The sequence below is a fragment of the Balaenoptera ricei genome, chromosome 12 (genome assembly GCF_028023285.1).
Source record: "Balaenoptera ricei isolate mBalRic1 chromosome 12, mBalRic1.hap2, whole genome shotgun sequence".
NCBI classification, from domain to species: domain Eukaryota; kingdom Metazoa; phylum Chordata; class Mammalia; order Artiodactyla; family Balaenopteridae; genus Balaenoptera; species Balaenoptera ricei.
In genome coordinates this window covers 25,134,166-25,206,254 of record NC_082650.1, presented here as the reverse complement: position 1 = coordinate 25,206,254, position 72,089 = coordinate 25,134,166, and the positions used below count along the sequence as shown (strand labels likewise).

The 72,089-nt window shown below is 38.9% G+C and overlaps 1 protein-coding gene across 1 annotated transcript; it reads right to left on the bottom strand.

Annotated features, from left to right (window-relative positions):
- Positions 1-14,757: 14,757 nt before the first annotated feature.
- Positions 14,758-51,814, bottom strand: TXLNB (taxilin beta). Its single transcript, XM_059941092.1, has 10 exons — positions 51,704-51,814; positions 49,029-49,481; positions 42,376-42,467; positions 36,589-36,759; positions 32,389-32,583; positions 30,453-30,572; positions 26,607-26,681; positions 19,893-19,985; positions 17,688-17,783; positions 14,758-16,437 (listed from the first exon to the last, which is right to left on the bottom strand). The coding sequence occupies exons 2-10, from the start codon at positions 49,465-49,467 to the stop codon at positions 15,487-15,489; spliced, it is 2,232 nt and encodes a 743-aa protein (XP_059797075.1). The 5' UTR covers positions 49,468-49,481; positions 51,704-51,814; the 3' UTR covers positions 14,758-15,486.
- Positions 51,815-72,089: the final 20,275 nt, after the last annotated feature.

Sequence of the window (72,089 nt, the reverse complement as noted above, 5' to 3'; positions counted from 1 at the left end):
TGCTGGCTTGCCCCCTCTTCCTATCTAATTCAAACTTAAACTCTTATACAACTTGATGGGAAACCATGAGCCACTGGGATTTGGTTTTTGCTGGTCTCAGTTTATGGGATGAATACCTGCCATGCTAGCAAATCCTCGTCCACCTTGAAGAGAGAGGCAGTAGCTGTCTTTTAAAAATTTGAATGGATACAAAGCAACTTCTCAGAGAGATGAATCCACTTGTGGATCATCTCCTTTGTGTCTGACAAATGCCTGGCAAATATGCTGCCACCACTTCTCTCTAGGGTAGACATTATTAATTTATCATGGCACACTTTCCTGCTGGACCAGTTGTGGCCTCAGATGCTTTGGCACGTGGGAAAAAACTTGTCTGGTTTCAACTATGGTTGATCTTTAATATTTTCATTATATTAGATAATAATAAAAGTCAAAATATTAGCAGAAACAAAATAACAGATCCCTTAGAGTTGGTTCTTTAAAGAAACAGAAACTCTAAGGAAAGCCATAGGGAATCATTTAATTTTAGAGCTCAAAGGAAGTGTGATGAATTTCCAGAATCTCAAGATGATGAAGTTGATGCTCAAAAGACAAGCTGGGTGAGAATTCTGCTTCTGGTGAGGGTGGAATCACTTGTTGCAGGGTAACCTTCCCTCCAAGAACAACTAGCAAAGATGGAGAAAATGCATAGATTACCTGTGTGAAGGCACTGGAGTGCTACTCAGACAGCAAAAATTTGAAGGGACAAGGTCCTTAAGAAAAAGAAAAAAAAAGAAATGAAGTGACATTCAGACTGGTTTTCTCCCTCAAGGCACTTGCAAATATCCAAGCTGTGGCTGAGAGGCAGAGAAGCTAAGCTACGCTTCCAATAGTTTTATGGGTCATGAAGAGCAAAAATTGGTGTTTAGGGTCAGCCAGTGATCTAGGGTCTTGGCACCGCTCAGGTTTTAGGTTGGGACCCTCAAATTACTATGCCATAGGACACAGAAGACTCTTTAAAAAGTCAGAAGCCCAACTTCAAATCACTTCAATTTTTGATTGGGTAAGATAATCTGCTCCAAGTTAACTGCCTGTTGAAAGCAAAAATAAACTCCCTTCAGGAAGATAACACAATCTAGAGCTTTAAATTATCTCAAAAATTTTTAATAGAAAATGCCCTGCATTCAGACAAAAATTATCTAGTATACCTCAAGGGAAAATTACTGAAAACTGAGTGGGGAAACACTCAAGAGATTTGAATATTGCAATTATCAGGCATGGAAGTTAAAATAATTGTGATTAGTATGTTCAAGAATTGAAATGATGAGATAGAAATTGCACTGGAAACTATAAGAAATCAGATGGAATATCTAAACTTGAAAATTAATATCTAAAATTAAGATTTCAATGGATTCATTTCACAATGGCTTAGATATAGTTGAAGAGAGAGAACATAAACTGAAAGATGAATCAGGGGAAGGCAGAAAAGGATTAGATGGAGTTAAACTGGACTAAGGCCCTGCTTTGGCCAGAAGGTGGTAAATTTAATACTATTTATTAGACTTTAATAGTCAGAGATGAATGCTGAAATCTCTACGGTAACCACTAAATACATAATGCAATATTGTATAATTAAAAATAGCCAGGTAAAGAGGGAGAAATGGGATAATAAAAATAAGAAAAATTCATAGTCTAAAGGAAGACACAAGAAGAAAGGGAAAAAAGAAACATAAAGCAGAAGGAATGCATTTAAAACAAATAGCAAGATGGTGAGTTTGATTTTATATATATCACTTATTGTATGTAAATAAATAAAAATTCTAATTAAAAGAGAAAAAAAGTCAGAATGAATAAAACAAAATAAACAAACAAAAAAACAAATCAAAACAAAACCCATCTCTATGTTGTACACAAGTGCATGTTGCAAAGTATAAGAATCCAGGAAACTTGAAAGTAAAAGGATGGAAAATGACATAGCATGTAAATATTAACCAAAAGAAGCTCATTTACCTGTACTTATATCAGATAAAGTAGACTTTAAGGCAACAAGTGTTAATAAAGATAAAAAGGGACATTTCATAATAATAAAATGGTCATTCCAACATAAGAATATCACAGTTGTAAATTTATATACACCTGGTGATGTATAAGGTAATGCTTGGTAGAACAAAATGGAGAAGTATGAAAGTCTGCAATTATAGTAGGAGATTTTAATATACCTCTCTCAGTAACTGATAGAACCAGTGACCAAAAATCAATCAATCAGTCAACCAAGATAAAGAAGATTTGAACAACATGATTAACAAAATTGACCAAACTGGGACTTCCCTGGTGGCACAGTGGTTAAGAATCCGCCTGCCAATGCAGGGGACATGGGTTCAAACCTTGGTCTGGGAAGATCCCATATGCCATAGAGCAACTAAGCCTGTGTGCCACAACTACTGAGCCTGTGCTCTACAGCCCGCAAGCCACAACTACTGAGCCCGCGTGCCACAACTACTGAAGCCTGCACGCCTAGAGCCCATGCTCCCCAACAAGAGAAGCCACCGCAATGAGAAGCCTGCGCACTGCAATGAAGAGTAGTCCCTGCTCGCCACAACTAGAGAAAGCCTGTGTGCAGCAATGAAGACCCAATGCAGCCAAAAATAAATAAATAAATTAATTAATAAAAAGAAAATTGACCAAACTGTTGTATACCGAATATATAGAACATTGCACTCAACAACTACACACAGAACATTTACCAAAATTGACCTATGCTGAGCTATAAAGAATTTCAACAAATTTCAAATGAATTAAATCCTACAGAATGTGGTTTATGACCATAACAGTATTAAACTATTAATTAAAAGCTTAAAAAAAGATAGACAATTTTCTGTTTAGAAATGACTCAATATACCTTTAAACATATGTCAAAGAAAAACTAGTGAAAATTAGAAAATATGTTGAATGATAATATAATAGATCAAAACTTGTGGAATGCAGTCAAAGATATTCTTAAGTAATCTTTAATTCATATGTTAGAAAAGAAGAAAGGAAGAAAATAATCTAAACATCTATCTCAAGAAGTTAGAAAAAGAACAGCAAATGAAACATCAAGAAATTAACACAAATTAATGAAACAAAACAAAGTGTGCAATTAAAAAAGATAAAATAGATGAAACCAAAAGCCAATAGTTGGTTCTGTGAACAATATAATTGGTAACCCTCTTATAAGACTTATAAAAGACATAGGGAGAAGGCATAAATTACCACTATCACAAGTGAAAAATACTACAGATATTACAAAATTTTTTAAAAATTTAAGAGGATATCATGAATAATTTGTGCCAATAAATTTGAATATTTAGGTGCAATGGATTAATTTCTTGAAAATATGGCATTCAGTAACTGATAGAAACAATGGGAAAATTTATTAAAGAAAATTAAATCCATAATTTAAATCCTTTTCCCAAAAAACTCCAGACCCAGATAACTTAACCCAAGAATTCTAATACTTGAAGAAAGAAGAACACTTAACATACACAAACTCTCCCTAAGAATAGACAAATAAGGAGCACTTCCCAACTCATGATGACAAGGACATTATAAGAAGAGAAAGTTAAAGCAATCTCTCTCATGAACATAGATGCAAACATCCTAAACAAAACATTAGCAAACCAAATCTACTAATGTAAAAAGGATATTACTTCAAGACAGAGTTCAATTTATTCCAAAAATGTAAATTTAGCCTAACATTTGAAAATCAATCACTGTAATCTATCACATTAACAGAAGAAAACAAGAAAAATCATGATTGTCTGAACAGATACAGAAAGAACATTTTATAAAATTCATATCTATTTAAAATAAATATTCATAGCAAACTTGAAATAGAAGGGATCATACTTAATCTGATAGAAAATGTCTACAGAAGTCATAAGAGCAAACATCCTATTTAATAGTGAAATATTATGTGTTCCCTTGAGATCAGAAACTAAAGAAAGAAGACTGCCATCACCAGCCATATTCAAATTCTATCAGAGGTCCTTACCAGTACAATAACTTAAGAAAAATGAGTAAAAGGTATAATGAGTGGAAAGTGAGAAATAAATGACATTATTTGTAGATAACATTATTGTGTGCTCAGAAAATCCAAAAGCATCTAAAAATGGCCTATTAGAATTAGCTAATGAATTTGATAAGTTGCTAGCTGCAAGGTCAATATGTAAAAAAAAATTATATTTCTATGTAAAATCAACAAACAATTAGAAAGTAAAACTTGGCTATGTCGTTTTCAATATCATCACAAAACACCAAACACCTAGAATTAAACCTAATGAAAAATGAGCAAAAACACCCCCAAAATGATAAATTGTTATTGGAAAATATTTAAAGAAAACTGAAATAAATGGAGATACTTACCACATTCATGGACTGGAAAACTCAATATTGTAAAAATATAAATTCTCCCCAAATTGATTTATAGATTAAATCCAATCCCTATGAAAAATCCCTGTGTGTGTATATATGTGTGTGTGTAAATTGATAAGCTGATTCTAAATTACACATGGAAATAAAAAGGCTAAGAATAGCCAATACTACCTTGAAGAACAACAAAGTAGGAAGACGTAGATTATCAGCTATAAATACTTATTATAAAGCTACGGTAATTAAAACAATGTGGTGTTCGTGCCAGCATGAACAAATCAATCAGTGGAACAGAAGTCTAGAAAAAGACCCACCCACATATGGACTTTCAATTTATGACTAAGATAGCACTAAAGCAATGGAGAAAAATGTTTTGCTTAAATAAGTGGTGCTTGATGAATGGCCTATCTATGCAGAAAAAAATTGATCTGACCCCCTATGTCAGTATTTATTCAAAAATTCATTCTGGGTAGACTGGTAATTCTGGTAAACACCAGAGCTTCTGTAAGATAATATGAGAGAACATCTTCATTATTTTGGGGTTGACAAAGATTTCTTAAAGAAGACACACATGTATTTGTCAAAAGGTAAAATATTGATAAATTGAACAACATTAAAATCGAGAAATTCTGTTTATCAAAATATATCATTAAAAGAATAAAAATTCACAGAGCCACAGAATAGGAGAATTGGTTTGCAATTACAGTTATTAATAAAGCATTTCTTTCCAGAAATATGAGAAAGGTACAAATGAAAAAGAAAAAGACAGATGACCCAATAGGAAAAAAAGGGAAAAAAATCATGCATGTCAAAAAAAGAGGATATCCATCCACTTGGCCAGTAACTAAGAAAAATGTTCAACCTCATTAGTCATCCAGGAAAGGCAAATTAAAATGACAATCAGATACTGTTACACACACCCAAATGGCTAAAATTAAACTGCCTGATGGTACCAAGAGGAAGGCATGGAGCAACGGCAGCTCTCATACACTGGTTGTTGAAATAATTGGTACAATCTCTTTGGAAAACGATTTGGTAGTGTCTCCTATAGCTGAAGAGGCACATGCCTTATAACCCAACAATTCCTCTCCTAAGTATATAGTTAGGAAATGTCACAGCAAAGTTATTTGTAGCAGCCAATAATTGGAAACAATTTACATGTCAGCCAGCATTAGAATGGATAAATAAATTGTGGAATAGTCATATAATAGATTACTGTATGACAATGAAAATGAATGAACTACTCCTACAATCATGGATGTGTAACATGGATGAATCTCACATGTGTAGTTTCGAACAGAAGACAGACACAGAAGAATACTTTTATAAAGTAAAAAACCCAAACAACAACAACAACAGCATACATACACATATATACACACAGAAGTAAAACAAATCCCTGTTGCTGTACATCAGGAAGGTTGCTCCCTCTGGAGGTGTGGAGGTGAGGGAACTTCTAGGACGCTCGGCTACGTTTTATTTCTTGACCTGGGTGGTAGGTTACACGAAAGAATTCTCGTACTAATTCAGTATTTTTGCAATAAATAGATTTTAAAGATATGTTGAGAAATTAAAGAGAAAAATAAGATTTTTAAAACATCTTGATGTAAGTTCAATGATTATCATTGTAAACTCTTCTTTTTGGTGTGCCGCACTTCAATTATTTCAGCTTTCTCCTCATCCTTCTTTCCCAGGGCTCTCTGAATGCAGATGGGCAGCAACCTGACTCACACCCTCTTAAACAAAAAGGGAAACGTTTGATCTGTGAAGGCCAACTGGATTCAGGGGCTCGAATATGGTTATCAGGATTATGTCCGTTCTCTCATCTTGCAACTCCACTCCCTTCCTCTTGACACTATTCTGCACAAAGACTCTCTTCACGTGGTAGACAGAATTCCAGCAGAAAGAACCAAGAGGTAGATTCCACTGGGCCCTTCTGGGTAAACTTAGGCACACTGAATTCAAGGGGCTTCAGTGCCCACAAACCCCAAGATAACATAAGAGTAAAAACAGTGTGGTTGCCATGAAGCAAATGCAACTTCATGACATGTCAAATAGCCTCCCGCCCCTCCTTACAGCACATTGAACCCCCTCCTCTGTGGAAATCCTGGAGCTGTTGCTGTCTGTGAACTAAATACCATATGGAGTGTGATACTGCTTCAGGCTGCCCCGGAGGCTAGGATGGGTGAGGGCGCTAAGGGTCTGTGATTGATGGCCGCACCTAGACTCTGTGTATCCAGGACACAGTGCTTCCTCCAAAGAAAGGATGTGGGCAGGCAAGAGCCATGTGTCTGCTCTTTGCTAAATAATTTTTACTTTTGCACATTAGAAAAAGTGTAACGCACACTGCCAAAATGCCCAAATGGACACGAAAAAGACAGACACCCAATACTGTACCCACAGGTTATGACTATTGGTTTGCTTCATCCTTGCTAATATTTGATATTATCAATATTGAAATTTTTGTCAGTCTAATGAGCAAAAGTGATAGCATCTCATTGTTTTACTTTTTATTGGCCTGATGTGTTTCGGTCGTTTGCATTTCTTCTTCTATGAACTGCTCATCCTATTCCACGCCGGTGGGGTACAAATGGGGGATGGGGCACACAGCAATAGTGATCATCTCTGCCAGGGAGGGCAATTTTACCACTGATGCTATTCAGGATTGCTGTGCATGATGATGATAAAAAGAAGACTGGCCTGTAGTTGGTTTTATTACCATTTTAAAATTCTCTATAGACAATGCCCCCTCTCCCTCATCGCTGATGCCTGGGTGGGGGGCTCCTACTGTCTCTCCCATGTTCTTCTGAGTTGTTTGTCTTATTGCCTTGTATGATTTCTGTTTGTATTTTGTTTTCTTTTCTTTCTTTTTTTTCTGTTTGTAGTTTGGACATTAATGCTTTGTTGTATTTATTGTGACTATCTTCTCCCATTCTGTTCTTGTCTTTTAATTTTATTTATGGTTAGTTGTTTTGTTCCCTTTAACTTTTGAAGATCATCAGTTAACTTGTATGGCAGGCAATTAATTTGTTATAAAAACTCTCACTCTCCTTCCTTCGGGCGTTGCTTTAAATTACTCCCAGACTGAATTGGAGGACTTCTGGATCCGTTTTCTAATGGCTGGCAAGGGAGCAGCCAGATGGTCTAGCTATGACAGCATAGCTCGTCCATACTAGATATTTTGGGGAGATGAATTGTGTCAGAGCAAAAAATCTCTCTGCACAAAGGATGAGTCATGGGCATGACTGACTGGTGGCTAGCATCTGCAATCAGCTCTGGTTTGCTACCCTCTGACTCACTGATTAAAGCATAAATAGATTGGGCACGATCTTGGCTTTTAGTTCAGAGAAACATTCTTGATATTCAGGGGGTTGGTAGAGGAGATTATAACTCTGCCTCCAAGGATGCCGCCTTTGTTAGAAACAGTGACCATGTGAGAAATTGCTTTTGCATGTAGAAAGACAAGAATAAAGTTAGCCTTTCTGCTGCCACTGCCTATGTTCCTTGCTCAAGCTATGGCTGGTCTTTGTGAATTTCCCCAGACATACCCATAGCCTTGCCTGAGGATGGGACTTGTGAGTCAGTGGTGGCCGTCACCTTGGGCTGGTGGTGTATGCAAGCAAAAAAAGGATTAGCTGTGCAAACAGAAGTCTGCAACAAGACATGATCCTATGAAGAACAAGCTAGCCACATGCCTCAAACCTCATCTATAGTATTTCAGCTTTTCAGTTCCCAGCCTCATCGCGCACACACCATTAACTTGCACACGCCAGAAACTTGCACACAGCCACACACTTATGTAGGCTCATGTCAACCTATTATGCAGAAGTATAGTCACATACAATTATAAACATTCACACAGAACTACATTCATACCACACACCTGCACAAAACTACACACATACACTGATACATGTTGCACATGCATCCTCATACATGCCCTCACATACAGGTACGCACTCACACACATTATACATTCACACACAAATAACCACACACACATTTCATATAACCTTCCTTCTCTAACAGGAACACACACTTTCTCACCTGGAGATCTGGGTAGCATTTGTAAGAAAAATGCTCCTAGAAGTTTCCTTCCTGCTGTTTGGTTGCTGAAATTTGTGGGACAAGTAGTGGGAGGGACACTCAGGCCTGAGTCAGAGTCAAGGTGTGGGTGGTCCTGAAACCCTTGGTATAGCCTTGTAGCCACTGACATCCCAGGGGCGACCACAGAACCTCACACGTAGAAAGACTTCAATATTTATTGAGAAAAATCAAAGAATTTGTGATTTACCCCTTAACCTTTTCTTTGTCAAATTTTAAAATTAAAAACAACTTTTTATTAGAGTAATTTCTTGTCTCTTTCCCCTTGCCTAACTTCTAACAGACATGCCCAAGGTGATATGCAGATCTCTTATACTAAAACCCTCTCTGGAGAGTAGAAAACCCACATAACTTCCTAAGTCTTTTGAGAATTTAATCAGAGCTGTCAGAACCTTAGAGCTCATCTAATCCAAGGCTGTCATTTTATAGATGAGTGAACTGAGGCCCAGAGATATTGAGTGATTTCTCCAAAGTCACCCTGATGGTTGGTAGCAGAACAGGGACAAGGGACTCAACAGCCTGATTCCTGGACCATTGCTATCCTACACTTTTCACCTTGGACTTGACTGATTTTATTCCAGGGAATAACTTCTTCTTCTTTTTTTTTTTTTTAAATTTATTTATTTATTTATGGCTGCATCAGGTCTTCGTTGCGGTGCGTGGGCTTCTCATGGCGGTGGCTTCTCTTGTTGCGGAGCATGGGCTCTAGGCACGTGGGCTTCAGTAGTTGTGGCACATGGACTCAGTAGTTGTGGCTCGCGGGCTCCAGAGCGCAGGCTCAGCAGTCGTGGCACAGGGGCTTAGCTGCTCCGCAGCCTGTGGTATCTTCCCGGACCAGGGCTCGAACCCGTGTCCCCTGCATTGGCAGGCGGATTCTTAACCACTGCGCCACCAGGGAAGTCCAGGGAATAACTTCTTGATAAGACTATTAAGAAAATAAGTCTTACATATAATATACACTATATTACAATAGTCTATGAGGAATTATACTGGTTTGGGTAGAGCATTAGCTGTATTCTAATAAATCTTGCCTATACTATCACACTGCTAGTCCTCCAATCTAACATAAGTTTAACCTTGTGACTTTAGATGTGATGAAAGCATCCCTGTTGTACTATTTCTATAAATTTCAACTCTGCCTTTCTTAGTATATGGGATCCCTGAATATTCCATCGTTGGTTGCATCTGTCTGGTAGTTATTAGAGCAATCTCAGGTCACAACAGTTTTTAGCCTTGCCCTACTTAATAGATATGCTATAGCTAGTGATGGTGACCATCATTTCATTAGAGCAACAAAGCCACTAACTGTCTCATTAACTTTAAAGAGATTAGATTTGTTTTAGATCATTGACCTTTATTTAGCCAATGTAATGATTTATGGTATTATCATATGTTTCCTGTCACTTCGTAAACCGGAGTTCGACTTTTTTTTTGTTTTGTTATTGAAGGCATTTGTATTTCTCTAGAGTTGGTTTTTGATATTTCTATAATTTTTTGAGCTGTGTTAAGTTTAGACGTCTTACTCTAGCCCATGTCCAGTAGGTTTACTTGGAAATCTGTATATGTGCGGTGGAACGTTTAAGTGCATTGCATGGCATAACTTTTTCAAACAACATATAAGTGTGCCGTGTATTTGTATTTGCACAGTCATGCTTATTCTAAAAATAGTATAATATGCTTCCATGTAAGCATATAAAATTTGAATACACAGTGTGAACGCACAAAGCTGGCAGGTATTAACAGCTATTACTCTCACTTGAACTACTGCACCCTCCCCCAAAGACAAACTAACACAACGTTAAATTAAAAAGATAGGTAATTTAAAATACACTATGATAAGATTTCCCTGGTGGCGCAGTGGTTAAGAGTCCGCCTGCCAGTGCAGGGGACAAGGGTTCAAGCCCCGGTCCAGGAAGATCCCACATGCCACGGAGCAACTAAGCCTGTGTGCCACAACTACTGAGCTGGCGCACCACAACTACTAAAACCCTCGTGCCTAGAGCCTGTGCTCCACAACAAGAGAAGCCACTGCAATAAGAAGCCCGCGCACCGCAACAAAGAGTAGCCCCCGCTCGCCGCAACTAGAGAAAGCCCGCACGCAGCAACGAACACCCAACGCAGCCAAAAATAACTAAATAAATAAATAAAATAAATTTATAATAAAATAAAATACACTGTTATATAGTGAATGCTGACAGTGGCTGTTAGGGTAATAGAGTATTGGGTAAATCTTCTCTTTTCTCTATTTTCTAAATGTTCTATAATTTTATTATTTTAATACTAAAAAGACCACATTTATTATTTTAAAAGAAAGGCAAACAAGAAGAAAGACAATAAAACAACAGCACTGAGAAACATGTTTGTAAAAAATTCCCCAAGTTGACATTATGGTGTGGAGGTGTGTGAATGTCATTATGGTTCTTGCCCTTTATTATAATCCTGCTTTCACAAAAGGGACCACCAATTGATGTGCCACTTCCTTTATTGCTCTTAATAGTCATAAAGTTTTATCTTTTTATTTTTTCTTTTATATAATAGCTCTCTCTCCTTCTTTTTTCCCCTCTCTTAACATATGTCTTCTTGCTTTGCTTGTTATGGTGGTTTTGTGTTATTTGTTATGTCATCCATTGACTGTCAGTTCTGAAATAATAAATCTGACACCTAGGTATGTTTTAATTATGATATGAGGTAATTGAACATTATGATATGCCACTTTTAAAAATTCAAAGTTAAAATATAAAATATAGCCAATATTTTATAGTAACTGTAAACGGAAAGTAACCTTTAAAAACTGTATAAAAATTTTAAAAAGTGGATTTAATTTAAAAATTAATCGGGGGTTAAAAAAAGAGTAAAAAGAATTTTAAATATAATAAACAGTTCATTCATTCATTCAAAAATGTTTGCATATATTGCAAATAAATAAATTAATTAAATGGGATCAACGTCGGTGTTAATAGAAAGTCTGAGGCTCTGATATCCAGCAGGAAGGACTTGCGTTCAGATTTTGCCAAGGTTGATTGTCCTGCTGAAGTGATTTATCTTGTTTCTTATCTCCTGATAGAGTGAAACAGCTTCTGTGAATAGTTTTTCTGCCATGGATCAATGAATTTGTAGGTTTCTTTTGCTAGTTAAATGTTTCTGTCAAATATCCTTATTCATGAAGAAAATGATTCCTTTTTATACTTTGTCCTTGTCAGGAAAAATGATAGTAGGTATCCTTTGAAAATACAGGTGTAAAGACTCACCTATAGGAACAGAATTAAATCCAAGTCAAATTTTATACATGTGTGTTGTGTGCATGTGTGTGTGTACATTCACACACATATGCATCAGTAACTAGCATTTGTGGAAATTCTATCAGGGGATACCACCAAGGAGACTCAACTTCAGGTATTGAGGATACAACTGAACAGTGTTGAGGAAAACCTTTATTGCTATCACTTATGAATGTTTCTATTCTCACGGAATGCTCTCATGGTTGATCCAATGATAACGTTAATTTTCAGGTTCAGAAACGGAAATTAGTTAAGCCTTGTGAAAATTTAACCTATATACTCTACTTGCCTACTTACTTCCTAAATCCTACTTGCCAGTTTATGATGGGAACAAATTTTAGAGACCAGAGTTATCATTTTTATTTCATATCTTCTTTTAGTGAATCCTTTACATTTTAATTACTTTCACTTTTTCTAAATACTGGATTTAACTACTGGTTAGAGCAGGGGCTAAGGAAATTTTCCTGAAATGATCTCTCTCCTCGCTATCTCTTAGTCTTATTGAAAAGCAGCTTCAGTTTTGCAACAAACACATAATACTTTCATTATTTAAAAAAAAAAGAGCTATTTTAAAAATGTGTATCTCCACCATATGAAAAAGGCAAGGTTTAATTTTTTTTTCATTCTAGCTAAGCAACCCTCTTCTCCAAGCATGCTAGGAAATGCTGCGTTCAAGAAGCCCCTCCCGGATCAAGATGGGTTGGGGAGAGGGAATAAGCAAAAGGCAGAACAGTGGGCCTCTTCCGGTCTTGTTAGAGAAAAGTCTTGAAGCAGGTAGAGAAAGGAAAATAAGCTGACACCTTCTACACTCCCTCCCTTACTCCTCAGAATATTTCTGAGAGGGCACATGCCAGAGAAGTTTGTGGAAACATGGTCTCACGGGAGACTGGAACTGAAGTGTGATAGGTCTGCAGCAGCGGATGGCCAGGCTGAGGAGGCTGGGTTCTGCTCCCTCATTAGGCCTGGGCCGTCACATTCTCTCTCTCTCTCCCTTCCTCCTTCCCTCTTTTCTCTCACCGACAGCACGCGTGCGCACACACCCACACCAAGATTTTCAAAGTGTTCATTCCATGTACATTCTACTCATAGACCAAAAATTCAACCAAGAGAATATAACCACAATCTTTGTTAGGTATTGTTGAAACATAGAAGTAACATAAGTAAAAATAAATATAAGTGAAAAATATTAAAATAAAACCACTACTGGAGCATTTGGGAAGAGAAGTGCCTTTTTAATAAATACATAAATTACAGTTATTTAATTTGGAAAACACCAATAACTTCAGTGTTTCTGGAAAGTAGACTTGGCATCTATAGAAATAGTTATATGACCTTGATAAAGAACAGAATTCATTACTCTTTTGGGTCTTATGAGTTATTGTTATAATTAGTAAGGCCAAAGGACTATAATAAAAACGTTCTTTGAATATTAAAATAATTCTCCCAAAGCCTATATTAAGGCTTGCAAATTTCAGGCAAGTTATTGTATCTGAAAATCTGCCCAAGATATACACCATAGTGAGTAATGTGTTGCTATGAAAGCTTTTGGATTAAAAAAAAAATGAACTTTGGGTATTAGAATATTTGATTTACTGGATTTTGGCTCCTCTCCTGCCTGTTTCTCTTGCTAAACATTCAGAGTGAGACTTTTCTATGATTATCTAATATTACCCCATTCTTGGAAGTTCAGCCTCTGTAAATAATGGGAAAGGAGACCCTCCTGGATTGTTGTAGTGCATATTTGGCTCTGAATTAAATGAATGTTTAAATAGCTAAGATTTTCAGTTAATGTTGAATTTGGCTGGATACCCTGTGGTTATAAAATTTTAAGCCTTTAAAAATACATGGGTTCTCAAATAGCATATGCTTTTTTCCTGATTTTTTTTTCCTGACTAGCATTTTGTTACTACCCTCACTGTCTGCTTCAAACAAATATTATGCAGTTTACAATTCTTATAGCATATGTTTCTGCCTACAAGCACTTTGTGTGCTTTAGCAGACAGCCACATGCAACATTGAAAAATGATTTCTTGGATGAGTAGTAGAGAATCTTGCTTTTAACCATTTTTCTACTTGAGTTCAACTTTTAAGGTAGGGTTGGGTTAGATCTGTTTTTTCCCTCCCTCCCTCTCTCTCCCTTTCCTCTACTTCCCTCTTTTCCCTCCTATTTCTTTGTTGCAGTCTCTCTTTACTCTAGATAAATTCATGCTGTCAGTATTATTAGAGGTCCTTGTCACGCAATAATAATGTAATACTCATGTAGACAACCCCAGGTGTTTCTAGCTTTTGCATCTCCTAAATCCTCACCTATTTTTCAAGTCATTTTGAGTAGGGACCCACTTGTCCTTTGCTTTGAACTTCTGGCTGTACAGAATTCATCAAAGCAGAAGATGTGTTGGTTTGCAAGCCTCATCACTCATATTTAGACCCTGTGTGGATTTGTTTTGGAAAAATAATAGCCTTTACTGAGCCATAATTGAGATGAGGGCTGAATGTAATTTCCTGCTGCCAAGGAGAGGGTTGGAAAGAAGGAGCAGAAGCTTTGAGAATATAGACTAGGGCAGTGACAGCAGGAGGTGGTGGGGAAACCCTCTGGAGAGAGTGGTAGACAACAGGGAGGCAAGTGAAGAGTTGGCAGGGCCAGGTGAATATGCTCTCTCCAGACCTCTAGCTCAAAAGGCGAGGTACCAGAGCACAGACTCTCAGCCTGAGGGCCCTCAATCCCTCCATCCCCAGCTCCCTTTCCCACTTCCAACCCTTTCCTTGCAGGAAGCCGTGAGTGGGCTGCTTCACCACATGAGGGTGTTGCAAGGCAATGGGCCGAGTTGTGTAGGAGAAGCAGCTGCAAGAGGTGAGCAGTCTACTGCTGTGATTGTTCCCCCATTTTTTAGGGCCTCTTTTGGCCATCTTTGTGTCTATGTGCTCTGTATAGCCTTGCAATCTAACCCAATGCTGTTCTGTCATTTAATCCATTGGTTGAATTTATTGACCTACCATTGGGTTACTTATTTTTTTACTCAACATTATGTAGCCTAATATTTGTGTTCTGAACCTATTTCTAATTCACAGAGCATTAGTCTACTGTAGTCCCAAGTGCAAGTAAGAGATAAATTTTTTGATAAGCATCTAAATATTCTGCATGAGAGAAAGTCAAAAAGAGATGATGATAGAAATGTATGTGTAATATATATTTGCATACATGTGTATAAAATATACACGTGTATATAAGTGCATAAGCACATATATGTATATATTCATACATATACATATACACACACACACAATGTATATAATGTTTAAATGGAACCTGGTCATCCATTACTTACTATGGCACTTATTAAACTCTATGGAAATAAAGCATCACATTTTCAGTATTTATATATTGTAATGGGAGTCTTTAAACACCAAATCTTACTGTTGATTAAGAAACTGAATTAAGTAACACCTTAATGGCAAATTAATTTAAATTTGCTACTCGTATGTTTTGTTGCCATTTGAGAAAATTATACTATCAGTGTTAAATAGAAAAGCTCCAAATCAGTTATAAATTGAGAACAAATAGCAAAGGCTGAAGGTACTCCGCATAACATTTTAAAATGTCTTGATTCTAAATAAGTCTCTTCCATTAGACGTCCCCAGCCCTTAATGCCTCTTTCGGGAGACAGTCTGTTAGGACGATGGAAAGTCGGGAAGAACAGCCTCAGAACGCAGAGGAGGCTCAGTCGGCTCCTTCCAGATCGGTGTCGGCCACTTCGGGCAGCGGGGGCCCAGCTGAGGCCCCTCCTGGGAGCCCCTCTGCTGCTGCTGCTGGGGGCTGCCTCCTGGGCTCACATCTAGACTCCCCAGCTGGCACGTGCTCTCCCGCTGCCGGCGGCGGGGCACGACCGTCGGCCTCCATCACCCGTAGAAATGCCTCTGCCGGAGGCTCCAGGGCCTGGCCGGAAGCTGCTACCTCTGGCTTCCGGGGCTGCCCGTCGGCTTCCATCTCCCGTAGAAACGCCTCTGCCGGAGGCTCCGGGGCCTGGCTGGAAAATGCTGCCTCTGGCTTCCGGGGCTGCCCGTCGGCTTCCATCTCCCATAGAAACGCCTCTGTCGGAGGCTCCGGGGCCTGGCTGGAAAATGCTGCCTCTGGCTTCCGTGGCTGCGGATCAGCCTGTGGTCCAGCAGGGGGACCATTGCCTTGGGCCTGTGCTCCTGACCCTGATCTGAGGGGAGGTTCTGCCTCGTTGCCTCCCTCCTCCTCAGCCTGAGGACTTGGGGGATGCAGGGGACTCCCTGAATGGCATGCTGGGCTCAGAGGGGCTTGTTCCAGCCCCTTGAGGGCCGTGCCGCCGCCCCCTTGAGGACTGCTGACTTCTGTTTGGATTTCTTTGGACGCATCGAGGGTTGACTCTGGACGATGGATGACCATGAAGGCCGCGGCCAGATTCTGCACAGCATTGTGAACACCCTTGGCTTCCTCCGCCTCTGCCTCTTCACCCACAGAGGTATTTGACTCTGGCTCGTCGTCATCAGAGGTGAGCTGACCTTGGGCATCCTTTTCAGGCATTTTTGTTTCTCTAATTTTTTTATAGAGTTCGTTTCTCTCCTCTTGTAAAGCTCGACAGAGGTTCTCTAGCCTTCCAATTTTCATCACGAAGCACTCATATTCTTTAGCTCTCAATGCTTTCTGTGATTTAAACAGACACACACACTCATAAAACGACATGAAAAGCAAAATTTCCAGGATGCTCTACGGAGACAAGCAAAACCATTTGTCCAGGAATTTGTCTGTGAGGCTCTGACCACAGGGTGGTGGCTGGACAGATACTTGGTCAGGGACATCACTTCTATTTTTGTACTGTGTTGGAGACTCTGGTAGAATTTTAATCCATGTATTCTTTTCTTTAGAAAAGAAAGATAGCAAAGCTTCTCTCTGCTTCAGTCTAGGGCTTTTAAAATCTTATAATAGATGAATTTTCTGCTTCTAAGACTTAGAAGGCATAAGTAGAAGCTTGTGGCAAAATGATTGAGAGGGACTGGGTCTTGGCCATCAGCAATGCCTTATCTGTTCTGTAGATAAACTGCTACATGCTAATCCAGCAACTGTTTGATTTATGTTTATGAATAATAAGCACATCTCTTTGGAATTGGTTGCAATTTGGGATGAATTGTTAGAACAGTAATTATATCCAGAGAAACTCACCACACACTCATTCATGATGCTGCGCGAACTGTTCAATTCTCCTTTTCTCTAGAAATGTTGGTGTGTTTGTGCACGAAATCATCTTACTCCTTCAGCCCCACCTTTGTGCTACTCTGTACCTTTTAAGATTTTTTTTTTTTTTTTAACCACTTCTTTACATGGAGAGGCCTTCACCTGAAAGCCCTGCCTCTCAGGTTAAGGACCATGTATCTTTGCCTTTATGGTCTCAGACTCCCAGAGCCTGAAGTAATATCAGTATTTAAATACCTGTTGGAGGAATTAAGCAATATATCTCCGTACCTGTCTATAAAATAGCACATACCCTGGGTGCTTGGGCTAGTGTCTTCTCTCAGTTATGTTCAAATCAACTAATAAATTTATTCTGCGCCTGTTATGTGTCAGGCACCAGGGAAATTCAAGGGCAGGTAAAACACTCATCCTGCCTTTAAGGCATTCACAGTCCAGCAGGTGTGGTGCTGCTTTGGGGACAGCTTTGGCGTCAACAAGTAGGCGTGTGACTTAGGGTCACAACACTATGAGTCTGGACCTGAGACTAAATTACTAAATTGACGTTTGCTCTAATTATTTTTATTACAATATCATATACCACATCTCAGAAAAATTCAGCTCTTTTTCAAAAGTAATTATTTTGTGGTATTAGGCCATAATTATTTTCTGAGTATAAATATATTGACTGGACAAGGGAAGATGAGCAAGGGGAAAAACTTCCTCACCTCTTCAATCATGTCCAACAGAGCTTTGTTACAGTTCTCAAACCGAGCTTTCCATGTGGCTGTGTCCTTTTCCAGCTTCTTCATTTTCTTAGTGGTCTACAAAAATGAGTGTTTTAATGTTAATTCTGAAGAGTTAATGTATCAAAGAAACTGTCAGTTCCGTATGTGACTTCAAGAAAAGTCCTTTCGTTACCAGCTGCTGAAGCAAGCAAAAAATTCGATGTCAAGAAATGATGACTGAGTGGAGAGAGTCATGATTTATTTTTGAATCATCTAGGTCAGTGGTGAACAGACTTACTTGCACCAGACCCAATTAAGGAGAAAGGAAAACTACTTAGGGCCTTTCTGTTTTGTCATTGCTTTTTCTTTTGTTTAAAATAAAAATAGCTTTATTGAGTTCCAAGAATAAGCTTGAAATTTAGATTATTTACTGTACTGAATGGAAGACTATTAGTGAGAAAGTCGGCCTGGCTTTTCAGATGTTAAAATGTTGATAATATCTGGGCACATCTGAGAAGTAGCCACACAAAGGCAACTTTCTATTTTCTCAGCCTTCACATTTGTAGAGTGCAGTAGGATTCACAGAATGTGATTACATGCATTATTGCTTTCATCCTTGAGACAGTCCCCCAAGGAGGGTTCTATTTTCACCTCCACTTTATAAACGGGGAAACTAAGGTTCAGAGAGGTGGAGTGGTATTCAGATGAGTTAGCAGAAGAGTAGGGCTGGAGTTATTTCATTTAATGCAACATGTGCAGAGTGCATGCTAGTTGCCAGGCTGGGGCTGGGTGTAGGGCATCCAGAAGTTAATAAAATGCAGCCTGGCTTTTTCAGACCTGAAACTACTCACGTTCCTGGTTATAGGATCTCCTCTCTGCTTGCCTGAAGTGAAGGACAAGGCGTGTGTTCAGGTGCAGTTACCCTGGATGAACCACACCTGGGCACTGGCTGCTTCATGCTAACCTGCCTGAGGCTGGGTCCGCTTGGAGGCTAGAGGCTGGGCCCAGACATTTGGCCCCTGGGCCCTATAGAGATGCTACGTGAGCCTTGAGTGCTTTTTTATTTTGATCATTTCTTAACTGAGTTAAACTTTTAAAAGTCATCAGCCCCTTTAGGAATTTGATGAAATCCATGAGACCACACCTAAAGAAATGCAATATGCATATCAAATTTTTTTGCTAATTCTACGAAAAACCTATAAATGAACTCCAGATAGAAAACTCCTTGAATATTTATTCCAATCTTAAAACTATGTAATTCTGCAATAAATAACAGCATTTTTCCTACTCTAATATTTATTCCAAATTAAAACTCTGTAATTAAAAAATTTTTTTTAAATGGATGGATCCATCGTGGAGTGGGAAAGCTGTATTCATTGTATTTCACAATGAATTGTGAAATTTATCATATTAGTTTATGGAAATTTTTCAAAGAATGCTTTCTACACTTAAAGAGGGTTAATGCCAGTGCCTGTTCAGAAACACAATTCTGATGCTGATTTTATTTTGGGAAGACACTGAATTAAACAAAATGTAAACAGTATGTCCAATAATAATATTAGCACCTCGTATTTGTAAAAGACTTTAAAAAGGTTTAAGACCCTTAAAAATACATTAACTTATTTGAACTTCACAATCTTGTGAAGTAGGCAAGGGAAATCGTTTCTTAATTTATAGATAAGGGGGAAGTTAAGTGAATTGTTCACTGCTACTTGATGAGTAAAAACACACCCAGACTTCATCTTCTCATTCAAGCCCCTGTCCTTTATATCTTATTACATATATTCTCTTCTGAGAAGGATCCTATGAAATGGTATTTTCTACTCTAACATTCTGCTTTTGCATATTTGTATGAAAGTTAATTTTTTTAATCTTTAAAAGATTAATTTTTAATTTCAGTATAAACAACATAATATTAAATTTCTAGCTCTTATCTTTTCTTTTTACCCTCTCCATGGCCTAGAAAAGAAAATATTCTTCCTCAGAGTGAAAATGTATCCTAGTGTTTTCAGACTCTTCCTAAGACTAATTCACCAGATACTTACAAATAAAAAAATACAGTCCAAGTCTCATTTGCATGTATAAGTGTTTCATTACTTCATGAAATGCACTGAAATATCTTAGCAAGAGAAAAATGAACCCAAAGGAGTATTGCCTGTCGAACTAGAAGACGTCAGTATTTCGCGGGGGATGAGCAATACTCACTTTCTCCATTTCCTGTTTGAAGGTGGCAAACACCTCATTGCTTTTTGTCAGTGTGCTCTGAAACTCTTCAAACCTTCCAGAGTAGACAGTAAGCTGTAAAAAGGGGAAAGAGTAGATCTGTTTTAGGACTGCTTTCAGAATGCTTCCAGAACAAAACAACATGTCATTGTTTATTATTTGAGAAGAAAAATGATTTAAGGTAATTCTTAATACAATGTTAATGATACGTTCAATTCTTTTTACTACGAGATCAGCCTAGGTCAGTGAGTATGATTGAAGTACTTCTTTAAAGAAAAATGAAATAATATGTCATCACCATTTCATTATAACTTTTACCAACAAACATTTTTTGAGCACTGAACATAAGCACTGACTCTGTGTACAAAAGCATTTAACCTGTAGTTCCTGTTTTTGAGGGACCTGCACTCCTGACAGGAAGATAATCCCAAAGACAGCTTGATTATAGGACAGTGAATACAAAGTACCAAGTCAGTTAAGTACTGATCAGAGAAGGAGGTGAGTGTGGCAGGTGATCATTTGAGCCACATTTTTGTGGAGAAGGTGAGCCTTGAACTTGGTCTTGAGGGAAGCAAGAATGTAGACAAGTATGGGCCAGACATGGACTAGGGTTGCTGCCATTATGCAGGTTGTGCTATTATAAGCAATTGTCATTTCCCTTTTTGACATTGTGGTTTTGTGTATTTATGAATACAGTGTTATAGCCAACAGCAGTTAATTGTCCCTTTTCAACAAAATTAGTTTATTATACCAATTTTTTTATAGATGGAAATAATGAGTCTTGAGGAAGAAATGCCTTCTTCTAATTTGCACCAAAAAAACATCATACGGGTTAGCTTGGGAGTATGGAGAAGAGCCTTTGTACCTCCACATCCTTAATTCCGAGGTTTGTATTTGGGGTAGGAATAGGGCAGGATAGGGAAGGAGAGTGTATAAATACTTGATTGTTACAGTGATACAGTAATAAAATCTTGCTTTTGAAAATAATTTTAGGATAGCACGTTTTGAGTGAGTGGAGATTTAATATGGATGATTCTTGTTTAGTAACATGGAAAATTTCCATTTTCAAATGAGACTTTGGTACTCTTGAGTGTCTGGAACAGCCTCAAGTCCTCAGTTGGGCGCCAACTGGCTGATGGTACTTGTGAGACTGTCCTTTCAAAAGCAGAGAAGAGTGACTGACCGAAAGCCAGTAGGTTGGAGAGTTCCCAGTCTTGGGGATGGGAGTTAGAGGGAGTGTGTGGGAATCAAACAACCCCTAGAACCAAGAAAATTTGCTTATCTAGAATGGCTCATTCTCACATGATTCAGTAGAGCAGAGGTTTTACTGCAGTACACAAGAACAACAAAATAATGTAAAACTTTTCATAGGACACAGATTTTCCCAAGTCAAACAACAGCTGACCATCATTTTGAAATCAATCATTAGCACTGTGGGTATGTGATAAAACTTGAGGTAACTCTAGTGGCCTAAAATTTTTCTCATGATTCTTTGGCATACAGATTTAAAAAGACTGGGTAAAGTGTCAGAAGGGAATTCATGGCCAGGAAGGTACCCTAGGGTTTTACACACATAGTGCATAAGACAATACAGCTGACCCTTGAACAACTCAGGGGATTAGGGACACTGATCCTCCATGAAGTGCAAAATCTGCGTATAATTTATAGTCAGCCCTCTGTACTCCCGGGTGCTCATATCTGCAGTTCCCCATCTGCAGATTCAACCAACCTTGGATACTGCAGTACTGTAGTATTTACTATTGAAAAAAATTGACGTGTAATTAGATCAGCACAGTTCAAACTCATGTTGTTCAAGTGTCAACTGTACTTGCTCATTATGTGCAGTGCACTCTTGACATATTCTATTTAATTGTTTCATTTTTTCCCAAAGTACTGGCTGAGATCCACTGAATTGATTTCAGGGTGCATGAATAGGTCAAGTCCCTCAATTTGAGGGTAAGCTCCTGTGGGACTGGCTGCCTATACTGCCCGTGGTCTAGTGGTGTAGGGTGGGGACAGCTACCCCCAGCTGATGCTCTTCACCGATCACAAAATCCATTCATTTGTATTTTTGGCCAAGCCTCCTGTTGACTTCTTTTCCTTACTTTCTCCTCTTTCTTTTTCCAGCTTTTTAGTAATTCCAGCAGAAGTACAGGGGGTTTGCAGATATGGTCTCCTGAGCTGGTCCTCCCAGACCCTCTCCTGCAGCCCTCTAGTTGTAGGCTGCAGACAGGAAGGGAAGGCGTGGGCACGTGTGCGGTCCATTTCACCTGCGCAACCTTGACAGGCTCAACGGGGGCAACGACACCCACCCCGGCCAGCTCTCTCCCCATTCTTTGGGCAAAATGTTCTTTTGGTGTATAAATTGGGCAGATTTTGTTTCCCTTCCCCACGTTTTCTTGTGGCATGGAGAAGACAGATATACCAGAGTTCCAAGGAGTAGTGTCTCACTTCATTACCACTTCTGGCTTTTTTCTGGTGACCATCAACTTCTCTCTTTTCATCTTTTAAATTGGGTAAAATACACATAACATAAGATTTGCCATCTTAACCATTTTAAGTGTATAGTTCAATATTGTTAAGTATATTCACATTGTTGTGCAAACCAATTTCCAGAACTTTTCATCATGCAAAACTGAAACTCTATACCTGTTAAACAATAGCTCTCCATTTCTTCCTTTTAGTGACTGTTTTTAATAGTCTGCTTTTCTTCCTATTTGACCTCTTTGTCATAGGTGGCAAAACCTGTATGGACTATACTTTTCTCAAGTAACCAACTCTGACACTCTTTATTGATACGAACTAAAATGCACACTTCCTGTTTACTTTATGGATATGTGTTTGGTCATATTTTCCCTCTCACTATTATGCTGACATGATGCATGTTTGATGTGTCATATTCCCTCTTTCACTTTGGTATTTCAGGGAAGCATGGAAGGAACATCCAGAGGTCTTCCTCAGTATTTTTACCAGAGGCAGAAATAGAAACAAACTATTCTAGGGTTAGTAACAGCAACAGTTGCCCTGACATTTCACTTTTAAATGGGCGGAGCGACACACACATTCTTTTACCTGAGCACAAATTTTAATTACAAACATTCATAGCATATATGAAACAGAAATGTGTCCAGGAATTGTCTTAGCCAACTTGGGAGATTTCAATTATAATAGTAATTGCAGAGGAATCTCCTTTCATCTTATATAGATAAGGTGAGGCCTTCTGAGATTAAAGACTATGATTACCCATCTTTAACAGTTGACTCACTGATCTTTCCCCTGGGGTAGTATTTTGTGTCTGTGTTGCTGTGTTGTGTTGGTATTGCTGACTTCCCACATTTACTACCATCTTCATCCTTATTGATCCAATGAACACTCTATTTGTAGCCACAATTGTATCCCATTGATCATCTCTGACATTTACTCTATTGGCTTGGTTTGTATAATTGAAAGCTAGACATCTCTTCCCTAAGTGAGAATCATGCCCCAGATTGGCAAGCTGTTGTCTTATGAATGAAAAGTGACTTCCGCCTAGGAAAACACAATCTATCCTTGATATTTCCTTTGCTCAGACCATAGAAATGGGGACTAAGGCCTCTCCTTCCTACCATCCGACTCCTTTAATTGTCAAACCAAAGGAAGTGTTTGAGTGCTTTGCAAGATCATCTGTGATAGACTTTGTTTTTCAAGGTTTAAACATTTTAAAAATATAATGCTGATATTTTTTAAGAGGAGCTCATTTAAACATTACACATAGGGATTTGGGGCCTCTATATTCTTCGTGATTGATTAAGTAATTATTGCAGTTCTGAAAATGCCTTGAAGACAAAAGAGATAGACAAGGGAGGGTCCTTACAGAGAGAGCCACGTGCCATGGAAAGCAAGGTGATGGAGGAGGCAGGGTTATCTAGTTTAGCTGAGTTCTTCAGCTCTGGATATTCTCTACATTTATAAACTAGAGCTGAACATGGTCTTGAGATCATCTTTTCCAGTGGTTCTTAAACTTTTTTTCAAATAAAGACTTCTTTTGTCTCATATATCACTATGTAGATCCTTACCTATGAAATAATACTAATATTAGCTCATACACTAATCAGTTGTTAGCATTTTAATTAATATTATTTTTATCACTAGATTGTGAGTTTAATTAGGCAGGGATTTTTGATTCTCTTATTAAGTACTATATTTCTAACATCTAGAACCATGCCTAGCACTTAGATGCTCAATAAATATTAGTTGAATTAATTATGCTTACTATGGGGGCAGGCACTGAGCTAAGTGTTTTTTTTTTTAAATTGTTGAATGTGTCTACTCTTTTTTTTTAAATTAGTTAATTTATTTATTTTTATTTTTGGCTGTGTTGGGCCTTTGTTGCTACGCGCGGGCTTTCTCTAGTTGTGGCGAGTGGGGGCTACTCTTCGTTGCGATGCGCGGGCTTCTTATTGCAGTGGCTTCTCTTGTTGTGCAGCACGGGCTGTAGGTCCGGCTTCAGTAGTTACAGCACATGGGCTCAGTAGTTGTGGCGCACGGGCTTAGTTGCTCCGTGGCATGTGGGATCTTCCCAGACCAGGGCTGGGACCCGTGTCCCCTGCATTGGCAGGCGGATTCTTAACCACTGTGCCATCAGGGAAGCCCTGAACTAAGTGTTTTGAGTGCATAACTTGAAAACAAACTGCATATACTACATATTCATTAACTCATTTTCCTTCTATAAATTTAATCAAACATATGAATAACTGCCATCCATGCTGCTAAGCAAAAGCTGATATAATGCCAAAAGCAACTACATTTTAGATAGTAGCTGCTGCCTTATGTGCTGTTAGGTTTTGGAAATACTGAAAAGTAATGGGCCTCCCAGAGGTCAGAGGACTCCAGCTTGGGATCATTGATCCATTACAGCATCCTTATTTTACAGACCAGGAAATTTAGGTCCATGGAGGTTTAGGTGAGCTGCACAGAATCAGACAGCTTCACAGTAGAAGAGCCAGGATTCTGACCCTGGTCCCTGGGCTCGACCCAGTATTGAGGGATGAATGAGGAACACTGGCAAGTCTAGAACCCTGGGTCATACTTTTTCAAACTTGAGTGGGTATAGGTGGGAAATTGGATTACTCCTTTATGTTATTTCACAGGTCATTAAAGACCTAGTTTCTGATACCAGCCAAATGAATCACTCTCTAGCCTAGAGTCTAATGGTATTCATCTATTCTTCATTTAGCATAGAGGAGTAGAGATTGCTTATAACAGATGGAACAATGAATAGCTTCACATACTGCCTTTGTACCCCTCAAGGCTCTGTGCTGTGAATGGGACAGAGATAGAGCCAGAAGCCCTGACTTGCTTCTCTGGACTCTCCCCCCAGCAGCCCCCCACCACTGGACAGTGAGGTCACACCTCCTTTCCCCCCTGCCTGCCTCTGGTTAGAAAACTGCCACTGCCTGCCACCCACCCCACACCACAACATGATGTGTTCCGTGACTGCCTAAAGGATGACCTTGAGTTTGTAACTTTAGAGTTTAGTCCTTTAACTCTGAGTCCTTCTATTCTATTAATAGTGAAAAAAAATTACGGTTTGTATTTCTATGTAATTAATATTTTAAAACTATTTTGATATATTAGTGGGGGAACAATTCATCATTGCATTTTGTACACACATTGGAAAGGTGTGCTTTAGGAAGGTTAGATATCAAAATGTTATTTATGTTTTTGTCTGTGTAGTGGTATAATTTGTGATTTTAAGTTTCTTGTTTTTCCTACTTTCCTTTTTAAAAAATGAACTTGTATTCATTGAACTTGTTCATTTTTTTCCACAATGAACAAATATTCAGCAGTCAGCACATAAACATTTACAAGTGAATTATTCAAATCTTAAATTAATGCTGCCCAGTTTGGAAGGCTTCTGATTTTCTCGCTTTCTGTGAATTTGCTCTGTGAGATTTTACAGTCCCTTTAGCACTTGGGCATTTCTCCCAGCAGGGGAGCTAGAGCCCCTCTGTGGCAGGATGGCTCTGCTGGAACCTGACCGGGAACGTTTGCCAGGAGGGGCAGAGCCCCAAGGGCACCAGAAAGATGGATAGGTCTGGCTTTCCTCTAGAGCCAGCTGTTGCATGAGGCTTTATTTTTGAGCCTGAAATACGAATTCCCATGGTCTAATCAAAACATACACATAACATCACGAAGCCAAATCAAAATGGTTTCTGACGTCTGCCATCTCTAATCATTTGGCACTGACAAGGCCAACCTCTGATAGCACAAAAACATGGGTGCTGACTCTATTTTTCTAATTTCCTTTTATTATAAATAATGTCAAACAAGTAAGGAAATTTTCAGTATTGACAATTATAGATGGTGCATCTGGACAGTTTACATTTTACCCTTACCGTGACAGGTTAATGGGGGAGGAGAGAGAGGACATATGAACAGGTAGGCGAGGACCTGGCCACCAGCTTATTCTGGTTGACTCTCATTTGTATTGATATGTCAACAGACCTTTTGACTAGAAGTTGTTGGTGCAGAGCATTTATTTTTCTTAGGTATAACATTGTACTTTTATTTTTACTTAAAAATAATAAATATGAAGTTATTCTTCATTTCCAACTCCTGTCCCTACTTCCCCTCCCACATGGAAGGCCTCTTGCAGACTACCTTTGGTTCACAGCAAGGAGGGCACCCCCATGCATTGTTGTCCCCCTACTTCACCTGAGCCTGCAGGACTGTCTCTTGTTCCTTCAGCACTTTGGCCTGAAGTTTCCACTCTGCTGCCTGGTTCAGCAACTGTGAGAAGAGAATGCATGGAAAGACTGTCAAATTATCTTTCAGATTACCATTTGTTGTAACTTGTGTGTAAACTTAATTACTTTCTAAGTAATCCTCTTAAGTAATTTTGGGGGAACTTTGTAAAGAATCTAAGAAAGCTAAGAAAACAACTAGTTTAAAAAGTTTGATTCTCAACTAAAAATTAGTGATTCCAATGGAAAAAAAAAAAAGAGGAAAAAAGTCTCCAACTCAAGCATGAATCACACAAAATTCAACCTCCCACCAAATTCTGGACCTGTCTGTAGCAATTCTGGCCAACCTGTCATTCAGCCTCTGCTTGAACATTTCCATAATATTCCCACCTGGGGCATTGTTGTGAGTAACTGTTCCTTTATATTAGACCACTGTTCTCCACCATAGTATGCATCAGAATCTCCTCAGGGGCATGTTAAACTGCAGATCCTTCTCAGAGAAAATAAGTTAGGAAATATAGGGTGTGATTAGAATCTGTACTTAGAGCAAATACCCAAGATGGTTTGGATATTGGTGGTCTATGGATTATACTTTGAGAAACACCAAGTTATTGGTGGTCCATGGATTATACTTTGAGAAACACCAGGCTAGAAATTTGACCTATTACTCCAAATCCTATATAAGGTTTACAAAAGAAGTCTCACCCCTCTCCTATAAGGCTGCCTTTCAAATACAACCAAAGCCCTCATGTCAAACACGATCCGAACTGGAACTCATGGGTTAAATTGAAAAAGTCGTTTTAGGCGTAAAAATGACACATACATATGTAAGACATGTTATTTTAACTTAAGATGTATGTTCATTTATTTATCAATTTTGATGTAGGGCTTTGATCTTTGTTTTGGGTATGGATCTTCTGATTGGAATTCGGAGGGTTTTTGCTTGTTTTTACAAAAATCATATCTATAATATGGCATATAAGATTTATAATTGTTTTAAAACAATACTGCTAGAACCTGAAGACCTAAGATGTTTGTAAAGCAGCTTGATTGGATAATTCTCTAGAGTTTTACAACTTTCTTCCAGTCTTTTACAGTTGCTCACATCGAAGTTGACAATTGTTTTTTTGCTCTTGGCCTACATCTAGGCTTTCAAATCATTAAGCATAGTTTTTTTTAGAAACAACTCCTTCTTTTAACACATATTTCATCAGTTTATGTATCATTCTGTTGATTTACATAATACGAAACCAAGGATAACTGGGAAGAAAAGGTTTGGGAGCAAAGACCCGATTCTTAGTAAGCTCTGTCTTACTTAACATGGGCAACCACGTGTAGATATTCCAGAATGGCTAACTAGCCCCAGGGTTCAGCATGCTATGGCCATCTGTCAGCGTGCTTCCAGAGAGCAGTGAACGTCATGGATAACCTGGTTAGTCAGGTGGCTGTCAGTTAAGAAGTTTCTATTTTATTTCAAGATAGGCTGATATAAATTTTTTTTTGTTTATTCATGTTGTAAAAAAAACAAATGTTCATTTTTGCTATCAGAACCAAAAATAATAAAATCATTATTTGTAAAAACTTGGAGGCATCTTTTTTCTTATCCAAGTTAGTCTTGACCTCTCCATTTGTAAAAGGGGGTTGTATATGTCCCTCCATGCCTCCCAGTGAGCAGTGAGGATCAATTATTATAGAAGTGCAATTGACTCACTGTAAGAGAGGTCTGAGGCAGCTGCGGAGTGGAAGACCTGCAGCGCCCCCTCTGGCCATCTGAGCTGTGTGGCTGCAATGTACACGGCCGGCCCCTGCTTGACACACAGGGGCCCTGTTGTGATGGGTGGTTCCCGATGAAGAAGGAAGAAGGAGGCTGCCTGTTCTTCTTGAAATGAAGAACGGCCCCTCCCCTATCCCCCAGCTCTGACTTGATATTTCATCACTTTCAAAAAGAAGTGTCAGAGCTGGAACCCAGGAAGGTAGCCGCTAGCTTTGAAGAACTGAGGGGGACTACCTTTCTTTGACTTGTACCTGCTGTTTTGCTAAATCAGGGAAGGAAAAGGGGGCAGCATGCTAGTTTCTTGCTAAGGTTGAGTCACTCCGTGTCTGCCCCCCAGCCTCTCTCACATGAATCTTTGCCTAGTTGTTCCTCTGTCATGCCTCATATATTAAATACCAAAGGTACTGATATTCTGTAGGAAGCATATTTTACCTGAGAGTAATTACATCAACAGTGGAGTATCTGTTTTCTTGGATTCTGAATAATAAATAAATGCTTTATTTCTTACTTTGAGAGCTAGGTTGTAGATGGATTTAATAAATTAACCTTTTTATTAAGAGCACATGGACATCTGATTTGAAATTATGCAACGTCCACCAGGTTATGGTCTCCAGAATTCATCCTTTTGTTGTCAAGTTTGAAAACCGAAGTTTAAAAAAAATTACTATTCTAACAAATTGAAATGATTGTAGTCTGATTTTAGGTAAATGCAGAGCTTGTGATCAATTGTTAAATGGCTACATTTGAACGATTGGTCCATTGACTGTGTCAAATCTCTGTCCCCAGCAACAGACATGTGCTTTAACTCATGCCTCTGAAACACACCTCTGAGTGTGATGTACTATCACAGAGCTTGGGCTTTGGGGACAGATACACTGGAGACGTGACCAACACATCTTGGTCACTTAGCAGTGTGTGACCTTATACAAGTCACATATCCTTTTTGAGCCTCAATTCTCTCATCTCTTTTGGAGTGTTTGGGGTTAATGAGATGTCAGTAAAAGCCACCACTCAGTTTCTTAAACCAAAAACTCAGGAGTCATCCTTGACTCCTTCCTTTCCTCACTGTCACCATCTTCCTGTTCAAAGCATTGCCTGTTGATTTTACATTAAAAACATAACTTTTATCCACATCCAGCTCTCCTTCTCCACTGCCACCTCCCCAATCCAAGCCGTCATCAGATCTTGCCCAGATTGCTGCCTAGCTCTCTTCTTGCTTTCTTGTCCCTCTTTAGTTCACTCTCCACCTACGAGCCAAATTCAGCTTTTACAGATGCAAAGCAGATCATGTCACTTCCTTTGCTAAAACTACCTAGTACTTTCCCATTATATTTAGAATAAAATCCAAACTACATTTCAAGCTTACAAAGCTATACAATTTGGCCCCTGTTTACGTATACAATTTTATTTTGAAATTTTCTCCCACTGGGTCAACCTGCTCTTGCCACCCTGACCTTTTCCAATTTCTGGATGATGCCACGCTGGTTCCAGCATTAGGATCTTTGTCTCTTCTACAGACACTGCTGCTGGAGACCTCCTCTTTGACTCCCTCTTATCAGGCAGGGCGCAGCTCAAGCGTCCTCCTCTCGGTAGGCCTTCCTAATCACCCAGTCTAAAATAGGTCCTCTCCTTCTGCCCCATTCGAGGTTCCTCCTTATTTCCCTAGTAGCACTTACTATTATCTGAAATTATCCTTCCTTATTTGTTTTCTTGTTTATTGCATCTCTTCCCAGTTAGATTCATGCTGGAGTGTGGCCTTCTCCTTCTTGTTCACCGCTACACCCAGCACCTAGAAGGGTGCATAGCTCATGAAAGGTGTTTGAAAAAGGTTTGGTGAATGGATGCGTGACTGTTTTAGGTAAAGGTAAAAAACAGTGTAGGTACAGTATTTCCTACTGGGCTAGCCAATTTCATTCTCCAGGGAAGCTTAGGCTCTTTCTCCATCAGTCCAGTGCTCTATGACCGTTGTCAAAAACAACATTCTCAGGGGTTCTCTGACCCCAAGGCAGACCAGACAAGCACACAGACTCAGGTGATAAGTACATATTCCTTTTCACGTTTGTGTCGCTCCTCTGCTTCCTTCATCATTTCTTGCGCCTGCTCGAGTTTTGCATCCACCAGCTTCTGCTGCAGTTCTCTGTGTTTAAATATTTTGTCCAGGTGCTAAGGAAAAATAAAGTGCACATATCAAGCTTGACTTATTATTGGTGCTGAAAAAAATGTAAAAAAAAAGTAATGTTGACATAAACACGTGTTCTCTGGGTTTTAAGATTTACAAAAAAAAAGAGGGGAATAAATGCATTGGCATCGCTTATGGTTTTATATGAAAGTCATAAATTGGTGGAGTCCCCTGCATTTTGCACTACATAAAAGTGGCTGCAAAAGGTGGAGGTACCAGAGTTCAGCAATGCTAACTCCAAAGGGCCCTAACAGTATTTTTCTAAATTTGGTAACTATTAGATACGGTGCTAGGCAGCACAGACAATGATGTATGTTGCAAGGGCTACAGCACTATCACTTGGTATTTTGGCCCTTTCTGTGAATATAAAGCCACTTTTAATCACAACATTAATTCAGTTTATCATGGTGAATTCTCCTCTACATGCTTGCCTCAAAGGGTGGTGAGGAAGCCCTGAGGTAACAGCCTGTGGCCTTGGGTCTGGGACTGAAACAGGAGCCCCTGACGTCAGCTCTGTTTCTCTGGTGGGCAAGACAAGGCTGAGGGTCACAGGTGAATTGACACGCAGATGTGCTACTGCCTCCTCCATGCCTTTTGACCTCTTGACTACCTTGGTGAAGAGAAACTTCCAACTCTACCTCAGTGTGGAGAATTTCTTGGTCATTAGGAGGTCCCATTGGCAAGAGGACATGTGGAATTCCATCCTTGGGCCTTACCTAGAACCAGTCCTAGGAATATACAACTAGTCTACCGGGCCATTCCCATATGAGATCTCTCTGAAGAGTATGGACATTTTCTTTTTAGCTCCTTCCCTTTTGTTTTCTCCTGAACCTCCACTTCGGAGCAGGATTGATCTTCGTGACAAGATAAAATGGTAGCATGGCATTATGGCTTACTGTGAGGAGTTTCTTGATTTACCTAACTGCTATTACTACCTTCTATTAGCTCAGTTTTTTTCTTGATAAAACCTTAGCATGTTGCCAACAGGGCTACTTTGACTATGTTATATTACATTTTAAGGCAGATATTTAAAATTTGGGTGGGATGGGAAAAGGGATATGATATATCAAAATCCTGAGGGGGCATCTGGAGTCTTAAAAACATATTGAATATTAAAGTATAATTTTGGAATAATAAAAGATCCTTATAGTCCCCCTAGTGTAAACCATTGACAACAAAACTCTTTGGCTTTTGTGTCTGTGGATAAGTGATTGAATCTCGTAGCCTCTGCTTCCCATCTATAAAATGTGGATAATATGTTATCATCTGGTGCATAAGATTGTTGAGACAATTAAATGACATATTGTATGTAAAGTATAATACTTAGCACATTGCCTGGCACAAGCTAAGCATAAATAATAATGCCTTTATTACTATAATTATATAGTAATATTTTATATATTATTTGATTGTGGGGTGTATACAATGCAGACTTTTAATTTAGATGACATAGTAATTCTTAAGAGGGAGTGTGTGAGGTATTTCTTGGTTCTGTAGAGAGAGTTTCAAAAAGGCTGAGAAATACTATTTTCAAGAATAACTGTGTTCACGACCCACCACTTTCTATTTGTTACCTTTGCTTTGCAGTGATTCCAGTTTTGAAGAAATCCTGTATGACTTTCAGCCAGGTATTTTGTAATACCGTCTGTTTTTATTTTGGCTAGTAAAAGAAACCCAATCCTAAATATTAATCAGTCGAGAGGGCTGGCCATAACTTTGTCATTAACCAAGTTCCCCACCTTCACACCCCAGATCCGGTTTTACATGCAGTGCTTCTAAGTTGTTTGATGTGGTTCTCACCTCCTCCCTGAGCTCATACTGATCAATGATGCTTTTCAGTTTCTCTGCGAGCTCAGTGTTCTCCTGACAGAGCTTCATATTTCGCTCACTCTGCTGCTCGATCTGGGCCTGGATATCTGTGAGGGTGCTCTGGAAATGACTTGTGATCTCCTTCCTTTTCTCTTCTTCCTCACGTGCCCTCTGAAGGGTTTCCTCCTGTGGATAGAAAGCAAACTCTTTTGTTATGCTGGTTTACACGCACCAGGGTTTACAGAACTCAGGGTTTGGTCAATGAAAGATTAGTGTGCAGGGTAAGAAGGATGTTTTTCCTCAGCTCTCTAGAGGTAACATTGCTCAGCCCCAAAATAAATGTTTGAGCAAAGGTTTCAGTTGTGAATACACGGTCACTCAGAGCAGGTGCAGCAAGGGCCTTGGATTTGATAGTTGGTGATGAATAGGCTTGTTTTAAAGACAACAGGTCCCCTGTTGAGTAAATAAACTGCAGGGATTTCTAACAGACATGCAGCCCTAAGGTTCTGATCTCTTGTCTGTAGCCTGGAAAAAAAGGCCACTTGGTTTTACTGATTGATGGGACATATCATGTGTTCCTTTGCTTTGGTATAGAAAGAACAATAGATCTTATGCCTCTATAAAAATGATGGCATATTAATCACATAATTGTATTCCCCAAGTTTTTTAAATATAAGTGATCACACTATAAATTTTCTTTTAGTTAAAAAAAAAAAAACTTTCATCAAAAAGCTTGAAAAGGAAACTAAGATAACCATAGATGAATTACAGCAATTCAAGAATGTAAAAGGAAATCTTAGAAAATATGCTGGATATTTTTTTTATATATAAATTTATTTATTTATTTTTGGCTGTGTTGGCTCCCCGTTGCTGCACGTGGTCTCCCTCTAGTTGCGGCGAGTGGGGGCCACTTTTCGTTGTGGTGCACGGGCTTTGTGGTGGCCTCCCTTGTTGCGTAGCACAGGCTCCAGGCACGCAGGCTTCAGTAGTAGTGGCTTGCGGGCTCCAGAGTGTAGGCTCAGTAGTTCTGGCGCATGGGCTTACTTGCTCCACGGCATGTGGCATCCTCCCAGACCAGAGCTCAACCCATGTCCCCTGCACTGGCAGGCGGACTCCTAACCACTGCGCCACCAGGGAAGTCCCCTATGCTGGATATTTTTTGAAGGAACAATCATCCAGTGTGTCACATAGGGTTATTGAAATGTTCAGTGTAAATTTTGAATTTGAAAGCAATATTATGTTTCAAATCTTCTTTAACTCAAAAATGAAATATCTAATTTTCCCCTCTTCTACTTTGTTAACATTTAAGAATTGAAAATTAACTTTTATATCATTTCTGTTCTCTTTTCTCCTAAATCAAAAGTCCTCCTTCATTGCTAACTGCTAACAATGTACCCAAATTTTCCCCATATCTATATTGAGAATTATTTGTGTTGTACTTATTCCTCTCATTCTTTTAAAATAAAAGGGCTTAATCTTGCTACATCATACCAAAGATAGAGATACTGCTGACAAGTGATACAGACATTTTAGGATTCCTTTAGTTCTGATTAATTGTTATTATGAAAGCTTGCTTCATTGTTGGCAAGTAAAATTATACTGCATTTAGTTGCCTACCATGATCAAATTATGTAACAGGATTTTTAAAAAGAAATGCTGATTGAAACAGAAGTAATTGTGCAAGTCTTTATTATGACAGTAGAATAATGTGATCAAAATAAAAGTTGATGCTGAAAATACATGCTCTGGAAATATTTTAATCTATCATTACGTATCCCCTTTCTTCTACAATATTTGCATATTTTCTAACTCTAATATGACTCCTGATATCAGGATCATAATTTATTCATGGTATAAACATTTATTGAGTGGAAATTTCTTAGGGATATTGTAGAAGAAATCTACCTTCCTAATAATCTGAAGAAATTAACTATCGAAGATGTTATTTCCCTGAACTTTGAATGCTAACACTTACTATATGTATTTCACTAAAAGTGATTTTGGTGTCTGTTAAGAGCAGTTGAATATACATGTGATAGTGATTGTCTCCTTATTGTTCCCGATTGGTTTAGAAGCCAACAATCTCCTAGTCGTATAATTATACTCCATGATCTGAATGTCATTTGCATTTATAACTATTCCATCCATGAATGAATGAGTAAATGAAAGGACCATCCCATGCTACCCAGCAAGTCTGAGTTTTTCACTGGCCACTGGCTAGAGAAAGAAGGTATGGCTGTTAATATGGCATTAAACACGTCAAACCATCGTAGCACCCAATCCTGGCCCACAGAATGGCGTCTTGCATTTTACATTACATTGTTTTTCAATGAGAGAAAAATAAATGTACTGCAATCATAAAATTTGAGTCCACTGGTAAAGAAAATGCAATCATTTGGACAATGTCTGAGATAAAATTTTCTTTATCATGTACAAAATTCAAAGTGAAAATTAATAATGCAAAGAAAATTGAGGGACAAAATCTGAAATAACTAAGAAAACTTTTCAAGCATCATTGTGCATCTTAGAACCAGTGCTGTGCCTGGGACACAATCCATGGGTATTCAGTATATGTTTATTTAATGAATCAATAAATTATTAATTTACATATAGACATATGAATAGCTTGAACTAGATGATTCCTATAGTCAAAAATTGATGTAATTAAAAGAAAGAAGTAGGCAATTTCACAATAATAGTAGATTTTTTAACACCCATCCCTCAGCAATTGATAGAGCAACAAGACAAAAATTCAGTAAAGACATAAATGATCTAGAGCTAATTGTTACTTATGCAACATTACACCTAATGTGTATGTAAAAGCACTCAGCACAAGTCCTGCCATATGTAAAAAGCACTCAGCACAAGTCCTGGCATAATAATGCTACTTAATTCCATTTCCATAACTGGAAGCCATTACTGAGGGTGTGTGGGTATAGCTACAGGATCTCCTGCCACTTCCGTCATTCTGTCTTTGAATGCTGTCCAAAGAGATCAAGCCACATCATTCCATCCACATCATTAAAGGAAATTTAACTTTTATCTCCTTACTATACAACACTACTGAAAGCCAGGAGATTTATGTAAGCACAGAGTGCTATTACTTGATTACATATCTGAAGTTGAGGATGATGACCCCATTCCCATATAACCTGGGTTTCGATTGTCCCAGTGCAATGATTAAAGAGATGCCAGAAGCCCATCTCCTACAACTCGTAATTTGAGAGTTAGAGTTCATCACACTGGCCTCTCATTTCCCAGATATCAGAAAACAGTTTTGGAATATGAGGAGCCATTATCCTATTCTATTTTTCTTCCTAACTCCATTGTAAAAACTTAGCAATGATCTTAATCTGTTTCTTAAAGTATCTTCTTTTAAACACGTGTAATAATAACTATCTCACAAGAATATTGCTATCTAATTAATTCTTGTTTGTCAAAAGCTTTAGGATCTTCAGCTGGAAAGGGGATTGTGGATGCATGCAGTATTATCTTGGAGAGCCCTGCATCTTGCTTCACTGAATGGAGCTAGTGTTTGTGTGTAATCAGATTAACCACACTGCTAGAGGCTTACGCTGTAATTAATGAAACCCATGCAGACTGACTGAAGTGATCAGTCTATTATTTTTAGATTGAATAATTAAGCTTGAAGAGCTTCATTGTTTTTTTGAGTAGCTTCTTTTTTCAGATGACTATTGACATTTTAGCTCTGAATCTTGCCTTACTCTGTCAGTTAGCTTTGTGTCAAGTTATTTCATGTCATGCAGATTTCATTATCATACAAAAAATGTTGAATTTTTATAAATTTGTATTTTAAAGAGTAGAACTAAGGCCTACCTTAAAAAACAAAACAAAACAAACTCAACATAAGGAAGAGGAGTGGCACACATTTTACTAAAGTTCTGCTCCGCATCAGGTACTATGTGAGCACCTTACATGTGTGGCCTCATTTAATTTTAATTTTTCCCTGACCACGCAGCGAAGTTGGTATAATCCCCATTTTATGGATGAGGTAACAGGCTTGGGAGGTAAAATAATTTATTGCAAGTTACAGGTGAGCAAGTGGCAGGGCTAGTATTTGAACCCAATTCTCTCTGATTCTAGAGCTCACACCCTTACCATAAGTAGCAGAAGCCTGTGCCTACAGAGCATGCAAGAAGGTGTGTTATGTGGGGCCTTGGTGACACATACCTTCAGTGTCTTGTTGTGTCTCTGTAGCTCCCGGCACAGACCCTCCAGTTTGCTTCGTGCAAGGATAGCTTTGCTGTGTTCACCTTGTAACTGGTCCTTTTCTTTTTGAATCTGTGCCTGTTTCTTCTGGAGGAGTTTTAACTTCCTTTGCTCAGTGCGATGCTCATCCAGCTGGATGTGGGGAAGCAAATGTGAAAGAAAACGGCAGGGATCTCTGTTGAGTTGACAGAAAAGGACCCAAAGAGGAAACGCCTAAAGACCCCTGTATGGTTGTTTGGAAAATGTTTTGCTATTATCACTGTCCCTCTGGAATCAAAAGAACTTCATAAATGTTAACTTGGCAGTACCTGTAGATATGGTTTTAAGAGCATAATGTTTACGGGTTTTTTTCCTTCATCATTCTTATTATTGATCTCTTTTGCTTTGATCTTCTTCTTGGTGGTCTAGAAACAGTTTTATCTTTCTTGAGTCTAATGAAGTCAGTCAGTATAGAAAAGCATGTCTCAGAATTCATGATAATGCCTTGCGTTAGGAGGATAGTCAATGGTGTGTCTGCTTGGTTTACATTTAGTTTTCCCAATTCTTTCTCAAGACAAGCTTTAGTAACTATTTTTAAAAGTAGGAAAGCGAAAAGCAGCTTCCTAGCAAACAGAAGATGAAGTCTGTGGTTATGAGAAAGGGGGAGCGGAGAATGTACCCCTCGACTACTTAAGGATTGATGATCTGTCACCAAAGTTTCAAAAATAGCCACTGCACAACCCAACAGCACACATGGCAAGTATGCTTAACAAGCCTTGCTCCCTGCCCATCTCCCTCACCCTCTGTGCTTATGGTGAATAAACCATGACACTTGTTTCTGCTGAGCACAGGTGGGGCCTCTTCTCACACTCCTCCAGCAGCCACAGCTAAAGTATCAAAATCAAGGGCGGCATGGAAAATGAAACCAATGAACCCCTGGGCTTTCCATCTCGGGATGCTGAAGTTCTGAGGTAGAGTTGCCAGGTAAGATGTAGGACACCCAGTTAAATTTGAATTTCAAATAAATAGGGAATAAGTTTTTAGTAAAAGTATATCCAAAGTATTGCATGGAAGGTACTTTTACTAAAAAAAAAAAAATGTTGGTTTACCTGAAATGCAAAGTTAACTGGGCGTTCTGTATTTTTTTTTTAAAATTTTATTTATTTATTTATTTATTTATGGCTGTGTTGGGTCTTCGTTTCTGTGCGAGGGCTTTCTCCAGTTGTGGCAAGCGGGGGCCACTCTTCATCGTGGTGCACAGGCCTCTCACTATCGCGGCCTCTCTTGTTGCAGAACACAGGCTCTAGACGCGCAGGCTCAGTAATTGTGGCTCACGGGCCTAGTTGCTCTGTGGCATGTGGGATCTTCCCAGACCAGGGCTCGAACCCGTGTCCCCTGCATTGGCAGGCAGATTCTCAACCACTGCGCCACCAGGGAAGCCCGGGCATTCTGTAGTTTTATCTGGTAAATTTGGCAACACATTTTTATGGAAATCTAGTTGGAATGGGGGGAATTTGGGGTTCAGCCTCCAGAGACTAGCGTAGTAGGAGTGTGGATCCCAGATTGATGATCAGTGTGGCCACGAACAAGCTGCAGCCTTTTTCCAGACCCATTTCCTCTGCTGCACTTAGTTCCCTTAGAACCTGAATGGTGCATAGGCCAGGAGGGCACTCGTCCTAATAATGACCTTGTTGGCTAATGAAGAGGAAAAGGCCTGGGAGCCTCTGGGTGCTCCTGGACCCCAGGTGCTCCTGGTACCTCGCAGAGCCAGATGCAAATGGATACACACACAACGTGAGCCCTGATACATGTCTCAGTTACCCTGTCTTGAAAAAGCATTCGTTCTTTCTGAACTAGATGAACAGGACTGTCACACTTTCTTCAGTTTACATCTTATTTTAATCCTTTCCTCCCTCCCTCCCATCAGCCTGAAATGTCCGTGATAAACCCTTGCCAGATTAAGCTGGGGGTATTCATACATGATATTCTATCTTCGTACTTCAGGGTAGTTTTTACTTATTCATGAGAATTAGCATCAGGAAAATCTAAGTCCATATTACTATAAATATTGATTGAAATTGGTATCCTTCTTGAGGTTCAATTGGAAAACCAATTATATTTTATTATATATTTCTCATGCTAACCTCATTTTGCACCATAGTTATTAGACAGGGGTGAAACTTCTCATACTTGTGTTCGTACTTTACATGACCTATTGTCCTTTCTTGAAATTTATATGTTGTTATTATTGTTATTGCCGTTTTGGTTCAGACTTTACCTTTGGAAGATTAAACCATTTGTCAGGGTTTCTCAACCTTAGCACTGTTGACATTTGGGGACAGATCGTCCTTTGCTGTGGAGGCTGTCCCCTGCATTGTAGGCTGTTTAGCAGCTTTCCCGGCCCCTACCCACCGGATGCCAGTAGCACCCCCAACTGTGACATCCAGAGTATCTCCAGAGACATTGCCTACTGGTGCATGGTTGGCAAAACTTCCCTGTTTGGGGGAACACTGCCCTATGTGTGGATTTATCTGAGCTTCAGGAGGAGGATACCTTGCATGTGTTTCATAAGTTGGAAGAGATGATTTGTGCTATACCTCACTGGCCATTTAAATGTTCTAGTTTTAAGGCAGGATCATACACATCTGAAATATAGCTAGGTCTGTCTTGCTTTGCTCTAAATAGAACCCCTTAACTTGCTGACGATTTTTTTTTAGAGTGTGGCTAATTTTGTTCAATACTTCAGATTTATGTGAATGCATATGGGTTTTCTTAATGAATGAAAGCAAACATATTGCAGCTGGGTCAACTTCAGTCAAATGCTGGCCTTGTGATTTAATAATACCCTTAGACATGTGTCTTCTGTACAATTCTAACAGGCACATAAGATTTTTATCTGGAATTTCTCTTGTTCTCTCTTTCTTTTTTTATTATTAAGTGAAAAAAGTAAAATTAAGGCCAAGTAGTAACGTTGTAACTACTTTTAAATGGAGGAAATTTGCAAAAAATATTTCTTCCAGGTCATTTCTTAATTTAGTCATGAGGTGTCCTTATTTATTAATGAACTTATCCTTATTTATTAATAAATACAATAGTTGATGATATTACAGGATTTAGAATCTGTAAGGATGAGTGAGCTAGGGTGACAGTTTGATTCACAGCCTTGAGTTTAATGATTTATTCTATGTTAACACTTGTATTTCAGACACTCTCTGTATTAATATCTGAATCAGTGAGCAGGGAAAATAGCTTTTAGTGTCCAAGTAAAAGATTGAAACTCTTCATAATTTTTCCTTTCTGAAAAGGATATGTAATGGGGTTTGGGGGTCAATTTTCTCCTATTCATTTTTTCTAGAATGATCTTTTGAGTTTAAAAGTTTATTATAGGGTATGATACAAGTGCCAAAGTATAGTAAGACTTGAATTGAGTAGAATTTCTGGAAAAATAACCTCTGTGGAGTTGACTTCTTGGCTAGGAGAGTGAGTGGGCTTGGGGAGTTCCTGGAGACCAGGGTGAACAGCCCTGGCTCATGAAGAAAATCTTGGAAAGACTGGATAAGTGGTTCTTTCCAGATATTCTGCTGTGGGGCTACAGCACCGTAAAGAGTAGTAGTCTAGAAGATGCCCAGTTCATCTAAGTATGGAACATGGCACTAGGAAGTAAATATGAATGGCCTTGGTATGAGTGAGTAAATTGAAGGGCAAAGGGAAATCAATGTAGTAATTATTGAAAAGAGCAAGGATGGACAGGTGAGGATGGGGCCAGATTTGGGGGAAAAATATTAAATTTGGCACCTACCATTTTATGGCACTGAAATTGTTCATGAGTGGTTTAACAGCCAATGTTAAACAAGTTGCAATAAAATTGATACACTAATACTTGCTTTATAAATTTCTACCATTCTTTTGGAAAACAATATGGCCATTAAAAAAAGCATTTATACTGCTTGATTTAGTAATCCCAATTCTGAAACTTTTTCCTAGGGTCATAAAAGAGAACGAACAAATCTCATGCATGATGATGTTCACTGCGGCAGTATTTGGTAGAACAAACACTGGAAGGAGTCTAAATGTCCCCAAATTAGAGAACCAGTAGATAAAGTCAATTAATGGAAAATTACATAGCTTTGACAAAATATAATTATGAAGACTACAAACTACATGGGAAAATGTCTGTCATATGAGCCAAAAAAACAGATACTAAATTATATGCACCTTATGATGGTAGTTATACAAAAGGTATCTCTGAATGTATGGCAGAACTGGAAAGGAAGACAGATAAATCAACGATTGTGTTTTAGATTGTAGGATTAGAGATATTTTTACTTGTGTATTCAGCATTTTCCTTATATTATTGTGATGTGGTTTATGTGATTAAAAAATAATTTAAAAGTATTGTTGGTAGAGTTAAACAATCACTAGTCATTCAGGGTTTCAGAATTTCTCTGGGTCTATTGCATGACAGTTCAGCATAACAGGATGCATCGAGGTACAAGGAAGAAAGGAAAGAATAAATAGGGATCACAGTGCTAAAATTAGAGTAGAAATAGAAGGAAAACAAGTCACTCACTAAACTCTACTCCATCAATAGGGATAAGATGCAGGCAGAGACCTGAGGGGTTTGTGGGTCTCAGTTTTGGAGACCTTCTCTAAAAAAAAAAGGAAAAAATTTAAAAAAGAGAATTATGTTCAGGGCCCCAGAGGGGCCCATGCAAGTGAGAGGCACTGACTCTTAAGCTTCTTTGCTGTAAGGTAAATCTGCCTTCAGGGGCAGTTCAATCTACTGCCTGGAGGAATTGTTTTGTTGTGTGTAGGGGCTTAAGTTTCATTTTCCTGTCACTGCTTCTCCAAAAGAAATAAGAAAGTGGAAAAAAATGAGGAAAAGAAGCAGAAATGAGAGAGAGGTACATTGCCCAGCCTCACTTGAGAGGACACCACATCTCCTCAGTGGGTCTCGTACACCTCAGGGGTGGTGCACAGACCTCAGGTGCAACTCCTTTAGCCAGTTTTTGTGAGGGTTCACTGAAACTAGGGGGGCTGGCTTCACTGAACCCTCCTCTTTCTTCCAACTGGCCTATTATAAGAGTACTGGCCAGGAGACCATCCACTTCACAGATTCTCTGCAGGCTGGGAGTGGCTTCCCTTCCTGCCAGTGGTCCTACCTTATTGAGAGGGAGACTGCATGGGAGGACCTATAACCAGAAACAAAACAATCCATGTCATATGCTTTGCCATCGTGGGGGACAAGGAGAAGAATGTAGATCAAAGAGAATGAATGAATGAATCAATCAATAAAGTCATCAAGAATAAATGAGAATGTGTCACAAACTGAGGGGTGGGATTAACTCAACCCTCTGCCTTCCTGAGGGGACCACCCCCTCAAAAATTCTGTGTACAAGAACCGGATGAAAGTTTGCCTTTATTCTAGTGTATTTCTGTTTTATTGCAAAGGCAAAAAGAACTTTTAAATATTCACAATTTTTAATTATCTATGATTCTCTCTTCCATCTCCCAAATTATGCACATAATTGAAGGTGGAGTAGACTCCAGCTGTATCCTCTTTCTTCCTTTTGCTGTTATGCCTCAGTTTTTCTGTTTCTTTTTATTTCTTTCTTTCTTTTTTAAAAATTCTGCCTTTATGAATTCTGGCTTTGACTTGTCTGAGGTAACCAGCTATAATGATATACCTGAAAAACTAACAGCATCCTTTTCTCAGCTCTAACCAGAGCTTGAATCTTCCTGACAAAAAGGGCTAATCAAAGAACTTACCAATTCAGCATACTTCTTGAATAAAAAATCAAGCTTTTCCTCAGGAGTTTGCAACTTGTTCAGATTTTGCATTAGCAGATTGGCTTCTTTGCCTTAAAAGAAAACAAAAACCATAAAGACATTTTAAAAAATAAGTGTTGAACTTGATGTCAGATGATAAGAGTTAGAATCTCAGGTTGTCTGCTTGTTAGCTGCTATCCAGCCTTGGCCAAGCCACTTCACTTGTCTGAGCTGCAGATGTAATTTTGGTTTTTTTCCCCCTGTATGAAGGAATGATACCTATTTTGCAGAATAAGTGATTAGATGAGAAGTTTGTAAAAATGTGTGGTACAGTGTCAGGCTCATGGTAAATTCTCAATAAATGTCTGCTATAAGGGTAGTCCCCAAATTTTCATCCCAAGATTCCATTCTTGTTACTTCCCCCCATGTTCTAAATATTCCAAGGGATTTTGAACATTCTGAAAATATTCAAAAGAATAAAAAACACTGACTTTATGAAAGAATAAATCACCCACTTCCCCATGTTAATTATCTAAAAAAAAGAAGCAAACCAGCCTATCCAAATATCTGACTACTGTGAAACAGCCAGCATTAATACATGGAAGCTGTTAAAATTCCAACCCAAAGCAGAGAAACATGACAGTTTAGTCTGCCCATTTTTTTGGTTTTGTTCCTTTAGTACCTCTTTGCTCTTTTTTGGGGGGGAACCAATTCTCTTGTTTCTGTGCATGAGCCCACTCCATGAAGTTTGGGTGGAATGACTCTGATTGTATTTCCTAACAAGTGGGGAATAAAGTCAAAATATAGAGAAAATGGACCCAAGACATGGCAGGGCCTTTTTCACAGGCCTTTTTGTGTCTCTCTGGCTGCAGATTTAGCCTCCCCGGGTCTTCCCTTCTCTCCCCCAGGCCTTAATCTCTGTTGGCAGTTGCATTTTCTGTTTCCAGTTGGAGTTTATGCTACATTTAAAAACTCATCTGTTCATGATTATTTGACAGTGAGCCTCAGATTCTTTCTTTTCTTTCCCCATTGTTCTTCCTTTTGTCCTCTTCAGCTCAAACTGCCTGGTCAGCCTTTCTGTGATGCCTGGAAATCTTGTCTTTCAGTGCCCACTGGGCTGAGCGTTGTAGGCAGGAGCCGGACCCCGAGGCCTACGTGTGTGTACCACTGAATGTATCTTTGCCAACAGTAGGGTCAAGGTGGAGCAGCTGCCCCGTCCTCACCCACCTGTGACAGCCACCCTTTCTAATCAGGGTTGGGAGGTCAGACCATACAGTGGAGCCCAAGTTCCCTGATATAAATCTGCTTAAGAATATTAACAACTTTAACAGCCTCTCCCTCAAGAACAGCCATGTCTCCTTTGCTGGAATTTTTGCTTTCATCCTGGAGAGGCAGATATATCATGGAATTACGGTTGCCAGATGAAATACAGGACATGGGACACACTCGTAGTAAAAAACAATGGTTTGTTTATCTGAAATTCAAAGTTCCCTGGGCAGCTTGTACTTTCATTTGCTAAAACTGGTAACTCTAACGGCATCAAAGAATTTTAGGTCTAGAAGGAACTTCAAAGAGCACCCAGAGAACTGGTTAATTTTATAGATTAAGAATCGAAAGCCCAGAGAAGTCCAAAGTTACATAATCAGTACTGGCAGAGCCAAGGCTTGAATCCAAGGTTTGTCTACTTGCTCTAAATCACTCCACTCCCATGTGGAATTTTGATGCCAGGGAAACCTAGAGAAATTTAAGGAAACTTTATTTGAAAAAAGTGACCTCATTCCTAACAGCTGGTTTCATCTATATTTGCCCAGTGAGTCAGCTCAGATTAGAGACACAGTCTGAGACAGGGGAGAAGGTGGGGGTGAGTGGTGCCCCACCAGCAATCCAATATGGCCTGTGGCATAACACTACCTTTAAACTGGTAAGCTCTGCGCTCCGCCGCCACCTGGCGCGGCTTTGAGTGATTTCTGTAGCAGCAGGGACGGGCTTGTGTTGGTCAGGCCATCCCCTCACCCTTGTCTTCAGTTTGTGCTCACGTGATGACTGCTGTCCTGAGTTGGAGGATCATCCATTAAAGGCAAGAGACTACACTGTTGGTCAGATTTGGCCCAGGACCCCGCACAGTGTTTGGCCCATGGCAAATGTTTAGTAAATCTTGGTAATAATGGAACAAAGCCAACCTGTGCACTAATATCATGTAAGTCAAGTAAACACTGTCCAGAAGACAACTCTGTGATCAACCAGAGGGAAGACAGGTCTCACTCTCCCGTGTGACATGTAATGTATGCTTAGCATACCTCTCAGTGAGAGTATCGACGTAGAAAACCGTGTCGTGTCTTGAGTGAGTCCAGTGGGTCTCTTTTTCTCTCCACATTCAGTATCTTCTCCCCCTTTTGTTTTCTTTAATGATGAGAACAGGTGTTTTTTTGTTTTTATTTTAATTGTCACACTCACTGAGGTGTCTTTCTGCTCTCATATTCTCTTATTTTGTATAGAAGTTTAACCTTCAGATGCATCAGTCCACCCTTCAAAAATGATTTCAACAAAAAAATCCAAGCAGCTGGAGACAGGCATGTACGGAATCCGTAACTTTGTAACATCAGAGAGCTTACTCTGTAAACTTCCACTGGTTTCACTGGACTGGAGTGCTGTGTGGGACTATGTTGAGGAGGGGGACAGACAGAGACCCACTCATCGTCTAAGAAAGGCTGTAATTACAGTTTTAGGAAATGGGGTCATTTAGTGACAGTGTCAGACACAAGAGGAAAAATCGGCTTTATGTGTTTAAACTGCTAGCAATTTCTTAGCTGTAACTATAAAGAAAACTTTCTTAAAAAGAAAACAACTTTGAGCCTAATAATGAGGAGATTATTCCAGGGAAAACAAAATAAAGCAAAACCTTACAATAAAAAAGAATAATATCAGAAAAAGCAGTAAGAAATAAATACATCCATTCCCAACTTGGGTCAGAAGAAAGTACTAATCATTTTGCCCAAGACAAATTTTTTTTCCCCTTATTTCACTTACTCCTGTAAACCCTCCTCTCCTTTCAGGATCTGGCCTAAGTTTGAGCTTCTCTATGAATCTACTCATGGACCCTTCAATCTCTGTGGATTCCTCTCTCTCCTAAATTCTTCTGGTTTTCTACCACTTCTTCCAGAAAATTTAGCATTTGTATCAAAGCAACAGTTTATTTCCTTCTCAGAGTGAAACTAGAGAAAAATCAAGCTAAAATCTTATAAAACAGACTACCTGGGAAGGTGACCATTCTAAGGCAGAGTAAGTCAATGGCCGAAAAGATTTTAGAAAATCAATGTCCTAGTCAAGATGGTACTCAGAAGGTAGAACTGAAATTCACCTGTCACTGGAAAGATGAAACCAATTAACTGAACTATAGCTCAATTAAATGCTCCTCAACCAACATACCAATTATTTTTATATATCTTTGGCCCTGTAATATTAGTGACTTCAGGTCTGCACCTTGCTTTCTTTATGACTAATCTCACAACCACATCAATTAGTTGAATAATTTTTTGGGGGGGGCAGACTTTAAAACTCTCTAGGCTTTAATTTCCCTCTCAGTAAATCAGTGGGTTGACTAGATAGATTCTGACCTCAGAATGGACCTGTGGATCAGCTTTGTTTTTCTCGTGGGTTTATGCTTCAAACCTATGAATTCCTACTCAATCAGTTATCAATCTAAATATCAGAAGGGATATTACATTTTATCATTGTTTTGTGCTTCTTACTATGTGGGACTTGTGCAGCCCACATAATGTTGACAGAGAAGAGATTAATAAGACACTTGTGAGCTGGAAGATGGGGTGGGGGAAGGAAGGGGGATACTTAGATGTTAAGAGGACATGTCATGGTGCTGTCTAATGTGAAATCTGTTTTTTGTTTTGGTCAATGCCAAGGAGAAAGTGACTCCACCAACTAAAGAGATTTTAAAGTGTTCCCCCAACTGCTCCAGTGTATAATGTGTTAACTGTGGGAGGATATGCAGCCTGTAAAGGAAAAACAAGTCTTGAGTGCTTGGGTTGTAGAGACATTTCCCAAATATTCAAAGGTGTTCTGTGAAAGAAGGGTGTTTTTGGTCCAATACATTTAGGAAATGTTGTAAACTGTGCCCATCACTATTGGAGATTTTTCACTATTGTATATATTAAAGGTCAGAGAATTCTGGCAGTTAGGAAACAAGCTTGGTCTGAAATCTCAAATATCCCAAAGTATATACTTTGGAAAATTTGGGGTTAGAGAGTCAGAACATTTCGGTATCTCAAAAATATCCATAAAGCAAATGTTATCTGATAAACATACAATAATTAAAGACTCATCTTTGATCAAATATGTAAGCAAAGACTAAAGATATATCTTTAGGTATGGATTGAATGACATACTAATATTCTATAAAAGCTCCAAATAGTTTCTAAAAGAAGACCACAGCTGGCACTTTATATTTTCTCCAAATGGGTGGAGGAAGAACTTTCTGAAGCATCAGAACCATTGCTTCCACAATCTGTTTGTGTCAAAATTACCCAGGGTGGGGGCTTCCCTGGTGGCGCAGTGGTTGAGAATCTGCCTGCTAATGCAGGGTACAAGGGTTCGAGCCCTGGTCTGGGAAGATCCCACATGCCGCAGAGCAGCTGGGCCCATGAGCCACAATTACTGAGCCTGCGCGTCTGGAGCCTGTGCTCCACAACAAGAGAGGCCACGACAGTGAGAGGCCCGCGCACCGCGATGAAGAGTGGCCCCCGCTTGCCACAACTAGAGAAAGCCCTTGCACAGAAACGAAGACCCAACACAGCCATAAATAAAAAAAAAAAAAAATTACCTAGGGTGCCTTGGCCCCAGTCCAGACCTACCAATTCTGAATCTCTCTGCTCAGCAACAGCATTTTTGACAAATTCTGCATTTGATTCCAATGCACAGTAAGTTTGAAATCATTGGTCTAGACCATAGCGTAGTATCATTTAATTGATAAATAGCCAAGAAACCTGTTAAAACCACTTGCAGATAATTGAAATGATGTTTAAAATATTTAAATTAGCTTAAAAATATTGTTTTAACTCATAATATAGCTGAAATAGTACAATGTTTAGAAGAATATACTGATAGTGTTCAGAGGAACAGCATGAAAGTGTCAGCAGCTTATACACATGTAATTAGAGTGGACCCACCTGGGCACTCTGATCACAAACATTGGTTCTGATAAACACATTCAGTTGAATTTTGGTAACTTATAGAAAGTGGCAGAATTAGTTGTGAAATTTTTTCTTTCTCTAAAAATTTTTTTGATTATTTGGTAAGTATGAGGTTAATACAGACTTTGAAATAACTCATGGAAGACAGAGTAGAAACCAAAATTGGTCATCTTTAACTTCACCCCTGCTTTCTTCATACCTATCCCCCCATTATAACACATACAAATTCCTATGTAGAAGTAGTTTCAAAGTGATAAAGCCAAAGAACTTTCCTGGTTAGGAATACTTAAAATCATTTACCTCTGCGATGTGATTTTGTTTTATCTTACGGAAAGTTTAACAATGACTAATGCAAAAGGTTATTTCTCAGATGCCTTGGATAGAGAAGAAAAAATAGCTCTGTAACACAGAGCAACTTTATTCTGTTTCCCAGAGTTCCAAAACACTAAAGTGATTCTAATCTTGCACTTCAGAACTTGGTGTTATCTGGGTTAATCTTTATGCTGAGTACGTGAAGTAGCTGTCTGAATGTGTCTTTTAGCCCTTCTTGAAAGCATTGCCAGCAGTGGTTTCAAGCGCCAAAGTGAGGTCCTATGACAGCATAGACATACTTTGGGGTTTACATGTAACCTGTTCACTGGAGTCTGAACCCAGTTCTGACTCCAGTGCCCATGATCTTTTACTCTTCTACACTGTCTTCCAGAAATGAGTAAGATGTGACCACTGTCTCAATAGATTCCTCCTCCAGCTTGGGAGGCAGGTATATAAACAAATGATTGCTGCAGAAAATTTCATGGAGAACTACGGAAGGTGTTGCTAACTCTCCCTGGGCGTGTCAGGGAATGTATCACATAGGAGGTGGCGATTGTAGTGAGTGTTTCAGTGAAACTCACCAAGACGGGCAGAGGGACGCTCCTATGTGCAGTAACATGCTCTCACTTACAGCTAAAAAATTAACTCTCTCATCCTTCTTTCACTGTCATTTTTGGTGTTACCAATCCTCCATGCTCTCCTAACAATTTTCCTGTGCCTGTTGTAGCACTTATCCTATATAACAATTAGTGTACATGTCTATTTTTCTCTCCAGACCTAGAGCTCCTTAACCAAAGACTCTTTTTACCTTTGTGTACCTCATAAAGACTAGGCATTAGTAAATATTTGCTGAACCAGTGAACTAATGGGAGTAAAATTGTTTTCTGAGATTTTCAACATTCTATAATTAATACATTTCTGAAGAGCTTTGTTAAATTAAAAAATATTTTATATATGTAGTAATGGAACACACTACTAAGGGGCTGAGGATAAGTACAGTAAGGTACTGGTGATCCTGAAGGAAGCTATTGTGGTAAAATCCAAATATGAGATGTGGTTCTTAGCAAAGATTGGAGGAAGTGCCCCTTTTTAGGAATAATTCAAAGAAAAGTCATACATTAGAACGTGACTACTTGCCTAATCCTTTTAGGATTTTCTTCTCCAGTTTTTGCTCTTTGTTGCTGACAGGCTCTTTGGCTGTGGGTGGCTCTCCAGAGGCCGGAGCGTCTGTCTCTGTCTCTTCAGTGGTCTCCTCGCAGCCCCTGTCCTCGTTGTCGGGTGGTTCTGTGTTCTCAGGCTGCTCCTTGGCCGTGGTGGGACCCTCTTGCCCTGCCGTGCCGGCAGCAGACCCGTACGTGTTAATGATGTCTTCCAGTTGTCGGTTCAATTCTTCAGAGATATCATGGGCTCCCCGTTCAGGCTGCACACCTGCCTCCTCCTCCGGTGCTGGGAGTGGGGTTGAGGAGTCCTGATCATCTTGCTTCTCCAGGCCATTTTGACTGGGCAGTACTGCACTGTCCCCCACAGGTGTTGACTGTGGCTCCCCCGACAGCTGTGCAGACTGATTGGTCTCCATCCTGGGAGTGGTATCTGGTGGTAAGCACAGCCAGGGTTGATGTAGTTAACCCAGTTACAGGTAAATGGTAAGGCTATTCCCACATGGGCACCTACTAATTACAGTTTCTAACATAGAATGAATGTACTTCCACAAACCATCAATATTGCAATTAGTTGAGTAGGAACAGTGAGAAGCATCTTTCCAAATCGAGCCATACTATTAGCATATTTTTGGTTTTGGTCTTTAAATTCCGATAGTATCTCCTATTATTGACGTTAACAGAGTAATTCAAGATACTGTTTTTCATGGTCATAATTGTCATTTTGCTTAGAATAGCCAGTTTGTGTTACCACTCTTATATAATTCTATGTAGATTTACAATCGTTATAAATACATAGATGTATACATTTAATGTTTAAATTTAAATTGGTGCTTTTTTCCCCAAAGTTAAAACATTGAATACAAGAGCCATTGACCTTACTAAAATCATTCATAATGATAACATTCTAAACTCTATTTTAATCCATATTGATTAGTATGAGTCCATTAATATAAATGAATTATTATACTGGATACAGGAGATACTTGCTTGTCTGGTATTTTCCTTTTCCCAAATGAGCAACGTGTAATTATCAATCAGAAAAATACTTTTTTTTTTCTGAGGTTCAAACCAGCCTCATTTTTGGAATAAGAGAGAATGAGGAAAGGTATAAATTACCTAATGAACTTGTATGGAAACATGGTGATGCTCATAATAACAATTCCTTGAGTTTCTATACCTTTTTGTTCTGATATAAAAACTGACTTTCTTTTAGAAAAGAAACAGATTACAACTTTCTTGTCTCAGTCAAGGAGCTCTAGGATAACAATACTTTTTAAGAAGTAGAAATGTCTAAGAAGCAGGGAGGGAATGAACTAGGGGAATAATCCGGGTATAATGTGGGCTCTTTGGAAATAGGGAGTGAGGAATGGGCTGAGGGTTTCTGGCTGTCACCATTTCTAGTGTTGCAATACCTTTGGCTTAGACCTTTAAGTTATGGTGCGTTTTATTTGTAAATGATATTTAATGGTGATGCTGCTGATTAGCAGCAGGGCCCTAATAACACGCAGGTGTTGCTGTTGCGGCGGCGTGAAAGCGAAAACTAAAGCCCACTGCTCCGTGTACCATGCAGCTTCCTCCTCTGGTTCTTAGGGCAGGCGACGTCAAATGCTCGAATGCAAACACGAGCAGAAAATTCAGTGTTCAGACATTGCCACCTACCTGTGGCCCTCACCAAGTACTCATTAACTTTGAAGGAAGTACTTTTTTCTCTCATTTATTTTAATTCACCATCTTTATTATCAAACGATGCAGTAAACAGCTTCATTGTCTTCATCACTGGAATTCTTTATCCTGACCCCTGCTTGTTGGGCACACACATCTATATATAACTTATGCTTCCCCTGAACTTGGAGAAAGACACATGGCACCTGCTGTCAAGCCAGAAGTTATTTTAAGCTCTTCTAAAAGGAGCCCTGGCCTTTAGCACTTCGTCTTTGGAAATCAAGGGAAGAGAATACTTTTTAAATCAAATTGAAAACAGTAAACATTTATTGGTTTAAACCCATATGTGGGTTTTAAAGTGTTAGGGAGCCTCCTGAAGATGAAATAAAATCTAAAGTAAACCAAACTTCAAAGAAATGAATTTAAAACCGACTGTCCATAGGAATTTTAGTGTGGTTAGTCTAAATGCAAGTGTTTTGTTTGTATTTGATTTATTCTTCATTCATCAGAAGCCATAATCATTGATGTTTTTTATATTAAGTCCATGGATCTCTTTTAAACTCATGCTCCACATTTACTTTAAAACAGAATAACTGAGTCGTTGTAAACCACAGGACAACTCAATTCCTAAAAGTAGCCTCAAGACAAATCCACAAGAGGAAAAAAACAAAGTCAAAGAACTCTGTTACTTTTAAATTGTCTCTTTCTATATCAATCAATTTTACAGCAAGAAATTATTTCTGTTTTATCTTCTATAAACTTCATTGCCCATCTTTTGCCTCCTCTGAGAGAGAATTTTTCACTTGTCCTGGCAGTCCCAACAGATTACCACACACACATCCCTTCCTGAGCAACACATTTTAATTGTAAATAAAACAATGGAAAGTTCTTCAACAGTTCACTGGCAGTCTCAAAGTTGCAAGTTTCGAACACCACAAACCGCACCCTACATCATCTCACAGGGCTCGGGGGAGTGTTTGTCATACTTACCAGAAGGCAAGGCGCTAAGCAGAGAGAGAAAGAAGAGGCAAGAGGCAGCAAGCTAGTCAGAGCAGCAGCAACAGCGGGAGACAGGCGGGGGCTGAGTTCCTACGAGGGAGAGAGAAACCAAACACATACACACACGCGCACGCGCACACACACACACACACACACATGCAGCAGGAGAGCAGGGAGGGGGTGGAGAGGGAAGAGGAACATCCTGTGACACCGCAAGAGAGAAATACACCCAAGCTTTAGTAGCTGTCTCCTGGGCAAATGTCTTAGAAGAGAGAAGCAGCTGGTACATCTTATCAGACTCCATGTTTTGTCCTTTAAAAAATTTAAACTCTCAGTACATAGCCCCTTTGCTAGCGCGGTTTTTCACCATTGTTGTTCTTTGGGGCAGAGATCAGTTTTTCTTATTTCTTGGTTTATTTCCAGTGTGGTCTATGATTCATCTTCTTTTTTTACCACCTTCTTATGCTAGCTTAATTAGTGTCAAGTTTCTTATAGGAATCAAGGAAAAAGAAGAAACACGGCATAACAAAAAGGAGATGGTAGAAGCACTTTAATTCTGATGTCATTGTTTGGTTTCGTTCTAAAATTTGAAATAAAAATTTAGACAGCTCTTTTGGCACTGGGTTTATTAGTGCCATCTTCATGTACATGCTAATTGACGTGACCTCAGACCCCACGTCTTACTCAGGTAACTGCCTTTACTCAGATAAGCCCTGGGGAAGCAGTTGCTTTTTCTTTAGTTGCAGGCTTTCCCACCTTCCACAGCGACTTTTCCAAGTCTTTCCCACCTTCTCAAGCCTTCAACCTGTTACTTAATCCTCCTCAGAAGAAGAACCTCCTCTTCACCATATAATGCCTCTTTCTCTTAACCTATGTCCATTCCCCTTTTCTTCTCTTTCTGGAGAATGTGTTCCCACACTTTTCCAAGTTGGGTTCCCCCATCAGAGTTTCTGCTCCTGGGACTGGCTGGGCATATTGATACCCACTGTGTTAGGCAGAATCATGCCACCAGAAAGACTTCCACATCCTAATCCCAGGAACCTGTGAATATGCTGTGTTACATGGTGAAAGAGACTTTGCAGATGTGATCAAGTTGAGGATCTTGAGATAGACAGATTATCCAGAATTACTGGGTGGGTCCCTTGTAATCGCAAAGGTCCTTGTAAATGAAAGAGGGAAGCAGGAGGGTCAGAGTCAGAAAAGAAGATTTGATGATCCAAGCAGAGGTCAGAGTGATGGAGGGACACAAGCCAAGGAATGTGAGGAGCCCCTAGAAGCTGGGAAAGACAAGGAAGCACATTCTTCTTGAGATCCTCCAGAAGGAATGCAATTCTGCTGACACCTGATTGCAGCCCAGTGAAACTCATTTTGGATTTTTGACCTCCAGAACTGTAAAAGAAGAAATTTGTGTTGTTTATAAGCCACTAGATTTGTGGTAACCTGTTATAGTAGCAAAAGGAAACTGAAATATCCTACTCCCCAACTTTTTTTCACCCCTTTCTCCGAGTTCAGGGAAGGCATAGGTTATAGATAGATGAGTACCCAGTAAGTGGAGGTCAGGATAAAGAAATTCCAGAGAGGCAGACAGTGAAGCTGTTTGCTACATCATTTGATAATAAAGTTGGTGAATTAAAACAGGTGAGAGAAAAAAGTACTTCCTTCGAAGTTAATGAGTACTTGGTGAGCGCCACAGTGAGTGATATTTCATATTGGATTGTAGCAAACCAACCCGGAGAGATCTCTCAGTAAATACAAACAATAAGTCAGTGCTTCTCAAATTTAAGTAATGTACGTATTCTCTTAACAGAATAACTTAATGTTGAAATTAATTTAAAGGAAGAAAAAGAACTCACCATGACTGAAACAAGTTATATTATTTGTACCAATATATACTGATGTAAAAATAGGTATAAACTTCTGATACTTAGTTATTATATGATACAATTTAAAAAAATATTATTTAGAAAACCCTACAGAACCAATAAATACAATTCAAAATAACAACATTACTTTTATGTGACAGATAATATTTTGCTGAACCCAAATTGCTACTTGCAACATGAATATGGTACTGACTACTGGTCCTTTTGCGTTCCTGGCACTCTTCTACAATAGGCTTTATGAAATGACTCAATTTCATCAACACTTGGTCCATTCAGATTACTACATAAGTTTCATTCATATGACCTGCCATAATTTCAACTGGACTTCCTTTGATATTAATGCATCATTTATTGCTCTTTCTCATCTTCCTGCAATTATTAAAATAATTGGTGCTAACTTAACTAGATGTACACATGATAATGAAGGCACAAAATGAACGATATACATGGTAGCACCGAAATGACAGCTACCCAGATAATCCAGAATTGACTTACACAGGCATACCTTGGAGGTATTGCGAGTTAAGTTTCAGACCATCAAAATAAAGCTAATATTGCAATAAATCAAGTCACATGAACTTTTTTGTTTCCCAGTGTATATAAAAGTTATGTTTACACTGTACTGTAGTCTATTAAGGGTGCCATAGCATTATGTCTAAAAAAAACCAGTGTACATAGCTTAATTAAAAAATACTGTTTTGGTAAAAAATGCTAGCCATCATCTGAGCCTTCAGTGAGTTGGACTATTTTTGCTGATGGAGGGTCTTGCCTCAGTGTTGGCTGCTGATTTATCAGGATGGTGGCTGCTCAAGGCTGGGGTGGCTGGGGTAATTTCTTAAATAAGACAACAGTGAAGTTTGCCGCACTGATTAACTTTTCCTTTCACAAATGATTTCTCTGTAGCATGCAATCCTGTTTGATAACATCTTACCCACAGTAGAGCTTTCAAAATTAGAGTCTGTCCTCTCCAACCCTGCTGCTGCTTTATGAACGAAGTTTATGTAAAATTCTAAATCGTTTACTGTCTTTTCAACGGTCTTCACAGCATCTTCACCAGGAGTAGATTCCATCTCAAAAAACCACTTTCTTTGTTCATACATAAGAAGCAACTCCTCATGTTAAGGGTTTTACCGTGAGATTGCAGCAATTCAGTCACATCTTCAGGCTCCACTTCTAATTCTATTTCACATCTGCAGTTACTTCCTCTACTGAAGTCTTGAACCCCTCAAAGTCATCCATGAGGGTTGGAATCAATTTCTGCCAAACTCTAGTGAATGTTGATATTTTGACCTCTTCCCGTGAATCATGAATGTTCTTAAAGGTATCTAGAATGGTGAATCCTTTCCAGAAAGTTTTCAATTTACTTTACCCAGATCTATCAGAGAAATCACTGTCTATGGCAGCTATAGCCTTACAAAATGTATTTCTTAAATAATAAGACTTAAAAGTTGAAATAATTCCTTGATCTATGGACTGCAGAATGGGTGTTTTGTTAGCAGTCATGAAAACAACACTAATCTCATAGTATATCTCCATCAGAGCTCTTGGATGACCAGTTGCTTTGTCAATGAACAGTAATCTTTTGAAAGGAATCTTTTTTTCTGGGCAGTAGGTCTCAACAGTTGGCTTAAAATATTCAGTAAACCATGTTGTAAATAGATGCGCTGTCATCCAGGCTTTGTTGTTCCACTGATAGAGCACAGGCAGAGTAGATTTAACATGATTCTTGAGGGCCCTAGGATTTTTGGAATGGTAAATGAGCATTGGCTTCAACTTCTCTTCCTAACAAGAGAGTCAGCCTGTCCTTTGAAGCTTTGAAGCCAAGCATTGACTCCTCCTCTCTAGCTGTGAAAGTCCTAGATGGCATCTTCTTCCAATATAAGACTGTTTTGTCTACACTAAAAATCTGTTTAGTGTTGCCACCTTCATTAATTATCTTAGCTAGATCTTCTGGATAACTTGCTGCAGCTTCTATATCAGGGACTTGCTGCTTCACCTTATACTTTTATATGATGGAGACAGCTTCTTTCCTTAAACCTCATGAACCATCCTCTGCTAGATTCAGACTTCTGCAGCTTCCTGACCTCTCTCAGCCTTCATAGAATTGAAGAGGGTTAAGGCCTTGCTCTGTATTAGGCTTTGGCTTAAGGGAATATCGTGGCTGCTTTGATCTTCTATCCAGGCCACTAAAACATTTTCCCTAACAGCGAGAAGGCTGTTTTGCTTTCTTATAATTCATGTGTTCACTGGAATAGCACTTTTAATTTCCTTCAAGAATGTTTACATTCACAACTTGTGCACGAGACTTAGCTTTCAGCCTATCTTGATTTTCAACAGGGCTTCCTCACGAATCCTAGTCATTTCTAGCTTTTGATTTAAAGTGAGAAATGTATGACTCTTCCTTTCACTTAGAGGCCATTGTAGGGTTATTACTTGGCCTAATTTTAATATTGTCATGTCTCAGGGAATAGGGAGGCCTGAGGAGAAGGAGAGAGACAGGGAAACAGCTGGTCGGTGGACAAGCAACACTTATCCATTAAGTTCCACATCTTATATGAGCGTGGTTTGTGGTGTTCCAACAAATTACAATAATAACATCAAAGATCGCTAATTACAGATCACCATAAGAAATATGATAATAATGAAAAAGTTTGAAATATTTGGAGAATTACCAAAATGTGATACAGAGACATGAAGTGAGCAAATGCTATTAGAAAAAAATGGTACCAATAGACTTGCTAGATGCAGGGTTGCCTCAGACCTTCAATTTGTAAAAAATGCAATATATGCGAAGCACAGTAAAGCAAAACTCAATAAAATGAGGTATGCCTGTACATATTAATTACAATTAAAATGAATATGCAAACACACTAACTAATGGCTCCCAAGAATCTATCTGTAACCTGGTAGAGGCTCAAAGAACTGGAGTAGGTAACTAAAAAGACAAATTAATAGAGCTCAGTGCTTTATTATAAAATCAATCTTTGAGCTACTGTAAGGAATAAATTTATTTTTTGAAAATAACATTGTTATGTAAGTATTACAAGAAAATAGTTGAAAATGATACTAAAAAGCTTATCACGAGAAATGGTATTCCTTTGTTCTCCCCACTATCCCTTGCTCCAACTTTGCCATGCTCCCCAAAGCTCCCCAGGCAAAAATATTAAACTGTTACAGATATTGCTTCTGTGATTTACTTTCTCATTTGTAAATAAGATACCTAGATTGCTATCTGTCAACTCATCAATTTTTGACGTTACCTGTTGTCTTCCCATAATGATAGGTAAAGATTTAAATTATTTACACCACTTTTCCTTTCCTTATTTCTCAAGAAAATTACATCTCAATTTTTAATTCATATTCTATGTTTTCATTATTGAAATAAAGTTCAGTGCTAAATCAGGTAGAACACTGTGATAATAGTTCCATTCTTTTGCAATTTTCTGTTTTTCCTGGAGTTAATGATTACCTTTTCTTTTTATTTGTTTAGTATTGAGAACACTCTGTCTTCCCAACCTGTACAACAACTCTGTAAAATACCTCTCTATGCAGTTTCCTCCAAGATCAAATCTATCAGGTAATTTTATACATTCTGATATTTCTGGGAGATATCACTTCCACATACGAACACCCTCAGAGCCTTGACTTCCTGCTCTGGTCCAGTTTGGTAACTTTCTTGGTCTGGTGCACAGCTGTGGTCCTAGCACTTCCTTTGCTGTCATCCTGGGAATTCCCTTTACCTTTCTCATGTTTCCTAATTTCCATTCTTCCTCTTTCTTGGTTTACTTCCTCATGTAGTGAAACATATTGTCTATTGGCTTCCTGAGAAAGCATTTACGGGAAACTTTGTACGCCTCAAATGCCTTTTTGCTGCTCTTGTACTTACTTGATTAATTGGTTAGATATAAACCTTTTTACAAAATGTAAAAAAAAATTTTGGATAAAACTTTTTTACATCTCTATCTAAGTTTTTAAGGCATTATTCCCTTGTCTATTCATTTCAAATTTTTTGTTAAAATTTTATTCCTGGTCCTTTGTATGATCTATTTCTTTTTTCCTCTCTGGAACCTCTTAGAATCTACTCTTTATCTCTGATATCATGAAGCTTCACAATAATAAAATTTGATGTGGGCCTTTTTTCATTTATTGTGTTGGGTGCTTAATGGGTTTTTTAATCTGGAGACTCATGTATTTAACCTCCTTCCCACTTTATAATTTGTTCCTCACCTTGTCCTCTTCTGGGCCTCATATCCCTGAGTCCAGAACCTTTTTGGTTAACTTTCTCCAGAGAACAATCCTCAGGTCTCCCAAAAAGGTAGAGAGAGGTTACTTGACTTTGTGATGTGGAGCTGGGGACTCTTCGGTTTAACTGTTCTCCTAGTTAAAAAACCAAATACAAAAACCAACCAAACAAAAGACTAGCCATCAAATGATCCCATTGTAGTCCCCTGCCTTACTATTACTTTTGATAGTATCACCACTTGCTGAGTATTAACTTGAAATTCTTTAGTCTTTTCAGAGTCTACCAGGCAAATTAGCTTGCTTTTCACTTTCTGACTGCCTTTCCTGTGGCCATCCAACCCCGTTTCTGTCAAGCACACTTTTTCTGTGGGATCATTTGCCATTATGTCTTGTGTTGTAGTCCTCATTCATTGTGGTTTGGGGTTTACGGATTCAGTTCTTCTGATTTCATTGATGTTAGAGTTTCTATTTCTGTTTCTTGTTCTTGTTTGCTAGTGAATTTTAGAGGAGAAAGTGGTCAGAAAAAAAATCTTTATAATGTCATCTTGGATTCAGGAAGATCTACTTAACCATTATAATAGTCCAGCAATGAAATGAACTATCTTCAAAGAAAGAAGCTCCAATTTTGGAAATATCCAATAAAGCCTGGTTGTTCTTTCTTTTAAAGATACTGAAGAAGAAATTTCTGCATGGTGGGAGCAGTGGGGGAGGATTAGATTAAATGACTCACTTAAGATCTCTTTCAAATATAAGAGTTTATGAATTCTACGACGGGCTTAAGAGAAGCAGAAATCATATAATAATTATGGCTATAATCCTGAAAATTAGGCAGCCTCCATATGAATTCCAGTTCTGTCTTTTACTTAGGCTCTATTTTAATTTCTTCAGCTTTAATTTCTTACTCTGTAAAATGGGACTACCTATTTTATATGGTTGATCTGAGATTAACACAGTAAATATGATCTATATAATGAACACTAATCTATGTTAACTAATTCCAGTAATGATGCGTTTAAGTCAAGCCTGTGAAATGGGAATTAATATTTTCTAAACTAATAGCATTTTGAAATTGTTGCTGTTTAGAATCGAGTTTAAGTGTGAGAATCTATTTTATCATTTCTTGGTCATGGTATATATACACCTGACCTGGGTTAGATTTGTCTTGGGGTAAGGAGCAAGTCTGTACCCTCTGTTTCCCCCAGCAGACATCACCTTTGTGTTTCTAGAATAGGGGAAAGTGTGGGCTTGTGGCCAAGCAGAGATTATTTTCAATTAGTCTAAATACAAAACCATGCAGCAAGTTACAATATTCGATTCCTATGGTGATACCTCTTTAATTTGTACTAGTTGTGTGTAGATGGTCTCCAGAAGTGAAATGTATGATTCACACCCTATGAAAAGAATTTAGTTTTATTACTTTAAAGTGAGAATTAGTTAAGCAAGGATTGTCTCTGTTAAAGGGCAATGTGAAGTAGCTTTCATGAATAAAATAAATCATTTGAAATTTGCATAAGTATTGGGTGCCACACTTGGAAAGAAGAGCTCCACTTCTTAAGTGTAAAAATATTTACACTTAAATATTTTTTCATGATAACAATTTAATCATGAATTTCTTCTTATAAATAATGCAGATAAATTTTAGAGTAAGCTCCTTTACACAGATTCTCTAATCTCAATTAAAAAGATTTGCTGCATGCATTCCACAAGAGAGATTTGGCTCATGTCAATATTTTGTTCAAGGAAGGTCAGAATAAAATCTGTCATATTGCAGTAATATTGGATTCATCTCTGAAGAGTCCCTCCCTACTGCATTGCTGAATGTAGTAGAGACCCAGGAGCATGGGACTGTGTACTGCCTGTTCACACGAAATGTGTGCACTGAGGGTTGAGCTGAGTTCTAATGGCCGCCAAGGACTGCAGCAATGACATTCTCCAGAACAGGCTTCACTGTTCTAACCTGCCGGCAAGGGGGCTGGAAGACCATATGGCTGAAGCGTGGTGATGTTTCTCCCCTCCATCCTGTCTAAACCTGTGTCACCAGCAGTTTATCCAGCAGAGTTCTAGGATACTATTTTGGGTAGTGGTCTGCTTGTTGCTGCAGCTTGGCAGGAAAACCCTGCTGGCATTTGAATACTCTAGCATAACCCTGGGGGCAGAATTCCCGAACTCCAGGATTACAGTCACTTCATGGTGTCCCACTTCCTCTGGCTCATGTTCCCCACTGGAGACTTGGGAAATATATCCCTTTAGAAAGAACTCTGGTCATAAGATACCAAAATTAATAACAAGAAGGCAATGATGCAGACTGACTGAAATGTCAGTTGCTGATGTTCCCAACCTTGAGGACCTGTGGTTTTGCACTGGGACTTGACTGTCAGGTATATTTCTTTCCTCCATCCCCTCTTCTCATTCCTCCTTGTTCTGGGGTCTGATGGTTATAGTGGCATCTGCAGAATCTTGGCCAGGGAAGGGACCCCACAGATCATCTTCCCACCTCCCTTGGACTCAGAGGTCCTGTCCAGAGCCACCCTGATCCATCCTCAGGTAGATGAGATTTGATGAAACAAAAAAATCATCCCTTCCTAATAAGGCAGCACTGCTTGCCAATAGTTAAATAAAGGAATCAATTCTCCAAAAATGATAGATCCATGGTGTTTTTGCCATACGAGCACTGTGCCTCCTTTCAAAGGTTTGCCAAAGGCATCTCTTTCAAATAGCTTTTTTTTTTAAGGTTTGGTAACTAACACTTTTAGTGTTAGTTTTTGATTGATTTGATTTTGATATTCTTCCCTAATGCTCATGAGTTCTCCTTACCCCTACCTGAGTGTCCTGAGGCTCCACTTCTGCTGTTGATCACAAAGCAATTCTAAGAAGGAGTCTAAGGTTGAAATTATGTTTAAAGGAAAGCCTGTCATTTTGATGTGTTAAAAAACAGGGGTGTGGTGGTCACCTAATTACGATGCGGTGAGTACTCTTTTCCTTCCTTCGGGCAATGCAGTTCTTATCAAAGAGTATGGACGTATTTTTAAATTCTAAGTGTGTGGTCTTTTTTTCCACAATAATTTGATGTGGTTTTGATAGAATCTGGAACAACACAAACCCTGAGAAAGCAGAGGTGGTCAGCGGGATAGGAGGGAGTGAGCAAATGGTTAGAACTCTGATCCTTTGCTTTTTAATCCTCTTTATTATGTCACCTCCTTACCTGCCTTCTGTGTTGCACGGATGCCTAGGTTTTGTTATTTTAGAAACAGACTATTAATTGAGTTTGTCTGCCTGCCTGCCTAGTCTTTAAGAACACTTTCCTGTTCTAAATATCTTTTGTGACTGGTTGTCCCTAGATTAGATTAATTTACCATGTGCAGGCCTTGATTCAAGTTCAGGAACTGGAAAGGAAGCACCTCACCTCTTCCATTCATCTTTAAACCATTTTGTAATCCATTCTGTATCAATTTGAATTGTACGAAATTAATCATGTTAATCAGTTAATCTTGTTTATCAGTTATGATCCTAAATTGTAGCTGAATCCTGACAGAGCTGCCTTGTTGCCTAACTCCAGGGGTCACTGTTCAAACAAAATAAATGTGGGCCCCACTGGTTTTCTGCAACATGATGGTCCTAGACTCAACGTGGAACTATGGCCAGATGCAGTCATGGTATCCTTGGAAAGGACAAATTCCTAACTGCCTTCCCCACAGATATGCAAGAGAGATTGCAAAATCATTAAAAGCATGAAGAAAAAATGCAGGGGAATCCTCTCAGCTATCTGTATGGTGCCACCAAGTGCAAAAGATGACTTCTTCAAAGACTTTCTTGTGGGAAAATGTAACTATTATTAAAAAGTAATGAAAGCCCAGCTGTAAACTTCCACTCTTAGCCCCAAATCTACCTTCCTATGAGGTCCCCATTGGTGAAAAGAAGTTTTCTACAGATTGTCTGGAAATCAGATGAAGTCCCTGAGATGGATCACTACATCCCCATGGATTAGAAGAGCACAGCCTAGAAGTAATGGGTTTGGGTCCTCACCTAAGGAAGTGCAGTCCTGCCGTGTCCCACAGAGAACGGGAAAAGGGGCCTCGCCAGGAGAAGTCTGTTCACAGAAATCAACACTTCTACTGCCTGAACCTTACTTTTAGAGTCACAGGATGCAGATAAAAATAGACTGATTCCCCCCAGAGTACATATTTAAATATGAATAATCATAAATAACTGTGCATGCATTAACAAAACAAAACAGAAAAACAAGGAACAGAAAAGCAAGACAAAACAAACCACACTTGGCAGGCTACTAATATATTTAACGTTTTTAAAATTCAAAATGTAAAATTCAGAGATCTTAGAATCTAAAGAATGAGTATCTTTTGAGGGGGGAGGCAACAACAAGCAAACAATTAAACAAAAACCATACACTTAATTGAAACTATGAAGCTTTATTGGTAAGAAGCATATCTGTAGAATTTGAATATTTTGCTTGAATGTGTTTTGTATATTTAGCTAAAAAAATAGGATGACAATATAAATTTATGTATATAAAGTTAAATACTATATGAACTAAGCTGTTTTAAATGAATACTTTTTTATATCAGAGACTTAAACTCAAGAAGAGAAATTTAACTTTGTACGAATAAGAAAAAAATAAGGTCATGGAAAAGATCGGAATCTTGGGCCTGAGTCTGAGAAGGGAAGAAGGTGATAGTTTTAAATCTGTCCTAAATAGTAAAAGTCCCAGTTGTAGAAAAACAGGGGTTGAAAAATAGCAACAACAAAATTAATCTGGTGGGTTTTAAAATAATATTTATTCCAAATTTTTGTGTTTTTTAAATTAAAAACCTGTTAAAATTTCAAAGGGTAACCACACCTATATTGTATAATGGAACTGGGAAATTAAATGTGATGTCGTGTTTTTTCTCTATAAGGATAAGTCACAGAAAAAGTGAAGTGAAAATATTCAGTTACCTTATGTAGATGTACACAATATTTCTATTGAACTGTCTCATTTTGATGCATTCTGCTTGTTTTCTGATATTCTAAAGCAGTTTCTGGAAGATTGAAAAATGGAGTCCAAGACTGAAAAATTGGAGTTGTGCACCAGTGTCATCTGTAATTAAATTAAAGATATATGTGTTTTTGATACATGAAAATTTATCAGATGATACATTCAAAATAAATGAATTTTGGGTCATGGGTCAAAGAAGAGACTTTTAGTCTAAACCTCAAAACTCTTGAGTTTACATGTAATGTTATTTGCACACAAAGTCTTTCTTTGATCTTCCTGCAGAAGCATCTTGAACTGGCCTGGGCTGGATGGAAGTGGTATTCACTGGGACAATCACTTGGGTTCATTAATGCAAATACAACATTCCATGATATATCAGTTTGCTAAGGGAATGAGAAAATGTTTTGTGGTATATACAAGGAAGTGCTTTTGGCTTAGGAAAGAGACCAGGGTACATTTAAAGAGTTTTATGATAAGAGCAAAATTTAGGAGAGCTAAATTTTAATTTAAGTTAATTACTAGAAATTATATAGAAGTGGGAAGAATCAATTTGCCCAGCATCCCCTTGGATAAATGAATTTGTACTTTTAATTGTGCAGTAAGTTATAATGGACCACATAGGGAAATTTTTCCATCCTCTCAGAGTGAACTGGACTAGCTGTTGGACTCTCTTCCAAAACTGGGTATTAGAACCAAGAAGGGTAGTGACCCAAAGCTTCCACTTCTGACAATGCAGAGCTGGCAGTGATGAGGATGCAAAAGACCTCAGACTCAAAACCAGTTGAAAAAAGTGAAGCAAACTATCTGTCGAACAAGCACCTACATAGCCATGGAGAATGAAGGCTGAAGAGTGAACCTATAACTGAGGAGCTGGAAGGATCCCATCCTTCCTGGGATCCCTTCTCAAAACAAAACGGCTACCCAGAAAATATTGAGTTTTAGTTAGTACTTTATCGTCCATATTGATATTGGGGTGGGTATCTTGGAACTCTTAGTTCAATAAGGAAAATAGGAATTATTCTTGTTTGTGTAAGAGAAAAAGTGCTACAATTATAGAATCCCTCAAATTACATAGGAACATTGTAATTCTAGAAGAGAAGTAGAAATATGGATGTAAACTTTAAAAGAAAACTTTGTACCTTTGATACTACAATAACCTAGGAACAATGGTACCCCATGTTGCACTCTATCACCCAGTTCTTGCTCTCTGTATTTTTTCATTAAAGGAAACTAAGGATCCTTGGAGAAACATCTCAGTCTATGCTTGGCTTAGAAATATACCAGATAGCTTGGATCATCTTGTGCGAGAAAGCAAGAAAGCTTTCAAAGATTATTAAAGTCATACCAAAAAGACATAGGAACCTACCTAAAAATCTACCACTGAAGCTACTGCTGGCCAAAGTTGTGACATTAAAAATTATAATAAATCTTCCAGTTAACTTAAACACATTTAATCTATTAAAAAGCTATGATTCCCCAGTGATGAACAAAAGGAAAAAAAATTACATTACGTTTTGGAAAGAAGATGAAGGGACTAGAATTTATTACTGCTGAGCCTTGTCATATATTTGGTGTTCTTGGCTCATTTATTGTGTCTATAAAGAGTATAGAAATTACCTAATGCTAAATATATCTGTTGGGAGGCATTTTCTGACACAAGGTGGGATTGTCAGTAGAAGATTCGGTAAGCTGTGCCTACAAGTCAGACAAACGCCACAGGAAGTAGCCACAATTCATTTGTATCAGTTTTTAAATGATGTAAAGAATGTGAAAGAATGCAGCACGTGCAAATGTTGTTCAAGGTAAGTGGAAAAAGCAAACATTACCACAAGGCAAAAAAGGAGGTCCATTCAACCAAAGGAGCAGGAGCCAAGCCTGCAAGTGCATGTTGAAAAAAGCCACAAAAGGCCCAGGACAGGACAACTCTTCAGATAAAAATAAATGCAAATAAAAGAGAAAAGGCTGAGGTGGCTAATCAAGAAACTACAGAAGACTCCTCTGCAGAAAGCAGAGTAGCTGAAAATGAAAGGAGTCTCCTCTCTGATGAAGCAAGTGAAAAAGAAACCAAGTCCAGCTGTACAAACCAAGTCTCACCAGTGATCCTCATGTGTTTCTTTTTGTTAATATCAAGGTAGACATTTGTATCAACTCGTTTATAATTGCAAATATTTGGTAGCTCTAGGAGGACATTTGAAAGGGAAGAATCTCACCTCTTATTCTATTTTTTTCTTTTTAACATATTTAGGTAGGTGGGTTTGTTTTGTTTTCTTTTTTTCTTAGTGCAAACCCTTGTTAAAAAAGTGAATACTGTTTTGTTTGTCAACTTAGCATTCGATAGGCTGCAGAAGTGCAGTTTTAATAGCCTACAATATGAAATGTAACTAAGTAGCAATTTGAAGTCATAATCATGCATTCACATGACAAATAGTTTAAATGACTTACCTTTTTTACCCATTTTTAAAAGTAGAATTGTTCCCACAAATGCCTGCCTCCTGTCCTTAGCTCTTCCATTAGAACTGTGACATCTTTGATCGTGGTAGTCCAGTTTTGCTTATTACTTTAATAATGTGTTGAGAAAGATTGGAAATTTTTGAGCATGTGGTGTATATGTATTAAATTACAAGTTGGATGGAAATTAGGTCTAACAGCTTATCAGTATTTTAAAATATTGGTATTTTAAATCCTCTATTTAAGAACAGTTTGTCTGCAAATCTTAAGATAGAAAATCATTGGAAATTTGCTATGGATTATAACTCATGAATTTAAAATTTTTCAGTATTAAGAATTATTTACAAATAGTTTCATAACATCTGTGGGCTGATTATGGAACAAAAATTTCAATTATGAAAAAGATTAAGTGGAAAGGCATCTATATGTTTTATGTTGTTACCAGTTTGTAAGTCTTTAGAGTCAAAGACACATTTACATAGTTTAAGAATCCCAAACACACCAAATGGATCATCCTGTATAGCAGTTATAGATTCCTGTAGGTAGATGAGAGAGTTAGATACTGTAAATCCAGGAAAGTGGACTGGATGATAACCTTGATCAGAGTTATGGAATATTAACATAATAACTATTAGTAGAGTTTGCATGTATCTTCAACTCTTGGGAACATGTATCCTCAGGTGTTGGGAATGATCCATATCCTCCATCTGTCTCTAGATAGTAAATAACCTCAGTTAATTAGGAAGGGAAATATCTTTCTTAATAAGTATGCATCTGTTAATCCCCAGAACATTTAGAGTTAAGTATGGAAAACTTAAAAAATCAAAATGATTTATTAATATTAGTGTCAAGTAGGGAACTATAAGATCTACCTAGGAAAATATTCATGATTATAACATTTCATTGAGTTTCATTACGATGATCTATTTACCCATATCACCACTAGACTGTGTGTTCCTTGGGAACAAAGATGGTGTCTTTTATCTAAGTGTTCTCAACACAGTGACAGGCCCAGAGTCAGTGCTCAGTAGATTTTTATGAGTAAATAAATGAAGTCCTTAAGGTTGTAGACAGATTTGGTTCTTGCAGTATCTTCTTCCAAAGAGATCAGAGGAAAGTCTGTTTCATTCCAATACTGCTGAGCTGCCCCCACTTTGAAGGCTCCTTCCGGTAGCCATTTCAGAATGTAGTGGAAATAGAGGAAAAGATTTCTCTGATGTTTTTGATGTTTAGTCCAGGTCATGTTTACAGATGGGAAGGGTCAAACTTCAGGGATGCTCCAGAGACACGGCCCTTGACATTCTCTCTGAAAGGATGTGCTGTACAAAGGTCTGCCTGCCAGCAACTATGCTTGAATGCCACATGGTTTAGGCATGGAGACAGTTTTCCTGTCAGACCCTGACTAAGCATTTGTTATGCGGAGCGATGGATCATAAATTTCAAACCACTTCCGCATGACAACCCTTAAAATGTCTGAAAACCGTATCCCTTTTATCTAACAACTCCTGCTTTCTTCCTCTGTTCCTCATATGACACAGTCTCCAGACCTTTCCTGCACCGGGTTTTCCTTTTTTAATTTGTCTGTGTTACTCCTACGTATTGTCTCGAAGATCCAGAAATGAGAACCTTATGGCCTGACCAAAGCAGAGAGTGGGGAACCATTGCTGCCCTTCTTCTGGGCACTGCACATCACTGTAGTCAAAATGTGGTCATCTACCTGGCAGCCTTACTCTCACCATACTTGCAGTCAACTCAAATCCCCGTGTTTTGTTTTGGTTGTTTTTAATGTGATATGTTTTAAATATGATTTTCCAGTTCTGTATTTGTGTATTTTGAACTAAATTGCTCTTTTGGACCTAAGGATTTAACTTGTTTTTCTATTAAACTGATAGGTTTGACTCATTATTCCAACTTATTTTGACATTTTGGAATGGTGGTTCTACCATTAAATATTTTACATTCCAAGCTTTTGCCAAGCATTGTATTACATTAGGAAGGAGGATTTATTTTGACATGTAAATGTTTGTTTTAACATAAAGGATGAGTGGTGCATATAGATATTAGGAGACCAAAGTGGTAGACAGCTGTGAACACTTGCTATTCTGTTGGCTGCCCAACATCCAAATCTTCTGTCCATTTCAAACCTCATTCATCAGTGAATCAGGTTTGTTTGGGGGCAGGGTTCTGCGTACCTGTAGTAAGGTAAAGGGGACCGTTTCCTTCGCGACAGCTAGGAGTGAGCACATGACCCAAACTTGTCCAAACACACTCCCAGCTGGAACTTTGAATCTGGGGAGTGATGCAGTGATGCAGGGAACAAAGATTATTTTCTGGGGTAGTGGTAAGCGTCCAGTGGGATGGAGAGTTTCCAGCAGTCCCGGTATTACTGCAAGAGATTTTAGCAGCATAACCTTAATCGGGGTATTTCTAAGCCAAGTCTCTTCTGTTTAGATTTCCTTGATTCTTTATCATTTCTCAAACCTGATTCTCCATTATTTCTTAGATTTAGTAAGCTAACTGTAAATTTCCTTTTTGTTTAAGTGTTCCAGAATCAGTTTCTATCATTTGCAACAGGATCTCAAAGCAGTACAGTATACAAAGTACACATCACAGGGCTTTGCAGATGCACATTAAATGGTGATTTCTTTTCCTCCTTGTTCCCTTCCCAGTTGTATTATAAGCTCTTTAAAGGTCTATTTCTCTTCACTAACCCCCTCCAAAAAGGTGCTTACTATGTTGCCTTGTACAAAGAAAGCAGTCAATACTGCTTCTTGCCCAAATTACACACTTAGTAAATTAGAACTCATCAGTGATTCCTCAAAGGATCTAAACAGCGTGGGTGAAAATACAAAAATGCCCTAGCAAGCAAATTGAAAACAGAAGTGGTGCTATAGTTCTGGCTAGTTTCTTTGGTTACAACGTTTATAATGCTTAGGAGGTGGGAAGAGTTAAATCGGTTTTGTTTGTTTGGTTGGTTTGGTTTTTGACCTAACAAACAATATGGGAATTTCTTCTTGAAATTTTGCTTGGAGCCATACATTTCTAAGAATCGTTCTGATAAAAAATGATGTTCCTATGTACAAAAGAGGGAGAAGATTTTTAAACTGTGGTAAATTGTTTTTCTTTAGTGAAGTGTTTGAAAATAATTCCCTTTCCTTCCTTGAAGACTGTAACAGTGAGAAGCCATCTTAGAGGCTGCCATGCACAGGGAGGTTGAAGAAGTCCTTCTTTGCGGAGGTGACATCTGAGCTGAAACTCAAATGACCAGACAGAACTGGCCATTCCAAGCCCCAGGGCAGAGGGTGCAGGCAGAGGAAGGGCAGGTGTGCCCCTGGCATCCCTATGCTGGGTTCAGCCTTCCCCTTCGCCTTCCTCACCCAGACTCTGTGCTCCCCCAACCTTGTTTCTTGTCAGACTGGGAAAGTGACAGTCAAGTTGGAGTAAAAAATCCTTCATTAGAGATGTGCTACTTCCTGTGGGATAATCTTTAACATTATTAAACAGAATACTCAGTGTCTCAGGCTGAAGCACTTGCCTCTGGGTTCCTCCAGCCATGATCAGAGATATCTGAAGGGAAATGATTAGGTTCTTGACTTTGAAATGCTCATCAAAGTGTTCCTCCCCAAACGGAAGGTGTCCATCCTAACTAAAAATTCCTACCCCTGCAATTCAATCTCTCAGATGTAAATTTCTGGCAGTTTGAGAATGGCCATTCTCTCCTCCTAATTATGAATTCTTCAGACCAAGATCCGGCCACCCAGCTACCTAATGAAGAAGAGTTTTAATTATTAAATGGGACATTTATGTGTCCTTTTTGGGTAAATTTTATTATCATTGCACTGGAAACTAAAATGTCATTCTGTTTCACTTCCAGACATCGTCAAGTCTTATTACCTTTGTTTATAAGTGTCATCAGCAAGGCCCATTAACATTCCCAGGAAATAAAAATAGAATCTGGGTAATAGAAAAGTCTAACCTTTTTCTTTTCCTCCGTGCTTAGTCTTGTTTCACTTGCTCATAGGGTGCTGTATGCAGAGGTCTCGCACCCGCCACTTCAGGCCAGAGTTCCTAGTGCCGAAGGGCTGCGCAGACCTGTCAGATCAGCGGGCCGTGTGCAGAAGCCCCTCCCCACCCAGGACACCTCAATTCAAGATGGAGGCGGCAAGTCGTGTGCAGAGATGCTGCAACCGGCGCTGCGATCTGGAGTGTGATCAACGTGCCTGCGCCAACCCCAGGAGAACTCTGCCCCCTCCCCGCTGAGAACCCTATAATGCGGCCCCGTCCGCGCCTGTCCTGGAGAGCGTATATGCTAGAGCAAGCTCTTCTCGTCCTTCTTTGCCCAAGGAAGAAAGCTTTGCTTTGCTTCTGAACCAAACTCCGTCTCGTTCTACTGACTCCAGTGACACTGGGCAGGAGGACCCTCGTTGGGGCCTGTTTGGAAATGTTGGTGACATAAGTACTGATACATAATAGCTGATGGAATCATGATTTAAATAAGTTGGTCAAGAGCTAAGTCCAGAGGAGCTGAGCCAGCCATGTATTCTTTCTGCCTTCCCTGCATCTTGTGTCATTGGGAACACGGGTTGACGGGGTGGCCCTGCTGCATTTTGAAACTTTGAATGGTAGAAGCTGAAGAAACTTCTTAAAAAGTAGCCAGCATTTCTGCTTGCTAAATTAGAGGCACAGCTTATCTCTGAGCCATACCATTCTTTTATTTTGCATAAAGCCTCTAGAATGGATAATCGAGGCATACAAATGAAAATCAAGCATCTGTGGGTGGATCTTTCTGCAGAGGACATTGTTGCTGAATGCTCTGTCTAGTGATACAAAGTGCATGGTGTATCCAAGCCTAGACCATGCCTCTGAGACTGAATTTTTGCGGGGTGTCTAGGGTAATGAATTTAGAATCTGCTGCTGACAAACCTCTTGCATGACCTTGTGAAACTGCAAATGCTCTTCCACAAGTAATTTGTGGCAGTTAGCTTTTTTTTTGCATGGAATGCACTGAGCTGGAGAGAACTGAAGGAAGGCCCTCCAGAAAGAATCTTGACCTCAGGCTGGAGGAAAAACAGTCAAAGAGAACAGGACTGGATTTGCTGCAGCTCCACCCGGAGGGGACTATTTGTGTCCTAAACGTCACCAGGAGTTAAGACAGAATCTGGGATGGCTGTCACTGCACTGTTCTGTTCTGGTGCCGTTGTTCTGTTGGGGTTGTGATGCAACATCACACTCCTGTGGTCGAGGACTAGACTTCCCTGTGAAGGAGACATTTCTTCAGTCCTCCTTGAGCTAGAGGAGCTAATCTTAGGACCTTAAACTTGAGGAAAGGTAAACAATCTTTCTTTCTCATCTTAAGTGATCCTGGACCCGTAGGCACAGTTATATGCAGAGCATTCCTGGGGTTAGAATAGCCGAACCCTTACTCTGTTCAGGCTGGCTGGAGGCACCCATGGAGACCATGAAGTCAAGTTGAGACTGAACTGTGAGGGTAGCATTTATAAGAGACCCTTCCATTTGGTATCTTGTATCAGAGAAACTACAGTAGTTTTGTTAAATGCTGCCGTCTGAACATAGCTGCATCATGGGGAGGGAAGGGTCTGTCTCCTAGGCTGGTTGGGTGTTAGCAAAGGCCATCATCCAAGGCGTGTAGCTGCTCCTGCATCATGGTGATCTCAGAACATGGATCAGGAGAGAAGAAAGGAAGGTGTACCTTGACCAGGAGTTTGGGCCCAAAGAACCACATGCAGGATCAGCTGTGGCGCACATGTGAGAAGGAGCTCAGTGGTGCTTTCAGAAACAACCGAGGAGAGTTTGACATGGGGAAGTTTTATGCTGGGAGGGTAAATTTCTGATAGAAACAGAACTGAAAACTTATTTTTTAAGACATCTGTGTGGCAGGAAGCCGTAGTATTCATTTATAAGAATTTTTTCCCTTCAAAATGGGACTTCAAACTTTTCAACTTTATCTGGAACAATACAAAGTAGTTTTTTTTTTTTTTTTAACTTATTACTGGCATGAAAGAGAGTAAATTATGAGTAAAATTCACAATCTTTGCATTCTTTGCATGACGTCTGCATCCATGTAATTGTTTGTCATACCTCTTATTGAGACTATTACTCATATGAATGAAGTAATAAAGAAACAATTATTTGAATACAAATTTCATACAAGTAGAATATTTATAGCATCCCAGAAAAATAAGTTTCAAATTCTCTTTAAGTAGAATATATTATTAAAAACTGTGAAAAGCAAGGAGGGATATCTAGGCAAGGAGTTTGAAATTCCTTATGGCAATAAAATAAACGATAGAAGAAAAGAATTTATACCAACATGAATAAAATATATGTGGGCCAGTTTTTTAAAAATCATAATACCTTTCTTGTAACTTTAGAAATAAGTCATTTAATCATAAGGATAATAATGGATACTATTTTTTTTAATTTTTTTTTAATTTTTAAATGTTTTTTGTTTGTTTTCAATTTATTTATTTATTTATTTATTTTTGGCTGTGTTGGGTCTTCGTTTCTGTGCGAGGGCTTTCTCTAGTTGCGGCAAGCGGGGGCCACTCTTCATCGCGGTGCGCGGGCCTCTCACTATTGCGGCCTCTCTTTGCGGAGCACAGGCTCCAGACGCGCAGGCTCAGTAGTTGTGGCTCACGGGCCTTGTTGCTCCGCGGCATGTGGGATCTTCCCAGACCAGGGCTCGAACCCGTGTCCCCTGCATTGGCAGGCAGATTCTCAACCACTGCGCCACCAGGGAAGCCCTGGATACTATTTTAGGCACAGAAACTTTACAGAGAATTTGGATTAT

Bases quoted from the DNA above. Each gene is read 5' to 3' on its own strand.
- TXLNB (XM_059941092.1), bottom strand. From the start codon at position 49,467: ATGGAGACCAATCAGTCTGCACAGCTGTCGGGGGAGCCACAGTCAACA. The intron at 30,573-32,388 runs GTGAGAACCACA...ATTTTTCCTTAG, and splicing joins AGTATGAGCTCAGGGAGGAG to CACCTGGACAAAATATTTAA. The intron at 19,986-26,606 runs GTGAAGTAGGGG...CCCTTTTTACAG, and splicing joins AGACAGTCCTGCAGGCTCAG to CTTACTGTCTACTCTGGAAG.